Genomic DNA, 67,181 nt, shown 5'->3' with positions numbered 1-67,181 from the left:
GTTCTGTCTCTCTCTCGCCCTCTCGGTTCCCGTGCTCCCTCTGTGCGCTTTCCCGCGTCTCGACTCTCTGGGCAAGCAGGCCGGCCCCCTTTTCGGCTCCCGTGCGTTTTCCCTCCAAAAAACTTAGGTTTTTCAGCCTTTTCCCAGGGAGGCAGGCGTGGCTTGCTTGCTTGCTTGCTTGCTTGCTTGCTTGCTTGCGTGCGTGTCCGTCCCCGTCCCTGCAGGCGGGCCCCTTTCGACAGCTGGGCGTTTTCCCTCCAAAAAACTTAGTATATCCACCTTTTCTTTCTTTTTTTTCGGCAGGCAGGCAGGCAGGCGTGTGTGCGCGCGCGTCCCCGTCCCTCCCTCCCTCCCGAGAGAGAGCTGCCCCTTGCCTCTGCCCGCAGGTGCTGGCGCTCGGCTTTGGCTTGCAGCCGGTTGGGCGCAGCTGCTGCCGGTGGGAGGGGCCTAAGCTAAGGAGGCCGGGCGGCTGGCGCCCCCTGCGGCTGCGGTCGTTGTCGGGCCGTTGACAGAAGATCAAAGAGCAGGGCCCCCGCCCGGGACTGGCAGGAAGGCAGGCGGGCAGGCAAGAGAGAGGGGGAGCAGAGTCCCGCGGCAGGCCTCTGGCTGCAGGGAGGCCGGCAGCTGCGCGGGTCCCGGGCTCCAGAGGAGTCGGCCTGCGCCACTGTGCGCCAGCGGAACGCCCGCGCGTCGGTCCGCGCCTTTGTGGGCATCGCTTCTCGGCCTTTTGGCCAAGATCTAAAGATACGTGGCATGACCGCGGTCTGAGGACTTGACAAAAGGCGAAGACAACGAAGGCGAAGAGGAGAAGGAGAAGACAGCGGACAACGGAACCAGACCAGACGGGCGGAACCTTACCATCAGAAGACCGAAGCAGAAGTCCACCAAGGTCACCACGGGTAGTCGCCCTGGGTTGAGCCCAGGGGGCGAAGTGGGGCCTCCAAGATGACAGCGGTCGAAGGTGGTGAGTGGGCCCGCGGTTCGGCGGCTGTGCACCCTCTGTCCCGTGAGGGGCAGATGCGGTGCACAGTGCGTTTTGTTGTGAAGGAGGCAGAGAAGAAGAAGGAATGGATGAACCGTGAGCGGTTTGAAAGAGTAGTCCTGATGAAGGCTCTAGGGATTAAATTGAAGGACATTGATTGTCTACAAGATTTCCCAGTCAGAGGGATATACGACCTGTCGCTTGCATCGGATGAACTTTGTGAGAAAGCCTGGGAAAAGGTGTGTGAAGGAAGAGATGTGGAACCGCTTAATGATTTCTTGATAGAGCCTTTGTTTGCCAGGGAGCTCAGGACTCTGACAATTCACCTATTTAATCATCGGGTCCCAGAAAGAGACGTAATCACCTTTTTATCCAGATTTGTGGACGTGCAGGGAGAAGGTCAAAAAGATTTAGATGTCCTCAGAGTGTGGACCGGTAAAAGAAGATACACGGTGCGGCTAAAACCTAAGCCATCTGAGGGTGAGGGAGTGGTACATCCCCCGGCTTATTTCACGATTGGGCCTAATAGAGGCTACCTCTTCTATCCAGGCCAACCGGTGACGTGCAAGAAGTGTTTCCAGAGGGGTCATGTAGCGGCGAACTGTCCTGGCGGTGTGTGTAGAAAGTGTAAGGCCACAACTCACGAAACTAAGGACTGTACTAAGGTCTTAACGTGCGACCTGTGTGGGGCAGAAGGCCATGTGTACAGGGTTTGTCCGATGAAGAGTCGAAGTTTTGCAGATGTGGTGCGGACTTCGGCAGAGGGCCCGAGGAGAGAGGAGAGCAGACCACAGCAGAAGACCGCGACCACCCAGAGGACACAAGCAGACGCAAGAGAAGAAAGAGACGACAGACCAGAGGAGATGCCAAAGGCGACCAAGGTACCTGAAGAGGCGCGTCCGGGGACCTCGTCGTGGGCGGAAGTGATGGACAGGGCAGAGTCGGAGTCGCCGGAGTGGGTTACCCAGCCTAGCAGGGCTGCAAAGAGGAAGTCGGCGGCAGAGAAGAGAAGAATGAGGTCCGACGAGTGCGTGTTCGAGACTGTGGCTAATCGTTTTCAGGTCCTAGCTGTTGAGGAGGACTCGGGGAACAGTGACGTCGAGGCAGAGAAGGGAGAAGACGGAGAGAGAGGACAGAGAATGCCGAGACGGAAAAAGGCGATTGCTGTAAAGAGGGCGAGGGGGGAGTGTAAGAAAGGGGGTAGGAAGGAGGTAGGGGTGGAGGGGGGTGTAGAGGGAGAGGGAGAGGGAGGTAGGGAGGGGGGGAGTAGGGAGGAAGGGGAACAGAGGGAGAGGGGTGGAGAGCAGGGTGAGGAGGCTGACCCCTTGGAGGCCTCTGCTGAGGTCAGTACCCTCGACGACCCCATACCCCCGGGCCAGGGCGATATAGTGGTGGAACAGGAGGATTTCGTTTCAGAGACCTCAGAACAGTCGGGGAAAGACGGCGGTATCCACCTCCTGACCTCCGATGATCCTGGGGTAAGTCCATCATCCCTGGGGGAGGGGTCCCCGCAGGTTATGAGTGTGGGTGGGAATCTCCTCAGTCCTCTTGGAATAGAGAGTGCTTTTAGTTTGGGAGACGGGTTGCAGCTGCAGACTCCCTTTGACCCAACATGAGTCGTACCGTATGTACTATTAACGCCAGAGGGCTTAAAAATCATAGTAAGCGGATTGGCGTCTTCAAATGGTTAGAAGCGCGCCATTTCGGCTTTTGTTTCTTGCAGGAAGTACACTTAGGCACAAAAGGTGATATTGTCACCTTTAAGAGAGACTGGGTAAAAGGGGAGTCCTGGTGGAGTGTAGGGGGAGTGCACTCATCCGGAATCGGGATCCTATGTGGAACCCCGAATTTCTCTGTAAGCGAAGTTAACTGCATAGTCCCAGGAAGGCTAATGATTGTAGATGGGGCATGGGAAAGATTGCAGGTACGTTTAATAGCTGTCTACGGGCCTGCCGAAAGGCGGCTCCAGGGGGCGTTTTTGAAGGACCTTGAGCCACATCTGTACACCAATAGAGTGGTGGTGATGGGAGGGGATTTTAATATTGATGTATGTGATGCGAGTGGTGTGAGTGTGAGTGATCTTAAAGAATTAATATCACGGTTTCACCTAAAAGATGGTCACAAGGACTATAGTCAGGGACAGAGAATGCACACATGGAGTAATGGAAGGGGTGTCTTCAGAAGACTTGATTATATCTTCACCACCCTACGTGGGTTGACACAGGCGGCAACGGTTACTCCGGTATGGTTTTCAGATCATCTGTTGCTGTCGGTTGATTTGATACCAGATGGTATGGACCCTAAATCAAACTACTGGAAACTGAACACGAAAGTGTTATTGGAAGCCGATTATCAGAGTTTGATAGTTGCGCTTTTGGATCGGTTCCAGTTACAGAGGGGGCGGTACCAGACAGCGGTGCTGTGGTGGGAAGCCTGTAAAAGGGCGATCTCCAAGGCTTCTATCTCATACTGTAGCCAAAAGAAGGTAGCAGAGAGAGGAGAGCTTGTGAGATTGCAGCAGGAACTAGAAGAGCAGTATGTGGTTTCCAACCAGGGTGGTGCTTTCGACATGACAAAAGTTTCTGAGCTTAAACTCAGACTGAAAGAACTTTGGGTAGAGAGAGCTAAGGATTTTTTGTTTAGGTTGAAGGGTAACCTGATTGAGGGGGAGGAGAGGTGCTCAGCCCAGTTTTTTGGCTCGGTCAGAGCCAGACAGAAGAGGACTCTCTTCGAGGGTCTGAGGAGAGAAGATGGGTCCAGGGTCAGAGACATAGAAGGCATGGTGAGGTGTGCAACTAATTTTTACAAGGTTTTATTTTCAGAGAAACCAGTGGATGAGAGTTTGTGGGATGAGTGGTTGATTGGGTTTGACAGGAAGATTGATGGTATGGAAGGTGTGGGTGAGGCCCTAACAATGACTGAGATTGGAGAAGCCATTGGTGGCCTGCGTAGAGGTACCACCCCGGGGATGGACGGACTCCCGACGGAATTTTATGTAACCTTCCGAGAAAGGTTACTACCGGTGTTGTTGGAGGTTTATAACGAAGTCCTGAGGGAGGGTGAACTCGGCAGAACGATGAGGACAGGTATTATGTCTCTGGTGTTTAAGAAAGGAGACAAGGAAGATCTGGAGAACTGGAGGCCGATCCAATTACTCTGTTCCGATTATAAGATCTTGGCCAGAGTATTGGGGAGACGGCTGAGGAAGGTGATGCCGGACCTGATAAGTAAAGACCAAACCTGCAGTGTGGAGGGTAGAAACGTAAAGTGGAACCTGCAGTTGATCAGGGACGTCATTGAATGGGTGGAGGACAGGAACCTTGAGATGATGCTTGTGAGCCTAGACCAAAATAAGGCCTTTGACCGGGTGCATCACTCATTCCTTTGGGAGGTGATGAGAAGAGTGGGGCTGGATGAGGGCCTCATCAGATGGATCAAGGTTTTGTATAATAATGTCATCTCAAGGGTATGCATCAACGGTATGCTTGGCATGGGCATTCCGGTCAGGTGTGGGGTGAGACAGGGATGCCCTCTGTCCCCCTTATTATATGTGCTGTACATAGAACCCTTTCTGCATCGGATTCGTGGGGATCCTCGAGTGGAAGGGGTGGTGGTTCCTGGGAGTGGAGGAGAACAGGCGAAAATAGCAGCCTATGCAGACGATATTTCTCTGTTTCTTAGCACTGACAGAAGTCTTCACCAAGTACTACAGATAGCAGATAGTATGACCAAAGGGACAGGTGCTTTTTTGAACAAAGCAAAGTGTACGGTTAAATACTTCGGTAGATGGAAGGAAAGACAAGATGTGACGGGCGGTCTTACCTTGGTGACGGGACCGGTTAAAATTCTGGGAGTTCTTTTTCATACGCAGGACTCCGCCAGGATCAACTGGGACCTGAGGCTGGGGAAGGTAAATCAAAAGATCGGTATGTGGTTGAATAGGTCGCTGACGTACACAGGGAAAGTACTAGTCCTAAAGGTAGACATACTGCCATTGCTGCTTCATTTGGCTTGTGTGTTCCCTCTGCCTGCTCGGCTGCGTCGAAACCTGGTGAGGGCGGTCTTCCACTTCGTTTGGAGTGGGGGGCATGAGTACATCAAGAGAGCGGATATGTGCAGGCCAGTGGAGGAGGGTGGTAGGTCGGTTCCAGACTTCCCGTTGAAACTAGACACAATATTTGTCGCAAATTTGTGTAAAACACTATACGAAGATCCGGATCACCTTTGTGTATGTTTTATCCGTTTGTGGTTTGCGAATACGATGAAGCACCTGGTAGTCTGGACGAATACAACGCCGAAGGCGCAAAAATTGCCCTGGCATTATAGACATGCGGTGGTGTGGTTACAGAAGCACCCAGGGTTCAGAAAGGGCTTGGGGGCTACGGACCACAAACAGATGTATAGGACTATCATGGAGAAGGGGGAACCTGCAGTGGTGGGGGTGTCGGAGGAGGAGTGGCGGCAGATCCAGCCGGTGGGTCTAGAAAACAGACTCAAGGACCTAAACTGGCGGGCTCTCTGGAACAGGTTGCCGGTGAGGGACACGCTCTACAGGCATGGGTTGTCCAGACAGGATAAGTGCCCGCAGCCTGGCTGTTCTGAGGTCGAAACCCTGCTTCACGTTTTCTGGGGCTGTGTTTTCGCCCAAAGGGTGTGGGGTCACAGTGCTGAATTATTACAGAAAGCCGCTGTTGATTTTGTTTTAAGCAGTCGGGTGGTGTTTCGGGGAGTAAAGGGGGTGAGAAAATGGAATAATGAATTTGTGTTATGGTATATAATTAGTTTGGTTAAATTTTATATATGGGTAGCGAGGAGGGAGGTGGTGGAGCATGGCAGTTGTGTTTCAGCCTTATCTGTATTTAGCAAAGGCAAAAATGAAGTTACTAGACGTGTTCGGTGGGACATCTTACGGTGGGGTTTTGCTGCGGCCAAAGAAAGATGGAAGGGATTAATTTCTTTGGGGTGTTAAATTGATTTCTGTATATGGGTTTGTTTTATAATAATATAAGGAATGTTGGGGATGGAGGAGGGATCTTTTTTGCATACAGGGCGGGATTATGGTAATGTAACGGTTTTGTGTTTATGGTTCTGATGTCTGTTTCTTTTGTGATTCTATTTTCGAAATGAACCAATATGAATACTGTTGTACTAACATTTTCATGACCGTTTGATTTGTGTTTCGGATTGTTGAGTGTAATAGTATAAGGGTTGTTGTTAGTGTTACAGAGGGAGGCTGGTTTAGGGTATGTTTGAATGTTGGGGAAGGGTGTGGTTGTCTTACTGTGCTGTGTTGAAGTTTGTTATGTTTGTAATAAAAAACATAAAAAAAAATCTGTTCTTATCAGTTTAATATCTGATACGTCCCCCATCGGGGGACCACATATTAAACGGATTTTTGGAACAGGGAGCTGGATCAGGAGCTTGCTCCGTCCTCTCCACGCATCGGCCCGGTATTGCAGCGCCTCCGGGAGCGGTGCACCACCTTCTCTCAGCGGTGAAAAGACAGACGTAGGTAGCTAGGTAGCTAGCTAGCTAGCGAGCGAGCGAGCAAGCAAGCGAAGTGGACTGGAGCTCCTTCTTCTCGGGTCTCGTCCCTCGTCCCCCATCTGTGTGTCTCTGTGTTCTGTCTCTCTCTCGCCCTCTCGGTTCCCGTGCTCCCTCTGTGCGCTTTCCCGCGTCTCGACTCTCTGGGCAAGCAGGCCGGCCCCCTTTTCGGCTCCCGTGCGTTTTCCCTCCAAAAAACTTAGGTTTTTCAGCCTTTTCCCAGGGAGGCAGGCGTGGCTTGCTTGCTTGCTTGCTTGCTTGCTTGCTTGCTTGCGTGCGTGTCCGTCCCCGTCCCTGCAGGCGGGCCCCTTTCGACAGCTGGGCGTTTTCCCTCCAAAAAACTTAGTATATCCACCTTTTCTTTCTTTTTTTTCGGCAGGCAGGCAGGCAGGCGTGTGTGCGCGCGCGTCCCCGTCCCTCCCTCCCTCCCGAGAGAGAGCTGCCCCTTGCCTCTGCCCGCAGGTGCTGGCGCTCGGCTTTGGCTTGCAGCCGGTTGGGCGCAGCTGCTGCCGGTGGGAGGGGCCTAAGCTAAGGAGGCCGGGCGGCTGGCGCCCCCTGCGGCTGCGGTCGTTGTCGGGCCGTTGACAGAAGATCAAAGAGCAGGGCCCCCGCCCGGGACTGGCAGGAAGGCAGGCGGGCAGGCAAGAGAGAGGGGGAGCAGAGTCCCGCGGCAGGCCTCTGGCTGCAGGGAGGCCGGCAGCTGCGCGGGTCCCGGGCTCCAGAGGAGTCGGCCTGCGCCACTGTGCGCCAGCGGAACGCCCGCGCGTCGGTCCGCGCCTTTGTGGGCATCGCTTCTCGGCCTTTTGGCCAAGATCTAAAGATACGTGGCATGACCGCGGTCTGAGGACTTGACAAAAGGCGAAGACAACGAAGGCGAAGAGGAGAAGGAGAAGACAGCGGACAACGGAACCAGACCAGACGGGCGGAACCTTACCATCAGAAGACCGAAGCAGAAGTCCACCAAGGTCACCACGGGTAGTCGCCCTGGGTTGAGCCCAGGGGGCGAAGTGGGGCCTCCAAGATGACAGCGGTCGAAGGTGGTGAGTGGGCCCGCGGTTCGGCGGCTGTGCACCCTCTGTCCCGTGAGGGGCAGATGCGGTGCACAGTGCGTTTTGTTGTGAAGGAGGCAGAGAAGAAGAAGGAATGGATGAACCGTGAGCGGTTTGAAAGAGTAGTCCTGATGAAGGCTCTAGGGATTAAATTGAAGGACATTGATTGTCTACAAGATTTCCCAGTCAGAGGGATATACGACCTGTCGCTTGCATCGGATGAACTTTGTGAGAAAGCCTGGGAAAAGGTGTGTGAAGGAAGAGATGTGGAACCGCTTAATGATTTCTTGATAGAGCCTTTGTTTGCCAGGGAGCTCAGGACTCTGACAATTCACCTATTTAATCATCGGGTCCCAGAAAGAGACGTAATCACCTTTTTATCCAGATTTGTGGACGTGCAGGGAGAAGGTCAAAAAGATTTAGATGTCCTCAGAGTGTGGACCGGTAAAAGAAGATACACGGTGCGGCTAAAACCTAAGCCATCTGAGGGTGAGGGAGTGGTACATCCCCCGGCTTATTTCACGATTGGGCCTAATAGAGGCTACCTCTTCTATCCAGGCCAACCGGTGACGTGCAAGAAGTGTTTCCAGAGGGGTCATGTAGCGGCGAACTGTCCTGGCGGTGTGTGTAGAAAGTGTAAGGCCACAACTCACGAAACTAAGGACTGTACTAAGGTCTTAACGTGCGACCTGTGTGGGGCAGAAGGCCATGTGTACAGGGTTTGTCCGATGAAGAGTCGAAGTTTTGCAGATGTGGTGCGGACTTCGGCAGAGGGCCCGAGGAGAGAGGAGAGCAGACCACAGCAGAAGACCGCGACCACCCAGAGGACACAAGCAGACGCAAGAGAAGAAAGAGACGACAGACCAGAGGAGATGCCAAAGGCGACCAAGGTACCTGAAGAGGCGCGTCCGGGGACCTCGTCGTGGGCGGAAGTGATGGACAGGGCAGAGTCGGAGTCGCCGGAGTGGGTTACCCAGCCTAGCAGGGCTGCAAAGAGGAAGTCGGCGGCAGAGAAGAGAAGAATGAGGTCCGACGAGTGCGTGTTCGAGACTGTGGCTAATCGTTTTCAGGTCCTAGCTGTTGAGGAGGACTCGGGGAACAGTGACGTCGAGGCAGAGAAGGGAGAAGACGGAGAGAGAGGACAGAGAATGCCGAGACGGAAAAAGGCGATTGCTGTAAAGAGGGCGAGGGGGGAGTGTAAGAAAGGGGGTAGGAAGGAGGTAGGGGTGGAGGGGGGTGTAGAGGGAGAGGGAGAGGGAGGTAGGGAGGGGGGGAGTAGGGAGGAAGGGGAACAGAGGGAGAGGGGTGGAGAGCAGGGTGAGGAGGCTGACCCCTTGGAGGCCTCTGCTGAGGTCAGTACCCTCGACGACCCCATACCCCCGGGCCAGGGCGATATAGTGGTGGAACAGGAGGATTTCGTTTCAGAGACCTCAGAACAGTCGGGGAAAGACGGCGGTATCCACCTCCTGACCTCCGATGATCCTGGGGTAAGTCCATCATCCCTGGGGGAGGGGTCCCCGCAGGTTATGAGTGTGGGTGGGAATCTCCTCAGTCCTCTTGGAATAGAGAGTGCTTTTAGTTTGGGAGACGGGTTGCAGCTGCAGACTCCCTTTGACCCAACATGAGTCGTACCGTATGTACTATTAACGCCAGAGGGCTTAAAAATCATAGTAAGCGGATTGGCGTCTTCAAATGGTTAGAAGCGCGCCATTTCGGCTTTTGTTTCTTGCAGGAAGTACACTTAGGCACAAAAGGTGATATTGTCACCTTTAAGAGAGACTGGGTAAAAGGGGAGTCCTGGTGGAGTGTAGGGGGAGTGCACTCATCCGGAATCGGGATCCTATGTGGAACCCCGAATTTCTCTGTAAGCGAAGTTAACTGCATAGTCCCAGGAAGGCTAATGATTGTAGATGGGGCATGGGAAAGATTGCAGGTACGTTTAATAGCTGTCTACGGGCCTGCCGAAAGGCGGCTCCAGGGGGCGTTTTTGAAGGACCTTGAGCCACATCTGTACACCAATAGAGTGGTGGTGATGGGAGGGGATTTTAATATTGATGTATGTGATGCGAGTGGTGTGAGTGTGAGTGATCTTAAAGAATTAATATCACGGTTTCACCTAAAAGATGGTCACAAGGACTATAGTCAGGGACAGAGAATGCACACATGGAGTAATGGAAGGGGTGTCTTCAGAAGACTTGATTATATCTTCACCACCCTACGTGGGTTGACACAGGCGGCAACGGTTACTCCGGTATGGTTTTCAGATCATCTGTTGCTGTCGGTTGATTTGATACCAGATGGTATGGACCCTAAATCAAACTACTGGAAACTGAACACGAAAGTGTTATTGGAAGCCGATTATCAGAGTTTGATAGTTGCGCTTTTGGATCGGTTCCAGTTACAGAGGGGGCGGTACCAGACAGCGGTGCTGTGGTGGGAAGCCTGTAAAAGGGCGATCTCCAAGGCTTCTATCTCATACTGTAGCCAAAAGAAGGTAGCAGAGAGAGGAGAGCTTGTGAGATTGCAGCAGGAACTAGAAGAGCAGTATGTGGTTTCCAACCAGGGTGGTGCTTTCGACATGACAAAAGTTTCTGAGCTTAAACTCAGACTGAAAGAACTTTGGGTAGAGAGAGCTAAGGATTTTTTGTTTAGGTTGAAGGGTAACCTGATTGAGGGGGAGGAGAGGTGCTCAGCCCAGTTTTTTGGCTCGGTCAGAGCCAGACAGAAGAGGACTCTCTTCGAGGGTCTGAGGAGAGAAGATGGGTCCAGGGTCAGAGACATAGAAGGCATGGTGAGGTGTGCAACTAATTTTTACAAGGTTTTATTTTCAGAGAAACCAGTGGATGAGAGTTTGTGGGATGAGTGGTTGATTGGGTTTGACAGGAAGATTGATGGTATGGAAGGTGTGGGTGAGGCCCTAACAATGACTGAGATTGGAGAAGCCATTGGTGGCCTGCGTAGAGGTACCACCCCGGGGATGGACGGACTCCCGACGGAATTTTATGTAACCTTCCGAGAAAGGTTACTACCGGTGTTGTTGGAGGTTTATAACGAAGTCCTGAGGGAGGGTGAACTCGGCAGAACGATGAGGACAGGTATTATGTCTCTGGTGTTTAAGAAAGGAGACAAGGAAGATCTGGAGAACTGGAGGCCGATCCAATTACTCTGTTCCGATTATAAGATCTTGGCCAGAGTATTGGGGAGACGGCTGAGGAAGGTGATGCCGGACCTGATAAGTAAAGACCAAACCTGCAGTGTGGAGGGTAGAAACGTAAAGTGGAACCTGCAGTTGATCAGGGACGTCATTGAATGGGTGGAGGACAGGAACCTTGAGATGATGCTTGTGAGCCTAGACCAAAATAAGGCCTTTGACCGGGTGCATCACTCATTCCTTTGGGAGGTGATGAGAAGAGTGGGGCTGGATGAGGGCCTCATCAGATGGATCAAGGTTTTGTATAATAATGTCATCTCAAGGGTATGCATCAACGGTATGCTTGGCATGGGCATTCCGGTCAGGTGTGGGGTGAGACAGGGATGCCCTCTGTCCCCCTTATTATATGTGCTGTACATAGAACCCTTTCTGCATCGGATTCGTGGGGATCCTCGAGTGGAAGGGGTGGTGGTTCCTGGGAGTGGAGGAGAACAGGCGAAAATAGCAGCCTATGCAGACGATATTTCTCTGTTTCTTAGCACTGACAGAAGTCTTCACCAAGTACTACAGATAGCAGATAGTATGACCAAAGGGACAGGTGCTTTTTTGAACAAAGCAAAGTGTACGGTTAAATACTTCGGTAGATGGAAGGAAAGACAAGATGTGACGGGCGGTCTTACCTTGGTGACGGGACCGGTTAAAATTCTGGGAGTTCTTTTTCATACGCAGGACTCCGCCAGGATCAACTGGGACCTGAGGCTGGGGAAGGTAAATCAAAAGATCGGTATGTGGTTGAATAGGTCGCTGACGTACACAGGGAAAGTACTAGTCCTAAAGGTAGACATACTGCCATTGCTGCTTCATTTGGCTTGTGTGTTCCCTCTGCCTGCTCGGCTGCGTCGAAACCTGGTGAGGGCGGTCTTCCACTTCGTTTGGAGTGGGGGGCATGAGTACATCAAGAGAGCGGATATGTGCAGGCCAGTGGAGGAGGGTGGTAGGTCGGTTCCAGACTTCCCGTTGAAACTAGACACAATATTTGTCGCAAATTTGTGTAAAACACTATACGAAGATCCGGATCACCTTTGTGTATGTTTTATCCGTTTGTGGTTTGCGAATACGATGAAGCACCTGGTAGTCTGGACGAATACAACGCCGAAGGCGCAAAAATTGCCCTGGCATTATAGACATGCGGTGGTGTGGTTACAGAAGCACCCAGGGTTCAGAAAGGGCTTGGGGGCTACGGACCACAAACAGATGTATAGGACTATCATGGAGAAGGGGGAACCTGCAGTGGTGGGGGTGTCGGAGGAGGAGTGGCGGCAGATCCAGCCGGTGGGTCTAGAAAACAGACTCAAGGACCTAAACTGGCGGGCTCTCTGGAACAGGTTGCCGGTGAGGGACACGCTCTACAGGCATGGGTTGTCCAGACAGGATAAGTGCCCGCAGCCTGGCTGTTCTGAGGTCGAAACCCTGCTTCACGTTTTCTGGGGCTGTGTTTTCGCCCAAAGGGTGTGGGGTCACAGTGCTGAATTATTACAGAAAGCCGCTGTTGATTTTGTTTTAAGCAGTCGGGTGGTGTTTCGGGGAGTAAAGGGGGTGAGAAAATGGAATAATGAATTTGTGTTATGGTATATAATTAGTTTGGTTAAATTTTATATATGGGTAGCGAGGAGGGAGGTGGTGGAGCATGGCAGTTGTGTTTCAGCCTTATCTGTATTTAGCAAAGGCAAAAATGAAGTTACTAGACGTGTTCGGTGGGACATCTTACGGTGGGGTTTTGCTGCGGCCAAAGAAAGATGGAAGGGATTAATTTCTTTGGGGTGTTAAATTGATTTCTGTATATGGGTTTGTTTTATAATAATATAAGGAATGTTGGGGATGGAGGAGGGATCTTTTTTGCATACAGGGCGGGATTATGGTAATGTAACGGTTTTGTGTTTATGGTTCTGATGTCTGTTTCTTTTGTGATTCTATTTTCGAAATGAACCAATATGAATACTGTTGTACTAACATTTTCATGACCGTTTGATTTGTGTTTCGGATTGTTGAGTGTAATAGTATAAGGGTTGTTGTTAGTGTTACAGAGGGAGGCTGGTTTAGGGTATGTTTGAATGTTGGGGAAGGGTGTGGTTGTCTTACTGTGCTGTGTTGAAGTTTGTTATGTTTGTAATAAAAAACATAAAAAAAAAAAAAATCTGTTCTTATCAGTTTAATATCTGATACGTCCCCCATCGGGGGACCACATATTAAACGGATTTTTGGAACAGGGAGCTGGATCAGGAGCTTGCTCCGTCCTCTCCACGCATCGGCCCGGTATTGCAGCGCCTCCGGGAGCGGTGCACCACCTTCTCTCAGCGGTGAAAAGACAGACGTAGGTAGCTAGGTAGCTAGCTAGCTAGCGAGCGAGCGAGCAAGCAAGCGAAGTGGACTGGAGCTCCTTCTTCTCGGGTCTCGTCCCTCGTCCCCCATCTGTGTGTCTCTGTGTTCTGTCTCTCTCTCGCCCTCTCGGTTCCCGTGCTCCCTCTGTGCGCTTTCCCGCGTCTCGACTCTCTGGGCAAGCAGGCCGGCCCCCTTTTCGGCTCCCGTGCGTTTTCCCTCCAAAAAACTTAGGTTTTTCAGCCTTTTCCCAGGGAGGCAGGCGTGGCTTGCTTGCTTGCTTGCTTGCTTGCTTGCTTGCTTGCGTGCGTGTCCGTCCCCGTCCCTGCAGGCGGGCCCCTTTCGACAGCTGGGCGTTTTCCCTCCAAAAAACTTAGTATATCCACCTTTTCTTTCTTTTTTTTCGGCAGGCAGGCAGGCAGGCGTGTGTGCGCGCGCGTCCCCGTCCCTCCCTCCCTCCCGAGAGAGAGCTGCCCCTTGCCTCTGCCCGCAGGTGCTGGCGCTCGGCTTTGGCTTGCAGCCGGTTGGGCGCAGCTGCTGCCGGTGGGAGGGGCCTAAGCTAAGGAGGCCGGGCGGCTGGCGCCCCCTGCGGCTGCGGTCGTTGTCGGGCCGTTGACAGAAGATCAAAGAGCAGGGCCCCCGCCCGGGACTGGCAGGAAGGCAGGCGGGCAGGCAAGAGAGAGGGGGAGCAGAGTCCCGCGGCAGGCCTCTGGCTGCAGGGAGGCCGGCAGCTGCGCGGGTCCCGGGCTCCAGAGGAGTCGGCCTGCGCCACTGTGCGCCAGCGGAACGCCCGCGCGTCGGTCCGCGCCTTTGTGGGCATCGCTTCTCGGCCTTTTGGCTAAGATCAAGTGTAGTATCTGTTCTTATCAGTTTAATATCTGATACGTCCCCCATCGGGGGACCACATATTAAACGGATTTTTGGAACAGGGAGCTGGATCAGGAGCTTGCTCCGTCCTCTCCACGCATCGGCCCGGTATTGCAGCGCCTCCGGGAGCGGTGCACCACCTTCTCTCAGCGGTGAAAAGACAGACGTAGGTAGCTAGGTAGCTAGCTAGCTAGCGAGCGAGCGAGCAAGCAAGCGAAGTGGACTGGAGCTCCTTCTTCTCGGGTCTCGTCCCTCGTCCCCCATCTGTGTGTCTCTGTGTTCTGTCTCTCTCTCGCCCTCTCGGTTCCCGTGCTCCCTCTGTGCGCTTTCCCGCGTCTCGACTCTCTGGGCAAGCAGGCCGGCCCCCTTTTCGGCTCCCGTGCGTTTTCCCTCCAAAAAACTTAGGTTTTTCAGCCTTTTCCCAGGGAGGCAGGCGTGGCTTGCTTGCTTGCTTGCTTGCTTGCTTGCTTGCTTGCGTGCGTGTCCGTCCCCGTCCCTGCAGGCGGGCCCCTTTCGACAGCTGGGCGTTTTCCCTCCAAAAAACTTAGTATATCCACCTTTTCTTTCTTTTTTTTCGGCAGGCAGGCAGGCAGGCGTGTGTGCGCGCGCGTCCCCGTCCCTCCCTCCCTCCCGAGAGAGAGCTGCCCCTTGCCTCTGCCCGCAGGTGCTGGCGCTCGGCTTTGGCTTGCAGCCGGTTGGGCGCAGCTGCTGCCGGTGGGAGGGGCCTAAGCTAAGGAGGCCGGGCGGCTGGCGCCCCCTGCGGCTGCGGTCGTTGTCGGGCCGTTGACAGAAGATCAAAGAGCAGGGCCCCCGCCCGGGACTGGCAGGAAGGCAGGCGGGCAGGCAAGAGAGAGGGGGAGCAGAGTCCCGCGGCAGGCCTCTGGCTGCAGGGAGGCCGGCAGCTGCGCGGGTCCCGGGCTCCAGAGGAGTCGGCCTGCGCCACTGTGCGCCAGCGGAACGCCCGCGCGTCGGTCCGCGCCTTTGTGGGCATCGCTTCTCGGCCTTTTGGCTAAGATCAAGTGTAGTATCTGTTCTTATCAGTTTAATATCTGATACGTCCCCCATCGGGGGACCACATATTAAACGGATTTTTGGAACAGGGAGCTGGATCAGGAGCTTGCTCCGTCCTCTCCACGCATCGGCCCGGTATTGCAGCGCCTCCGGGAGCGGTGCACCACCTTCTCTCAGCGGTGAAAAGACAGACGTAGGTAGCTAGGTAGCTAGCTAGCTAGCGAGCGAGCGAGCAAGCAAGCGAAGTGGACTGGAGCTCCTTCTTCTCGGGTCTCGTCCCTCGTCCCCCATCTGTGTGTCTCTGTGTTCTGTCTCTCTCTCGCCCTCTCGGTTCCCGTGCTCCCTCTGTGCGCTTTCCCGCGTCTCGACTCTCTGGGCAAGCAGGCCGGCCCCCTTTTCGGCTCCCGTGCGTTTTCCCTCCAAAAAACTTAGGTTTTTCAGCCTTTTCCCAGGGAGGCAGGCGTGGCTTGCTTGCTTGCTTGCTTGCTTGCTTGCTTGCTTGCGTGCGTGTCCGTCCCCGTCCCTGCAGGCGGGCCCCTTTCGACAGCTGGGCGTTTTCCCTCCAAAAAACTTAGTATATCCACCTTTTCTTTCTTTTTTTTCGGCAGGCAGGCAGGCAGGCGTGTGTGCGCGCGCGTCCCCGTCCCTCCCTCCCTCCCGAGAGAGAGCTGCCCCTTGCCTCTGCCCGCAGGTGCTGGCGCTCGGCTTTGGCTTGCAGCCGGTTGGGCGCAGCTGCTGCCGGTGGGAGGGGCCTAAGCTAAGGAGGCCGGGCGGCTGGCGCCCCCTGCGGCTGCGGTCGTTGTCGGGCCGTTGACAGAAGATCAAAGAGCAGGGCCCCCGCCCGGGACTGGCAGGAAGGCAGGCGGGCAGGCAAGAGAGAGGGGGAGCAGAGTCCCGCGGCAGGCCTCTGGCTGCAGGGAGGCCGGCAGCTGCGCGGGTCCCGGGCTCCAGAGGAGTCGGCCTGCGCCACTGTGCGCCAGCGGAACGCCCGCGCGTCGGTCCGCGCCTTTGTGGGCATCGCTTCTCGGCCTTTTGGCCAAGATCAGGGGAGAGATTGGTGGATTGCTATCCGGGCCTGCAGACGTTTGGATCGAAGGAGAAGGTTCGTTTTGCTGTTTCCTGTTTTTTGTTGGATGTGTTTTTTTTTGTAAGAAGGCTACGTTGAAGACCGGTGAGAAGAGCGTCGGAAGGTCGTTTTTTCCGCAATGGCCGAGGGCCAGGCCCACCCTGAGTGGGCCAACCAGGCTCCTCGGCTGAAATGGACTTTACGCTTTAAATGGGTGAGAGAGAAAGAAATGATGGGCAGATATGAGTTTGAGTGTAAGATTTTATTTGGAATTTTGAATGCGATACCGGCTGAAGTGAAATGCCTACAAGGAAACAGGCCTTTTTGTTTTTTTGATGCTACGTTTAATAATGACCAGATTTATAAGAGAGTCTCTGGGAGATGTGAGGAGATGAAGAACAATGAATTGCTACAGGACTTTGCGATCTTGGGTCTGGCTCAGGACGATGTGAGATTTCTAATAGTGAACATGCATGACCCTTTCATTGGGGATGACATCATTACTGCTTACCTGTGGAGACACGTGGATGTCCTGGCAGGTCCCCAAATAATTGGTGATAGATTTCGGGTCTGGAATGGGAGACGCAGATATCAGGTGCGACTCAGGCGGAATGCTAGTAACCCGGATGGGTTTTCGCACCCCCCGTCGGCCTTTTCTATGGGTCAAAGCAAGGGTTATATATATTATCAGAATCAGCCTTCTTACTGTAGGAAATGTTGTTCCTTTGGACATATGGATAAGGACTGTACTGCCACCTCTTGTTCGAGGTGTGGAGCACGGGACCACACTAAGGGGAGATGTTATCAGAAAACTTGCTCTCTGTGTGGGAATGCAAATCATTTATATAGAGACTGTGTATGGAGAGACCCGGAGATGGCCAGGGAGCAAGAGAGAGGCTTCCCAGATGCCGTTGAGGAGGCAACCGACTCGGAACAAGAAGGAGAGGAGGAAGAAGTAGGAGGAAAGGAAGGTAAACAAAATGAGAAGACAGAGGGAAACAAGAACGAAACGGTCGGGATAGGTGGAGGCAAAGAGATCGAGAGTGAGGGGATAGCAGAGGTGGATGTGAGTGAAGCATCAGATAATGGTTTGGACAGTAGCGGTAGCTTACCTGCTGGTCAGGTGGCTAGAGCCCTGGACTTGTTTGAGCCCCTGCCGCAAGAAGGCCTGGCGATGGATTTGGGTGATTTCGACATGGAAGGGAATGTGGCAGTCCAGAAAAGGCCAAGGGAGGATTCCGAAGAAGAGTCACCTGCGGGGGAGGAGAAGAAGGCCAAGGAGGATGCTCCTACAGAGGAGGATGTAGAAGAAGGCATGGTGATGGAATCCCCCCCAGAGCGGGAGGAAGCCGCACCCTCGGTTTGGGGTCAGAAGGGGCTCCTGCCAAAAGGAAGGTTAAAGGAGTCGACTTACCTGCGCTGCGTTTCGGTGGATCCGAACGTGGTGCAGTCCCAGTCAGAGGAGGAAAGTTCAACACCTTATAGGACGACTGATACAAGTTCCTCGGAGACAGACAGCTCTGCAGAACCGGATGTAGATCCTGGAGGGAGAGATGGAGGGAGGTCAACATGACCTTCAAAATTTTAACTGTAAATGTTAGAGGACTGAAAAACAGGTCTAAAAGAATTGCTGTGTATAAAGTTTTGCGTGAATATAAGTTTGATATTTGTTTTTTACAGGAAGTGCACTTGGGTGGAAATACAGATGTGAAGCGGTTTTCTAAAGACTGGGATTTGGGGAAGTCCTTTTGGTGTGTGGGGGGAGTACACTCTTCTGGGGTGGGTATATTATTTGGGAATAATCATATTGACATTACAGAAACTTATATGGTGCGGCCAGGGAGAATCCTTGTGGTGGATGGGGTATTTTCAAATATAAAAATGAGATTTATAGTCGTCTATGCACCGGCGGATAGGACGTCAAGGGGGAGTTTTTTTTCCGAGCTAGTCCCCTGGTGTGTGACTAATAGAAAATTAGTGATTGCTGGCGACTTCAACGAAGATTTAAATAAAAGAACAGCAGGATCCTTAGAAATTAATAAACTGCTGAGGGATTTTGATTTATTTGATAGTTTCTGTCTTAAAGGGCCAGCAACAGGTGGGTTGGTTCCCCCAGTTACTTGGAGGAATGCAGCAGGGGCCGCCAAAAGACTGGATTATGTATTTCTGTCTCGAGGTTTGGTTATTGTTAAAGCCTTGGTCGTACCCTTTTATTTTTCCGATCATGAACTGTTGGTGGTTGAGGTGGAAGGGGTGGGGGTTAAGTTTGGTCCAGGTTACTGGAAATTAAATACAGCTGTACTGAATGAGGATGGCTACAAAGAGTTAATTAGGGATAAATGGTTTTTTTGGTTAGGACAGAAACAAGAGTGGCCATCGTTAATTGAATGGTGGGAGTATGTCAAGTGGCAGGTTAAGGAAATTTCAATTCGGTACTGTAAGTGTCGAAATCAAAGAAGGAATTTTGAAGTGAGGAGGCTTCAAAAAGTGTTGGAAAATATGTATGAGGAGACAAATAAAGGTGCAGATTTTAATTTCTCGAAAGCCCAGGAGCTGAAGGCGCGATTGAGAGAACTTTATCTTAGACAGTCCAGAGAGTTTTTAACCAGAGCTGGTATCGGCTTCCTGGATGGACAAGAAGAGGTCTCAGGCCTGCTTTTTAAATCGGTTAAAGCCAAGCGGGTTAAAAGAGCATTCGGGAGCTTGTTTACAGCAGAAGGGGACGTGGTAAGTACTCCGCATGAAATGTTGGAGGAAGCCGTAAAGTATTTTACTACGTACTTCAATAAGAGGGAAGGGGAGTCAGTAAAGGGGGTCGGTGGTTTGGAGTATATTGAGAAGAAGGTTAGTGCTGAGGAAAATAGGGCTTTAGTGATGCGCATGGATCTAGCCGAAGTTGAGGGGGCTACTCGGAGAATGAAGACAGGGAAAGTTCCGGGGGTTGATGGTATCCCGGTAGAATTTTATCTCACTTTCTGGGACTTGATAGGTCCATCGATGCTCGAAGTCTTTCAAGCAATTCTAGATGGGGGAACTTTGGGAGATACAATGGCACAGGGAGTTTTGTCTCTGTTATTTAAGAAAGGTGATCCTAAGAGGCTAGAAAATTGGAGGCCTATTCAATTGTTGTGTGTTGAATATAAAATCCTGGCAAAAATATTATGTGACAGGATAAGGAAAGTATTGCCATCAGTAATACAGCCGGATCAGACCTGTGGCGTGGCGGGTAGGTCCCTACACTGGAACCTCGGCCTGCTTAGAGATACCATTGCTTGGGCAGAAGACAGACATCAGTGTCTGATGATAGCTAGTCTAGATCAGGAGAAAGCATTTGATAGGGTGGATCATCAATGCTTATGGGATGTGTTGGATCGTTATGGGGTCAGCAGTTGCTTTATCTCTTGGCTGAAAGCCCTGTATGGAGGAGCTTCCACCAGAGTCAACATAAATGGTTTTATGAGTGAACCCGTCGACGTAAGAAAGGGTGTTAGACAAGGATGTCCGTTGTCTCCAATTCTATATGTAATCTATATAGAGCCACTATTAGAGTTGATAAGACGAGATAGAAAGGTTGAGGGTATAGTGATCCCGGGAAGCGGAGGCCTCCAAACCAAAGTGTTGGCCTACGCGGATGATATTGTTCTAACTTTGAGCTCTGACAGAAGCCTGTTAGTCGCCTTGGAGCTGATAGAAGTCTTCAACCAATGCACAGGTGCAAGACTAAATAGAAATAAGAGTAGTGTGCAGTATTTTGGTCCATGGAGTAACAGGGATGAGGTGGTAGGAGGTCTGTCTCTGGAAATGAATTCCTTGAAAATATTAGGAGTGCAGTTTGATAGGGAAGGGACTGGAAGAAGGAATTGGGAGACTCGATTATCCCAGGTGAATAGTAAACTTGGTCTATGGAAGAAAAGATCATTGTCCTATTCAGGGAAGGTTTTGGTACTTAAAGGTGACATTCTACCAAGTCTTGTGCACATTGCAAAGGTTTTTCCTATGCCAGTTTGTTTTAGACGCTCTTTAACGAAGATGGTTTTTGACTTTGTATGGGGGGGTGGTTATGAATATGTGAAACGTCTAGATATGTACAGGAACATCAGTGAGGGGGGTAGAGAAGTTCCAGATCTGCCAATCAAACTAGACGCCATTTTTGTGGCTGACCTGTGTAAAGCAGTAGATGACAAGATCTTATACAAACATCAGTTTTTTGTGCGGTTGTGGTTCGCTTGGGTCGTCAGGCCCTCAGAAGTGTGGAGGAACGACGTTCCCAAGGCTGAAGTTTTACCGTGGTTCTATGAGCATGCGGCCGCATGGTTAAGGAAGTATGTAAAAGATGTAGACAGGTCAGTGATTGTCTCCCACAGGCTCTTATACAAGACGGCTAAGAGCAGTGAAAAAGGAACCAATGTTGTGGTTCCGACTGACGTGTGGAAAAGGGTGCAACCTAAGAGCCTGGATAACAGGCTCAAAGATTTAAACTGGATGTGTGTTTGGGGACGTCTGCCAGTGAGAGAGGTAATGCACAGACACAAGCTGGCTCGCTCAGCGATTTGCCCAAGACCTCTATGTGCAGAGGTAGAGTCCATTAGTCATGTGTTCTGGGGTTGCAGGATTGCGAAAGCAGTGTGGGGGCAGATGTCGGATCTATTTAACAAACTGGAACCGGGTTTTGTTCTATCTGGAGACAAAGTTCTTAGACGGTGGAGTAGGTCTTCGAGATCTGTGAGATGTGATCTTGTAATCTGGTTTGTAATCAGCATGGTTAAATTTGTGTTATGGGGATCGAGAAACAATTTGGTTAAACATGGTCATGTGGAAGGGGCTGGGGCAATATGTGCGAGGGTTCGTTTTGAGCTGCATAAGATGATGACAGCAGAGGTGCGTAGGTGGGGTTTTCATGCAGCCAAAGAGAAATGGAAACCATTGCTGGATTAAGGGGATGAGTTTGCCGATCGTGGATTGTGATGAATGATTTGTGATGTGGTTTTGTATTGTATTGTATTGTTATAATAAATGTAAAAAAAAAAAAAAAAATCTGTTCTTATCAGTTTAATATCTGATACGTCCCCCATCGGGGGACCACATATTAAACGGATTTTTGGAACAGGGAGCTGGATCAGGAGCTTGCTCCGTCCTCTCCACGCATCGGCCCGGTATTGCAGCGCCTCCGGGAGCGGTGCACCACCTTCTCTCAGCGGTGAAAAGACAGACGTAGGTAGCTAGGTAGCTAGCTAGCTAGCGAGCGAGCGAGCAAGCAAGCGAAGTGGACTGGAGCTCCTTCTTCTCGGGTCTCGTCCCTCGTCCCCCATCTGTGTGTCTCTGTGTTCTGTCTCTCTCTCGCCCTCTCGGTTCCCGTGCTCCCTCTGTGCGCTTTCCCGCGTCTCGACTCTCTGGGCAAGCAGGCCGGCCCCCTTTTCGGCTCCCGTGCGTTTTCCCTCCAAAAAACTTAGGTTTTTCAGCCTTTTCCCAGGGAGGCAGGCGTGGCTTGCTTGCTTGCTTGCTTGCTTGCTTGCTTGCTTGCGTGCGTGTCCGTCCCCGTCCCTGCAGGCGGGCCCCTTTCGACAGCTGGGCGTTTTCCCTCCAAAAAACTTAGTATATCCACCTTTTCTTTCTTTTTTTTCGGCAGGCAGGCAGGCAGGCGTGTGTGCGCGCGCGTCCCCGTCCCTCCCTCCCTCCCGAGAGAGAGCTGCCCCTTGCCTCTGCCCGCAGGTGCTGGCGCTCGGCTTTGGCTTGCAGCCGGTTGGGCGCAGCTGCTGCCGGTGGGAGGGGCCTAAGCTAAGGAGGCCGGGCGGCTGGCGCCCCCTGCGGCTGCGGTCGTTGTCGGGCCGTTGACAGAAGATCAAAGAGCAGGGCCCCCGCCCGGGACTGGCAGGAAGGCAGGCGGGCAGGCAAGAGAGAGGGGGAGCAGAGTCCCGCGGCAGGCCTCTGGCTGCAGGGAGGCCGGCAGCTGCGCGGGTCCCGGGCTCCAGAGGAGTCGGCCTGCGCCACTGTGCGCCAGCGGAACGCCCGCGCGTCGGTCCGCGCCTTTGTGGGCATCGCTTCTCGGCCTTTTGGCCAAGATCTAAAGATACGTGGCATGACCGCGGTCTGAGGACTTGACAAAAGGCGAAGACAACGAAGGCGAAGAGGAGAAGGAGAAGACAGCGGACAACGGAACCAGACCAGACGGGCGGAACCTTACCATCAGAAGACCGAAGCAGAAGTCCACCAAGGTCACCACGGGTAGTCGCCCTGGGTTGAGCCCAGGGGGCGAAGTGGGGCCTCCAAGATGACAGCGGTCGAAGGTGGTGAGTGGGCCCGCGGTTCGGCGGCTGTGCACCCTCTGTCCCGTGAGGGGCAGATGCGGTGCACAGTGCGTTTTGTTGTGAAGGAGGCAGAGAAGAAGAAGGAATGGATGAACCGTGAGCGGTTTGAAAGAGTAGTCCTGATGAAGGCTCTAGGGATTAAATTGAAGGACATTGATTGTCTACAAGATTTCCCAGTCAGAGGGATATACGACCTGTCGCTTGCATCGGATGAACTTTGTGAGAAAGCCTGGGAAAAGGTGTGTGAAGGAAGAGATGTGGAACCGCTTAATGATTTCTTGATAGAGCCTTTGTTTGCCAGGGAGCTCAGGACTCTGACAATTCACCTATTTAATCATCGGGTCCCAGAAAGAGACGTAATCACCTTTTTATCCAGATTTGTGGACGTGCAGGGAGAAGGTCAAAAAGATTTAGATGTCCTCAGAGTGTGGACCGGTAAAAGAAGATACACGGTGCGGCTAAAACCTAAGCCATCTGAGGGTGAGGGAGTGGTACATCCCCCGGCTTATTTCACGATTGGGCCTAATAGAGGCTACCTCTTCTATCCAGGCCAACCGGTGACGTGCAAGAAGTGTTTCCAGAGGGGTCATGTAGCGGCGAACTGTCCTGGCGGTGTGTGTAGAAAGTGTAAGGCCACAACTCACGAAACTAAGGACTGTACTAAGGTCTTAACGTGCGACCTGTGTGGGGCAGAAGGCCATGTGTACAGGGTTTGTCCGATGAAGAGTCGAAGTTTTGCAGATGTGGTGCGGACTTCGGCAGAGGGCCCGAGGAGAGAGGAGAGCAGACCACAGCAGAAGACCGCGACCACCCAGAGGACACAAGCAGACGCAAGAGAAGAAAGAGACGACAGACCAGAGGAGATGCCAAAGGCGACCAAGGTACCTGAAGAGGCGCGTCCGGGGACCTCGTCGTGGGCGGAAGTGATGGACAGGGCAGAGTCGGAGTCGCCGGAGTGGGTTACCCAGCCTAGCAGGGCTGCAAAGAGGAAGTCGGCGGCAGAGAAGAGAAGAATGAGGTCCGACGAGTGCGTGTTCGAGACTGTGGCTAATCGTTTTCAGGTCCTAGCTGTTGAGGAGGACTCGGGGAACAGTGACGTCGAGGCAGAGAAGGGAGAAGACGGAGAGAGAGGACAGAGAATGCCGAGACGGAAAAAGGCGATTGCTGTAAAGAGGGCGAGGGGGGAGTGTAAGAAAGGGGGTAGGAAGGAGGTAGGGGTGGAGGGGGGTGTAGAGGGAGAGGGAGAGGGAGGTAGGGAGGGGGGGAGTAGGGAGGAAGGGGAACAGAGGGAGAGGGGTGGAGAGCAGGGTGAGGAGGCTGACCCCTTGGAGGCCTCTGCTGAGGTCAGTACCCTCGACGACCCCATACCCCCGGGCCAGGGCGATATAGTGGTGGAACAGGAGGATTTCGTTTCAGAGACCTCAGAACAGTCGGGGAAAGACGGCGGTATCCACCTCCTGACCTCCGATGATCCTGGGGTAAGTCCATCATCCCTGGGGGAGGGGTCCCCGCAGGTTATGAGTGTGGGTGGGAATCTCCTCAGTCCTCTTGGAATAGAGAGTGCTTTTAGTTTGGGAGACGGGTTGCAGCTGCAGACTCCCTTTGACCCAACATGAGTCGTACCGTATGTACTATTAACGCCAGAGGGCTTAAAAATCATAGTAAGCGGATTGGCGTCTTCAAATGGTTAGAAGCGCGCCATTTCGGCTTTTGTTTCTTGCAGGAAGTACACTTAGGCACAAAAGGTGATATTGTCACCTTTAAGAGAGACTGGGTAAAAGGGGAGTCCTGGTGGAGTGTAGGGGGAGTGCACTCATCCGGAATCGGGATCCTATGTGGAACCCCGAATTTCTCTGTAAGCGAAGTTAACTGCATAGTCCCAGGAAGGCTAATGATTGTAGATGGGGCATGGGAAAGATTGCAGGTACGTTTAATAGCTGTCTACGGGCCTGCCGAAAGGCGGCTCCAGGGGGCGTTTTTGAAGGACCTTGAGCCACATCTGTACACCAATAGAGTGGTGGTGATGGGAGGGGATTTTAATATTGATGTATGTGATGCGAGTGGTGTGAGTGTGAGTGATCTTAAAGAATTAATATCACGGTTTCACCTAAAAGATGGTCACAAGGACTATAGTCAGGGACAGAGAATGCACACATGGAGTAATGGAAGGGGTGTCTTCAGAAGACTTGATTATATCTTCACCACCCTACGTGGGTTGACACAGGCGGCAACGGTTACTCCGGTATGGTTTTCAGATCATCTGTTGCTGTCGGTTGATTTGATACCAGATGGTATGGACCCTAAATCAAACTACTGGAAACTGAACACGAAAGTGTTATTGGAAGCCGATTATCAGAGTTTGATAGTTGCGCTTTTGGATCGGTTCCAGTTACAGAGGGGGCGGTACCAGACAGCGGTGCTGTGGTGGGAAGCCTGTAAAAGGGCGATCTCCAAGGCTTCTATCTCATACTGTAGCCAAAAGAAGGTAGCAGAGAGAGGAGAGCTTGTGAGATTGCAGCAGGAACTAGAAGAGCAGTATGTGGTTTCCAACCAGGGTGGTGCTTTCGACATGACAAAAGTTTCTGAGCTTAAACTCAGACTGAAAGAACTTTGGGTAGAGAGAGCTAAGGATTTTTTGTTTAGGTTGAAGGGTAACCTGATTGAGGGGGAGGAGAGGTGCTCAGCCCAGTTTTTTGGCTCGGTCAGAGCCAGACAGAAGAGGACTCTCTTCGAGGGTCTGAGGAGAGAAGATGGGTCCAGGGTCAGAGACATAGAAGGCATGGTGAGGTGTGCAACTAATTTTTACAAGGTTTTATTTTCAGAGAAACCAGTGGATGAGAGTTTGTGGGATGAGTGGTTGATTGGGTTTGACAGGAAGATTGATGGTATGGAAGGTGTGGGTGAGGCCCTAACAATGACTGAGATTGGAGAAGCCATTGGTGGCCTGCGTAGAGGTACCACCCCGGGGATGGACGGACTCCCGACGGAATTTTATGTAACCTTCCGAGAAAGGTTACTACCGGTGTTGTTGGAGGTTTATAACGAAGTCCTGAGGGAGGGTGAACTCGGCAGAACGATGAGGACAGGTATTATGTCTCTGGTGTTTAAGAAAGGAGACAAGGAAGATCTGGAGAACTGGAGGCCGATCCAATTACTCTGTTCCGATTATAAGATCTTGGCCAGAGTATTGGGGAGACGGCTGAGGAAGGTGATGCCGGACCTGATAAGTAAAGACCAAACCTGCAGTGTGGAGGGTAGAAACGTAAAGTGGAACCTGCAGTTGATCAGGGACGTCATTGAATGGGTGGAGGACAGGAACCTTGAGATGATGCTTGTGAGCCTAGACCAAAATAAGGCCTTTGACCGGGTGCATCACTCATTCCTTTGGGAGGTGATGAGAAGAGTGGGGCTGGATGAGGGCCTCATCAGATGGATCAAGGTTTTGTATAATAATGTCATCTCAAGGGTATGCATCAACGGTATGCTTGGCATGGGCATTCCGGTCAGGTGTGGGGTGAGACAGGGATGCCCTCTGTCCCCCTTATTATATGTGCTGTACATAGAACCCTTTCTGCATCGGATTCGTGGGGATCCTCGAGTGGAAGGGGTGGTGGTTCCTGGGAGTGGAGGAGAACAGGCGAAAATAGCAGCCTATGCAGACGATATTTCTCTGTTTCTTAGCACTGACAGAAGTCTTCACCAAGTACTACAGATAGCAGATAGTATGACCAAAGGGACAGGTGCTTTTTTGAACAAAGCAAAGTGTACGGTTAAATACTTCGGTAGATGGAAGGAAAGACAAGATGTGACGGGCGGTCTTACCTTGGTGACGGGACCGGTTAAAATTCTGGGAGTTCTTTTTCATACGCAGGACTCCGCCAGGATCAACTGGGACCTGAGGCTGGGGAAGGTAAATCAAAAGATCGGTATGTGGTTGAATAGGTCGCTGACGTACACAGGGAAAGTACTAGTCCTAAAGGTAGACATACTGCCATTGCTGCTTCATTTGGCTTGTGTGTTCCCTCTGCCTGCTCGGCTGCGTCGAAACCTGGTGAGGGCGGTCTTCCACTTCGTTTGGAGTGGGGGGCATGAGTACATCAAGAGAGCGGATATGTGCAGGCCAGTGGAGGAGGGTGGTAGGTCGGTTCCAGACTTCCCGTTGAAACTAGACACAATATTTGTCGCAAATTTGTGTAAAACACTATACGAAGATCCGGATCACCTTTGTGTATGTTTTATCCGTTTGTGGTTTGCGAATACGATGAAGCACCTGGTAGTCTGGACGAATACAACGCCGAAGGCGCAAAAATTGCCCTGGCATTATAGACATGCGGTGGTGTGGTTACAGAAGCACCCAGGGTTCAGAAAGGGCTTGGGGGCTACGGACCACAAACAGATGTATAGGACTATCATGGAGAAGGGGGAACCTGCAGTGGTGGGGGTGTCGGAGGAGGAGTGGCGGCAGATCCAGCCGGTGGGTCTAGAAAACAGACTCAAGGACCTAAACTGGCGGGCTCTCTGGAACAGGTTGCCGGTGAGGGACACGCTCTACAGGCATGGGTTGTCCAGACAGGATAAGTGCCCGCAGCCTGGCTGTTCTGAGGTCGAAACCCTGCTTCACGTTTTCTGGGGCTGTGTTTTCGCCCAAAGGGTGTGGGGTCACAGTGCTGAATTATTACAGAAAGCCGCTGTTGATTTTGTTTTAAGCAGTCGGGTGGTGTTTCGGGGAGTAAAGGGGGTGAGAAAATGGAATAATGAATTTGTGTTATGGTATATAATTAGTTTGGTTAAATTTTATATATGGGTAGCGAGGAGGGAGGTGGTGGAGCATGGCAGTTGTGTTTCAGCCTTATCTGTATTTAGCAAAGGCAAAAATGAAGTTACTAGACGTGTTCGGTGGGACATCTTACGGTGGGGTTTTGCTGCGGCCAAAGAAAGATGGAAGGGATTAATTTCTTTGGGGTGTTAAATTGATTTCTGTATATGGGTTTGTTTTATAATAATATAAGGAATGTTGGGGATGGAGGAGGGATCTTTTTTGCATACAGGGCGGGATTATGGTAATGTAACGGTTTTGTGTTTATGGTTCTGATGTCTGTTTCTTTTGTGATTCTATTTTCGAAATGAACCAATATGAATACTGTTGTACTAACATTTTCATGACCGTTTGATTTGTGTTTCGGATTGTTGAGTGTAATAGTATAAGGGTTGTTGTTAGTGTTACAGAGGGAGGCTGGTTTAGGGTATGTTTGAATGTTGGGGAAGGGTGTGGTTGTCTTACTGTGCTGTGTTGAAGTTTGTTATGTTTGTAATAAAAAACATAAAAAAAAAAAAAAATCTGTTCTTATCAGTTTAATATCTGATACGTCCCCCATCGGGGGACCACATATTAAACGGATTTTTGGAACAGGGAGCTGGATCAGGAGCTTGCTCCGTCCTCTCCACGCATCGGCCCGGTATTGCAGCGCCTCCGGGAGCGGTGCACCACCTTCTCTCAGCGGTGAAAAGACAGACGTAGGTAGCTAGGTAGCTAGCTAGCTAGCGAGCGAGCGAGCAAGCAAGCGAAGTGGACTGGAGCTCCTTCTTCTCGGGTCTCGTCCCTCGTCCCCCATCTGTGTGTCTCTGTGTTCTGTCTCTCTCTCGCCCTCTCGGTTCCCGTGCTCCCTCTGTGCGCTTTCCCGCGTCTCGACTCTCTGGGCAAGCAGGCCGGCCCCCTTTTCGGCTCCCGTGCGTTTTCCCTCCAAAAAACTTAGGTTTTTCAGCCTTTTCCCAGGGAGGCAGGCGTGGCTTGCTTGCTTGCTTGCTTGCTTGCTTGCTTGCTTGCGTGCGTGTCCGTCCCCGTCCCTGCAGGCGGGCCCCTTTCGACAGCTGGGCGTTTTCCCTCCAAAAAACTTAGTATATCCACCTTTTCTTTCTTTTTTTTCGGCAGGCAGGCAGGCAGGCGTGTGTGCGCGCGCGTCCCCGTCCCTCCCTCCCTCCCGAGAGAGAGCTGCCCCTTGCCTCTGCCCGCAGGTGCTGGCGCTCGGCTTTGGCTTGCAGCCGGTTGGGCGCAGCTGCTGCCGGTGGGAGGGGCCTAAGCTAAGGAGGCCGGGCGGCTGGCGCCCCCTGCGGCTGCGGTCGTTGTCGGGCCGTTGACAGAAGATCAAAGAGCAGGGCCCCCGCCCGGGACTGGCAGGAAGGCAGGCGGGCAGGCAAGAGAGAGGGGGAGCAGAGTCCCGCGGCAGGCCTCTGGCTGCAGGGAGGCCGGCAGCTGCGCGGGTCCCGGGCTCCAGAGGAGTCGGCCTGCGCCACTGTGCGCCAGCGGAACGCCCGCGCGTCGGTCCGCGCCTTTGTGGGCATCGCTTCTCGGCCTTTTGGCTAAGATCAAGTGTAGTATCTGTTCTTATCAGTTTAATATCTGATACGTCCCCCATCGGGGGACCACATATTAAACGGATTTTTGGAACAGGGAGCTGGATCAGGAGCTTGCTCCGTCCTCTCCACGCATCGGCCCGGTATTGCAGCGCCTCCGGGAGCGGTGCACCACCTTCTCTCAGCGGTGAAAAGACAGACGTAGGTAGCTAGGTAGCTAGCTAGCTAGCGAGCGAGCGAGCAAGCAAGCGAAGTGGACTGGAGCTCCTTCTTCTCGGGTCTCGTCCCTCGTCCCCCATCTGTGTGTCTCTGTGTTCTGTCTCTCTCTCGCCCTCTCGGTTCCCGTGCTCCCTCTGTGCGCTTTCCCGCGTCTCGACTCTCTGGGCAAGCAGGCCGGCCCCCTTTTCGGCTCCCGTGCGTTTTCCCTCCAAAAAACTTAGGTTTTTCAGCCTTTTCCCAGGGAGGCAGGCGTGGCTTGCTTGCTTGCTTGCTTGCTTGCTTGCTTGCTTGCGTGCGTGTCCGTCCCCGTCCCTGCAGGCGGGCCCCTTTCGACAGCTGGGCGTTTTCCCTCCAAAAAACTTAGTATATCCACCTTTTCTTTCTTTTTTTTCGGCAGGCAGGCAGGCAGGCGTGTGTGCGCGCGCGTCCCCGTCCCTCCCTCCCTCCCGAGAGAGAGCTGCCCCTTGCCTCTGCCCGCAGGTGCTGGCGCTCGGCTTTGGCTTGCAGCCGGTTGGGCGCAGCTGCTGCCGGTGGGAGGGGCCTAAGCTAAGGAGGCCGGGCGGCTGGCGCCCCCTGCGGCTGCGGTCGTTGTCGGGCCGTTGACAGAAGATCAAAGAGCAGGGCCCCCGCCCGGGACTGGCAGGAAGGCAGGCGGGCAGGCAAGAGAGAGGGGGAGCAGAGTCCCGCGGCAGGCCTCTGGCTGCAGGGAGGCCGGCAGCTGCGCGGGTCCCGGGCTCCAGAGGAGTCGGCCTGCGCCACTGTGCGCCAGCGGAACGCCCGCGCGTCGGTCCGCGCCTTTGTGGGCATCGCTTCTCGGCCTTTTGGCTAAGATCAAGTGTGTGGCCTGACCGCAGCTTGCATCTTAGCCAGGAGAAAGGGAGAGACGGATCGCTTGTTTCGGGGAGACTCGAAGCCTTTTTTTGCGTGGCGGTTTTTTTCCGGCCATTTTTGACGATGGAGGGAGGAGCCTTTTCAAGGGAAGGAAGAGTGCGACATGCTGTGCGTTTTGTGTTACGAGACAACGGGGAGAAGACGGAGTTCACTTCAAGGGACAGTTTCGAGGACGAGGTGATGAGAGATGCCCTGCACCTGGAGCCTGAGGACGTGTTCTGCCTACAAGACTTCCCGGGTAAGAGGTGTTTTGACCTTTCGCTCAACTCAGAGAATATTGTCAGGGGCGTTTGGGCAGAGGTGAACAGAAGGAAAGAGGAAAAACCTTTCGTGGACTACTATGTGGAGCCCTTGTTTGCCAGGGAGTTAAGAACCTTGACAGTGGCAATGTTTAACCCCTATATGCCTGAAGAAAACATAGTCTGTTTTTTGAAGCGCTTCGTGGATATTCAGGGCATAGGGGTGAAGATAATAGACAGGAAAAACTATTGGACAGGGAAGTGGCGTTACAGGGTGCGTTTCAGAGCGAATGGGTCAGCACCGGACGGTCTTTTGCACCCGCCTGCATCATTTGAGATAGGCTCCAACAGGGGGTACTTGTTCTATTACGGACAGCCCTCGGTTTGCAGGAGATGTAGGAAGGAGGGACATCATGTGGTGGATTGCAGGGAGCGAATCTGCAGAAGATGTGAGGGGGTTGGTCACCTATCTTCAGAATGCAAGGAAGAGAGGAGGTGTAATCTGTGCGGAGGTGCAGGGCATATATTTAAAGACTGTGCTTTACGGAAAAGGACTTTTTCAGAAGTCGTGAGTGGAGTTGCAGGTGAAAGACCAGGTGCTGCAAATGAAGAGGAGAGGCGAAGAGAGGTGGATGAAGGTGGGGAGGCTGACAATAGGGAACCTGGAAAAAAGGGAAACCGAAGGTTTTCAAAAGATGGAAGCTTCTTAACGGTAGAAGAAGAGGAAACCGGAGAAGTGGTGAGAGGGGCAGAAGAAGGGGCGGAGCTCAATTTGCATATGCAAAGTGAGCCCACAGATGGAAGTTTTTCTGATAAGGACAGCTTTTCAGAGGTTTCAGAGACGCCAGGACTAGACTTTTTGAAAGCAGCTGCGATGGAAGTGGGGCAGGAGGTGCAAAGTGTCCAGGAAGGGAGTTGGGGAGAGAGGATGGAGGAAGAGGAGGGAGAAGGGCCGTCGGTGTCAAAAAGATCCATAAAGAGGAAGGCACAAGGCTCAGATGCTCTAGTGGCCAAAAAGGCAGATAGAGGTACTGAGGATTTGTCACTGAGTGATACACCTGTCTCAGAGGTCCTGGTGGCAGTTTACACACCTGGAGAGGGTGAAGTCCATGATGAGGGACTTGTTCTGTCCCAGTCCAGAGATTGCTCAGTATTATCAGGAGCTTCTTGCATACCTGAAACGGATGAGGGCAACCAGGTACTTACCGGAGGTGGGGGTGTCCAGGCTGAGCAGAAGCTGAGGAGTGAGGAGGGCCTTTGGCTCGATTCGGACCTCCCCAGAGATTTCATCGACCTGTGCAAATGGAACGAAAAGAATAGAGATGTTCATTGGCCAGCCGGGTTTGAAGAACAGGATCTGCAGAAGAAAGGGATTAAGTACAAGTGTGAGTACCTTGGTAAAGAAGTGAGACGCATTCAAATATATGGAAGAACCCACTCAGAGATAGGTTCAAAAAAGTGCCTTTTCTCGGATTTAGTAAAGCAGTGGAGGAACAGTGCTGGGAAGGCAAAGGAAGCCTTTGCTTCAGGGGTGTACAGAAAGGAAGGAAGGTATGTGAAAAAGTTGGATGCCTCATCAGGTTTTTTAAAGAAGTGTGAATGGCAGAACGGAAATGTGAGGTTCCCGAACAAGGCGGGTGGAATCAAAAACGTACTCAGAAGATTTCCGGGAGTGAAACTCGAGAACGAAGGAGCGGCTAGGAGAATCACAAGATTGACTGTGAGTGGTCATCAAGAATCGGAAGTGCGGGACGCTTACATAGCGGTGATGGCCATTATAGATAAATGGGAAGAGAAAATGTAAAATAATTATTCATGACTATAAAAGTCCTCACGTTAAACACCAGGGGGCTGAGGGATAAAGTGAAAAGGACAGCAGTCTTTCAGTCTTTGAGGATTTTTAATTTCGATGTCTGTCTTTTGCAGGAGGTTCATTTGAAAAATGATAATGATGTGGTCGGTTTTGCGCGTGAGTGGGATAGAGGTGATTCTAGGTGGAGTGTGGGTGGGGTTCACTCATCGGGTGTGGGTGTGTTGATTGGAAATCGGGATGTTTTAGTCGAAGGGAGTGTTGCAGTGGTACCGGGAAGAGTCTTAAGTGTTGATTTGTGCATTGGTGAGTGTAACTTTAGAATAGTGTGTGTCTATGCTCCTGCTGTAGGGTCAATGAGGGCAGATTTTTTTAAAGAACTGTTCCCTTTGTGTGCCACGAATAGGTTCCTGGTTATTGGTGGAGATTTTAATGTTGACCTCTTTAATAAGGAAGAGGCAGGGGCAAAGCAGCTGCGCACACTATTGACGCGCTTTAATTTAGTTGATAGTGCAGTGCGTTTCCGAGCAAAAGGGGTGGTACCTACCTGGAGAAACACAGCGGGTGTAGCGAAGCGCCTTGATTATGTTTTTGTATCCAGGGAGGTGGCAGTTGGTGGAGTAAACACTCATCCGGCCTGGCTTTCAGATCACGATATTGTAGAAGTGGATTTGAGCCTGGCAAGAGGAATGTATGGGAAGGGTGTATGGAGAATGAATGTTGAGGTGTTGGAGGAGAGAGAGTATGTAGATTGTATGAGTTTGTATTTGAACAGGTGGCGGGAAGAAAGGCGACAGCATGTTCCCACGTTGGAATGGTGGGAGCAGATCAAAAAGAAAATCAAAAAAGAAACGAGGTCATATTGTCGTGAGCGTCAGAAAAAGGTGAGGAGAGAGGGGAGACTGCTCCAGGAAGAGCTGAATAAGCTCTACGCTCTCCTTAACGAAGGAGTGCAAGTGGACATGGCTGAGGTGGCAGCCTCAAAAAGGAAATTAAGGGCATATCACGAGGAGAGGGCAAAGAATTTTATTTTTAAGGCCCGAGTTGACTCATCCCTGCAGCAAGGGACCTGTGTTTCTTATCTTTTTAGACAGGTGAGAAAGCAACAGGTTAAAAGAAGGCTGGACGGGATACAAGTGGATGAGAGCACAGTAGTAGCAGATAAAGAAGGCATGTTGGAGGCAGTGTTTGGTTATTATCAGAATCTCTTTTCTGAAAAGGAGATGGGAAGGGAGACAGATTTTGCCTCCCTGGATTGTATTGTCTCAAAGCTGCCAGAGGAGAGTAGGGCCCTCTTAGAAAGGCCGTTTACATTAGAAGAGCTCAGGGTGGCCTTAGCTGGCTCAAAAAATGGAAAGGTGCCTGGAATTGATGGTTTGCCATCAGAATTCTACAGGACCTTCTGGGGTATATTGGGGCCGATCTTGCTGGAGGTAATGAAGGAGGTTTTTTGCAAGGACGTTTTGGGAAGATCGATGCGTGAGGGGGTTTTGACTCTGCTGTATAAAAAAGGCCAACCGACAGAGTTAGCGAATTGGAGGCCTTTAACTATGCTTTGCTCAGATTATAAACTGTTCGCAAAGGTGTTAGTTAATAGGATGAAAGGGGTGTTGGACAAAGTGATTGGGAAAGATCAGACGTGTGGGGTCCAGGGAAGGAAAATTACCTGGTCATTGCAGTTGGTTAGGGACATAATAGCGTGGTCCGAGCAGAGGAAAATCCCCCTTGCACTGGTGAGCCTTGATTTGGAGAAGGCTTTTGATAGAGTGTCACATAAGTTTTTGTGGGCCGTGATGGAGAGGATGGGTTTTGGCACACTTTTTATTAGGTGGCTAAAGACTCTGTATAAGCACGTAGGGAGTAGAGTGGTGGTGAATGGGTATCTTGGGAAATTGGTAGAACAGAAGGTGGGCGTGAGACAAGGTTGTCCTTTATCGCCTCTATTGTTTGTAATCTATTTGGAGCCTTTTGTTAGGATGGTTAACGCGAGCCCACGTGTAGAAGGAATAATGCTGCCTGGGAGTGGTGGGGGGAGGGTGAAGATGACTTTGTATGCTGACGATATCACTTTGATGGTAGGGTCGAAGGAAAGTCTGCAGGAGGCTCTGGGGATTTTCGATAGCTTCGCCCGGATATCTGGGGCAAAGTTAAATAGACAAAAAAGCAAAGTTAAATATTTTGGGTGTTGGAGGGACGAAAAGGGAAGTCTCTGCGACCTGAATTACTGCAGGGGTCCTTTGAAAGTTTTGGGGGTTTCTTTTAATGACCTGAGTACGATTCATAACAGCTGGCAAGAGGCATTGGAGGTGGTCAGGAAAAGGCTACTCCGATGGGGCGACAGAAGGTTTTCTTTCATCGAAAAGGTAATCATATTAAAAACAGACGTGTTACCCGCCCTCACGTTTTTAGCAAATGTGTATCCTATGCCGGCTAGGTATAACAGGTATCTGGTCAGAGAAGTTTTTAGTTTTTTGTGGAATAAAAAATATGAATATGTAAAACGTGTAGATATGTATAGATCCATAGAAAAGGGGGGTAGGTCAGTACCGAACATGCCGATCAAGTTAAATTGTTTATTTGTGTCTGGTTTGTGTAAAGCTTTGAAACAGCCTGTGTCTCATGATCATCAGTACTTTGTAAGATTTTGGTTATCAAACAGCATGCGCAGACTCACCAACTGGAAGAACGACGTCCCTCACGGTGAAGATCTGCCCTGGCATTACAGGCATGCAGTGTCCTGGACAAGGAAACATCTGGAGTCGGTGGACGAGTTGGAGATGCTGGATCACAGGGCACTGTATTGCGCTATAACAGAAAGAGAAGAAGCCAGGGTTGTGGGGGGCGTTGCAAATGAGATCTGGGGAAGAGTGCAGCCCAAGGGTTTGCGTTTGGACTGTCTAGACCTCAATTGGTTAACGGTATGGAAGAGACTTCCAGTAAGATCCGTATTATATAAACATAAGTTGACTAAACAAGTCGGGTGCCCTCGAACGGGATGTTGTGGCGAGGAAAGCATCGAACATGTATTTTGGTTCTGTAATTTTGCGCAAAAAGTGTGGGAAAAGAGTAAAATTGTTTTGGAAGCTATAGATAGCACCTTTACGATAAACCTTGCAACAATAATGTTTGGTATAAGGAGGGGGGGGAGAACGAAAGAAATGTGTTTTTTGTTATGGTTTTTAATTAGCTTTGTGAAAATAGAACTGTGGGCTGCAAGAAATTTGTTGGTGAAGAAGGGAGTGACATGTGATGTGGGAGGGGTGTGGAAAAAGGTATTGTGGGATGTCAGATGTATGGTGGCCAATGATAAAAGGAAGTTGAGTTTTCACGCTGTTAAAGAAAAGTGGAAAGTATTGGCCAATGTCTAACTATTGATGGTCTTGTTTATTGTAATCCCATGTTTTGATTGGTTTATGCAGTGTTTTGTTTGAGTTATTTGTGTGTCTATATGTTTGATTTTGGTGATTGATGAGGTTTCTGTGAACTTGTTTGTTGTTACTTTTTGATAATAAAAAAAAAAAAAAAAAAAAAAATCTGTTCTTATCAGTTTAATATCTGATACGTCCCCCATCGGGGGACCACATATTAAACGGATTTTTGGAACAGGGAGCTGGATCAGGAGCTTGCTCCGTCCTCTCCACGCATCGGCCCGGTATTGCAGCGCCTCCGGGAGCGGTGCACCACCTTCTCTCAGCGGTGAAAAGACAGACGTAGGTAGCTAGGTAGCTAGCTAGCGAGCGAGCGAGCAAGCAAGCGAAGTGGACTGGAGCTCCTTCTTCTCGGGTCTCGTCCCTCGTCCCCCATCTGTGTGTCTCTGTGTTCTGTCTCTCTCTCGCCCTCTCGGTTCCCGTGCTCCCTCTGTGCGCTTTCCCGCGTCTCGACTCTCTGGGCAAGCAGGCCGGCCCCCTTTTCGGCTCCCGTGCGTTTTCCCTCCAAAAAACTTAGGTTTTTCAGCCTTTTCCCAGGGAGGCAGGCGTGGCTTGCTTGCTTGCTTGCTTGCTTGCTTGCTTGCTTGCGTGCGTGTCCGTCCCCGTCCCTGCAGGCGGGCCCCTTTCGACAGCTGGGCGTTTTCCCTCCAAAAAACTTAGTATATCCACCTTTTCTTTCTTTTTTTTCGGCAGGCAGGCAGGCAGGCGTGTGTGCGCGCGCGTCCCCGTCCCTCCCTCCCTCCCGAGAGAGAGCTGCCCCTTGCCTCTGCCCGCAGGTGCTGGCGCTCGGCTTTGGCTTGCAGCCGGTTGGGCGCAGCTGCTGCCGGTGGGAGGGGCCTAAGCTAAGGAGGCCGGGCGGCTGGCGCCCCCTGCGGCTGCGGTCGTTGTCGGGCCGTTGACAGAAGATCAAAGAGCAGGGCCCCCGCCCGGGACTGGCAGGAAGGCAGGCGGGCAGGCAAGAGAGAGGGGGAGCAGAGTCCCGCGGCAGGCCTCTGGCTGCAGGGAGGCCGGCAGCTGCGCGGGTCCCGGGCTCCAGAGGAGTCGGCCTGCGCCACTGTGCGCCAGCGGAACGCCCGCGCGTCGGTCCGCGCCTTTGTGGGCATCGCTTCTCGGCCTTTTGGCTAAGATCAAGTGTAGTATCTGTTCTTATCAGTTTAATATCTGATACGTCCCCCATCGGGGGACCACATATTAAACGGATTTTTGGAACAGGGAGCTGGATCAGGAGCTTGCTCCGTCCTCTCCACGCATCGGCCCGGTATTGCAGCGCCTCCGGGAGCGGTGCACCACCTTCTCTCAGCGGTGAAAAGACAGACGTAGGTAGCTAGGTAGCTAGCTAGCTAGCGAGCGAGCGAGCAAGCAAGCGAAGTGGACTGGAGCTCCTTCTTCTCGGGTCTCGTCCCTCGTCCCCCATCTGTGTGTCTCTGTGTTCTGTCTCTCTCTCGCCCTCTCGGTTCCCGTGCTCCCTCTGTGCGCTTTCCCGCGTCTCGACTCTCTGGGCAAGCAGGCCGGCCCCCTTTTCGGCTCCCGTGCGTTTTCCCTCCAAAAAACTTAGGTTTTTCAGCCTTTTCCCAGGGAGGCAGGCGTGGCTTGCTTGCTTGCTTGCTTGCTTGCTTGCTTGCTTGCGTGCGTGTCCGTCCCCGTCCCTGCAGGCGGGCCCCTTTCGACAGCTGGGCGTTTTCCCTCCAAAAAACTTAGTATATCCACCTTTTCTTTCTTTTTTTTCGGCAGGCAGGCAGGCAGGCGTGTGTGCGCGCGCGTCCCCGTCCCTCCCTCCCTCCCGAGAGAGAGCTGCCCCTTGCCTCTGCCCGCAGGTGCTGGCGCTCGGCTTTGGCTTGCAGCCGGTTGGGCGCAGCTGCTGCCGGTGGGAGGGGCCTAAGCTAAGGAGGCCGGGCGGCTGGCGCCCCCTGCGGCTGCGGTCGTTGTCGGGCCGTTGACAGAAGATCAAAGAGCAGGGCCCCCGCCCGGGACTGGCAGGAAGGCAGGCGGGCAGGCAAGAGAGAGGGGGAGCAGAGTCCCGCGGCAGGCCTCTGGCTGCAGGGAGGCCGGCAGCTGCGCGGGTCCCGGGCTCCAGAGGAGTCGGCCTGCGCCACTGTGCGCCAGCGGAACGCCCGCGCGTCGGTCCGCGCCTTTGTGGGCATCGCTTCTCGGCCTTTTGGCTAAGATCAAGTGTAGTATCTGTTCTTATCAGTTTAATATCTGATACGTCCCCCATCGGGGGACCACATATTAAACGGATTTTTGGAACAGGGAGCTGGATCAGGAGCTTGCTCCGTCCTCTCCACGCATCGGCCCGGTATTGCAGCGCCTCCGGGAGCGGTGCACCACCTTCTCTCAGCGGTGAAAAGACAGACGTAGGTAGCTAGGTAGCTAGCTAGCTAGCGAGCGAGCGAGCAAGCAAGCGAAGTGGACTGGAGCTCCTTCTTCTCGGGTCTCGTCCCTCGTCCCCCATCTGTGTGTCTCTGTGTTCTGTCTCTCTCTCGCCCTCTCGGTTCCCGTGCTCCCTCTGTGCGCTTTCCCGCGTCTCGACTCTCTGGGCAAGCAGGCCGGCCCCCTTTTCGGCTCCCGTGCGTTTTCCCTCCAAAAAACTTAGGTTTTTCAGCCTTTTCCCAGGGAGGCAGGCGTGGCTTGCTTGCTTGCTTGCTTGCTTGCTTGCTTGCTTGCGTGCGTGTCCGTCCCCGTCCCTGCAGGCGGGCCCCTTTCGACAGCTGGGCGTTTTCCCTCCAAAAAACTTAGTATATCCACCTTTTCTTTCTTTTTTTTCGGCAGGCAGGCAGGCAGGCGTGTGTGCGCGCGCGTCCCCGTCCCTCCCTCCCTCCCGAGAGAGAGCTGCCCCTTGCCTCTGCCCGCAGGTGCTGGCGCTCGGCTTTGGCTTGCAGCCGGTTGGGCGCAGCTGCTGCCGGTGGGAGGGGCCTAAGCTAAGGAGGCCGGGCGGCTGGCGCCCCCTGCGGCTGCGGTCGTTGTCGGGCCGTTGACAGAAGATCAAAGAGCAGGGCCCCCGCCCGGGACTGGCAGGAAGGCAGGCGGGCAGGCAAGAGAGAGGGGGAGCAGAGTCCCGCGGCAGGCCTCTGGCTGCAGGGAGGCCGGCAGCTGCGCGGGTCCCGGGCTCCAGAGGAGTCGGCCTGCGCCACTGTGCGCCAGCGGAACGCCCGCGCGTCGGTCCGCGCCTTTGTGGGCATCGCTTCTCGGCCTTTTGGCTAAGATCAAGTGTGTGGCCTGACCGCAGCTTGCATCTTAGCCAGGAGAAAGGGAGAGACGGATCGCTTGTTTCGGGGAGACTCGAAGCCTTTTTTTGCGTGGCGGTTTTTTTCCGGCCATTTTTGACGATGGAGGGAGGAGCCTTTTCAAGGGAAGGAAGAGTGCGACATGCTGTGCGTTTTGTGTTACGAGACAACGGGGAGAAGACGGAGTTCACTTCAAGGGACAGTTTCGAGGACGAGGTGATGAGAGATGCCCTGTACCTGGAGCCTGAGGACGTGTTCTGCCTACAAGACTTCCCGGGTAAGAGGTGTTTTGACCTTTCGCTCAACTCAGAGAATATTGTCAGGGGCGTTTGGGCAGAGGTGAACAGAAGGAAAGAGGAAAAACCTTTCGTGGACTACTATGTGGAGCCCTTGTTTGCCAGGGAGTTAAGAACCTTGACAGTGGCAATGTTTAACCCCTATATGCCTGAAGAAAACATAGTCTGTTTTTTGAAGCGCTTCGTGGATATTCAGGGCATAGGGGTGAAGATAATAGACAGGAAAAACTATTGGACAGGGAAGTGGCGTTACAGGGTGCGTTTCAGAGCGAATGGGTCAGCACCGGACGGTCTTTTGCACCCGCCTGCATCATTTGAGATAGGCTCCAACAGGGGGTACTTGTTCTATTACGGACAGCCCTCGGTTTGCAGGAGATGTAGGAAGGAGGGACATCATGTGGTGGATTGCAGGGAGCGAATCTGCAGAAGATGTGAGGGGGTTGGTCACCTATCTTCAGAATGCAAGGAAGAGAGGAGGTGTAATCTGTGCGGAGGTGCAGGGCATATATTTAAAGACTGTGCTTTACGGAAAAGGACTTTTTCAGAAGTCGTGAGTGGAGTTGCAGGTGAAAGACCAGGTGCTGCAAATGAAGAGGAGAGGCGAAGAGAGGTGGATGAAGGTGGGGAGGCTGACAATAGGGAACCTGGAAAAAAGGGAAACCGAAGGTTTTCAAAAGATGGAAGCTTCTTAACGGTAGAAGAAGAGGAAACCGGAGAAGTGGTGAGAGGGGCAGAAGAAGGGGCGGAGCTCAATTTGCATATGCAAAGTGAGCCCACAGATGGAAGTTTTTCTGATAAGGACAGCTTTTCAGAGGTTTCAGAGACGCCAGGACTAGACTTTTTGAAAGCAGCTGCGATGGAAGTGGGGCAGGAGGTGCAAAGTGTCCAGGAAGGGAGTTGGGGAGAGAGGATGGAGGAAGAGGAGGGAGAAGGGCCGTCGGTGTCAAAAAGATCCATAAAGAGGAAGGCACAAGGCTCAGATGCTCTAGTGGCCAAAAAGGCAGATAGAGGTACTGAGGATTTGTCACTGAGTGATACACCTGTCTCAGAGGTCCTGGTGGCAGTTTACACACCTGGAGAGGGTGAAGTCCATGATGAGGGACTTGTTCTGTCCCAGTCCAGAGATTGCTCAGTATTATCAGGAGCTTCTTGCATACCTGAAACGGATGAGGGCAACCAGGTACTTACCGGAGGTGGGGGTGTCCAGGCTGAGCAGAAGCTGAGGAGTGAGGAGGGCCTTTGGCTCGATTCGGACCTCCCCAGAGATTTCATCGACCTGTGCAAATGGAACGAAAAGAATAGAGATGTTCATTGGCCAGCCGGGTTTGAAGAACAGGATCTGCAGAAGAAAGGGATTAAGTACAAGTGTGAGTACCTTGGTAAAGAAGTGAGACGCATTCAAATATATGGAAGAACCCACTCAGAGATAGGTTCAAAAAAGTGCCTTTTCTCGGATTTAGTAAAGCAGTGGAGGAACAGTGCTGGGAAGGCAAAGGAAGCCTTTGCTTCAGGGGTGTACAGAAAGGAAGGAAGGTATGTGAAAAAGTTGGATGCCTCATCAGGTTTTTTAAAGAAGTGTGAATGGCAGAACGGAAATGTGAGGTTCCCGAACAAGGCGGGTGGAATCAAAAACGTACTCAGAAGATTTCCGGGAGTGAAACTCGAGAACGAAGGAGCGGCTAGGAGAATCACAAGATTGACTGTGAGTGGTCATCAAGAATCGGAAGTGCGGGACGCTTACATAGCGGTGATGGCCATTATAGATAAATGGGAAGAGAAAATGTAAAATAATTATTCATGACTATAAAAGTCCTCACGTTAAACACCAGGGGGCTGAGGGATAAAGTGAAAAGGACAGCAGTCTTTCAGTCTTTGAGGATTTTTAATTTCGATGTCTGTCTTTTGCAGGAGGTTCATTTGAAAAATGATAATGATGTGGTCGGTTTTGCGCGTGAGTGGGATAGAGGTGATTCTAGGTGGAGTGTGGGTGGGGTTCACTCATCGGGTGTGGGTGTGTTGATTGGAAATCGGGATGTTTTAGTCGAAGGGAGTGTTGCAGTGGTACCGGGAAGAGTCTTAAGTGTTGATTTGTGCATTGGTGAGTGTAACTTTAGAATAGTGTGTGTCTATGCTCCTGCTGTAGGGTCAATGAGGGCAGATTTTTTTAAAGAACTGTTCCCTTTGTGTGCCACGAATAGGTTCCTGGTTATTGGTGGAGATTTTAATGTTGACCTCTTTAATAAGGAAGAGGCAGGGGCAAAGCAGCTGCGCACACTATTGACGCGCTTTAATTTAGTTGATAGTGCAGTGCGTTTCCGAGCAAAAGGGGTGGTACCTACCTGGAGAAACACAGCGGGTGTAGCGAAGCGCCTTGATTATGTTTTTGTATCCAGGGAGGTGGCAGTTGGTGGAGTAAACACTCATCCGGCCTGGCTTTCAGATCACGATATTGTAGAAGTGGATTTGAGCCTGGCAAGAGGAATGTATGGGAAGGGTGTATGGAGAATGAATGTTGAGGTGTTGGAGGAGAGAGAGTATGTAGATTGTATGAGTTTGTATTTGAACAGGTGGCGGGAAGAAAGGCGACAGCATGTTCCCACGTTGGAATGGTGGGAGCAGATCAAAAAGAAAATCAAAAAAGAAACGAGGTCATATTGTCGTGAGCGTCAGAAAAAGGTGAGGAGAGAGGGGAGACTGCTCCAGGAAGAGCTGAATAAGCTCTACGCTCTCCTTAACGAAGGAGTGCAAGTGGACATGGCTGAGGTGGCAGCCTCAAAAAGGAAATTAAGGGCATATCACGAGGAGAGGGCAAAGAATTTTATTTTTAAGGCCCGAGTTGACTCATCCCTGCAGCAAGGGACCTGTGTTTCTTATCTTTTTAGACAGGTGAGAAAGCAACAGGTTAAAAGAAGGCTGGACGGGATACAAGTGGATGAGAGCACAGTAGTAGCAGATAAAGAAGGCATGTTGGAGGCAGTGTTTGGTTATTATCAGAATCTCTTTTCTGAAAAGGAGATGGGAAGGGAGACAGATTTTGCCTCCCTGGATTGTATTGTCTCAAAGCTGCCAGAGGAGAGTAGGGCCCTCTTAGAAAGGCCGTTTACATTAGAAGAGCTCAGGGTGGCCTTAGCTGGCTCAAAAAATGGAAAGGTGCCTGGAATTGATGGTTTGCCATCAGAATTCTACAGGACCTTCTGGGGTATATTGGGGCCGATCTTGCTGGAGGTAATGAAGGAGGTTTTTTGCAAGGACGTTTTGGGAAGATCGATGCGTGAGGGGGTTTTGACTCTGCTGTATAAAAAAGGCCAACCGACAGAGTTAGCGAATTGGAGGCCTTTAACTATGCTTTGCTCAGATTATAAACTGTTCGCAAAGGTGTTAGTTAATAGGATGAAAGGGGTGTTGGACAAAGTGATTGGGAAAGATCAGACGTGTGGGGTCCAGGGAAGGAAAATTACCTGGTCATTGCAGTTGGTTAGGGACATAATAGCGTGGTCCGAGCAGAGGAAAATCCCCCTTGCACTGGTGAGCCTTGATTTGGAGAAGGCTTTTGATAGAGTGTCACATAAGTTTTTGTGGGCCGTGATGGAGAGGATGGGTTTTGGCACACTTTTTATTAGGTGGCTAAAGACTCTGTATAAGCACGTAGGGAGTAGAGTGGTGGTGAATGGGTATCTTGGGAAATTGGTAGAACAGAAGGTGGGCGTGAGACAAGGTTGTCCTTTATCGCCTCTATTGTTTGTAATCTATTTGGAGCCTTTTGTTAGGATGGTTAACGCGAGCCCACGTGTAGAAGGAATAATGCTGCCTGGGAGTGGTGGGGGGAGGGTGAAGATGACTTTGTATGCTGACGATATCACTTTGATGGTAGGGTCGAAGGAAAGTCTGCAGGAGGCTCTGGGGATTTTCGATAGCTTCGCCCGGATATCTGGGGCAAAGTTAAATAGACAAAAAAGCAAAGTTAAATATTTTGGGTGTTGGAGGGACGAAAAGGGAAGTCTCTGCGACCTGAATTACTGCAGGGGTCCTTTGAAAGTTTTGGGGGTTTCTTTTAATGACCTGAGTACGATTCATAACAGCTGGCAAGAGGCATTGGAGGTGGTCAGGAAAAGGCTACTCCGATGGGGCGACAGAAGGTTTTCTTTCATCGAAAAGGTAATCATATTAAAAACAGACGTGTTACCCGCCCTCACGTTTTTAGCAAATGTGTATCCTATGCCGGCTAGGTATAACAGGTATCTGGTCAGAGAAGTTTTTAGTTTTTTGTGGAATAAAAAATATGAATATGTAAAACGTGTAGATATGTATAGATCCATAGAAAAGGGGGGTAGGTCAGTACCGAACATGCCGATCAAGTTAAATTGTTTATTTGTGTCTGGTTTGTGTAAAGCTTTGAAACAGCCTGTGTCTCATGATCATCAGTACTTTGTAAGATTTTGGTTATCAAACAGCATGCGCAGACTCACCAACTGGAAGAACGACGTCCCTCACGGTGAAGATCTGCCCTGGCATTACAGGCATGCAGTGTCCTGGACAAGGAAACATCTGGAGTCGGTGGACGAGTTGGAGATGCTGGATCACAGGGCACTGTATTGCGCTATAACAGAAAGAGAAGAAGCCAGGGTTGTGGGGGGCGTTGCAAATGAGATCTGGGGAAGAGTGCAGCCCAAGGGTTTGCGTTTGGACTGTCTAGACCTCAATTGGTTAACGGTATGGAAGAGACTTCCAGTAAGATCCGTATTATATAAACATAAGTTGACTAAACAAGTCGGGTGCCCTCGAACGGGATGTTGTGGCGAGGAAAGCATCGAACATGTATTTTGGTTCTGTAATTTTGCGCAAAAAGTGTGGGAAAAGAGTAAAATTGTTTTGGAAGCTATAGATAGCACCTTTACGATAAACCTTGCAACAATAATGTTTGGTATAAGGAGGGGGGGGAGAACGAAAGAAATGTGTTTTTTGTTATGGTTTTTAATTAGCTTTGTGAAAATAGAACTGTGGGCTGCAAGAAATTTGTTGGTGAAGAAGGGAGTGACATGTGATGTGGGAGGGGTGTGGAAAAAGGTATTGTGGGATGTCAGATGTATGGTGGCCAATGATAAAAGGAAGTTGAGTTTTCACGCTGTTAAAGAAAAGTGGAAAGTATTGGCCAATGTCTAACTATTGATGGTCTTGTTTATTGTAATCCCATGTTTTGATTGGTTTATGCAGTGTTTTGTTTGAGTTATTTGTGTGTCTATATGTTTGATTTTGGTGATTGATGAGGTTTCTGTGAACTTGTTTGTTGTTACTTTTTGATAATAAAAAAAAAAAAAAAAAAAATCTGTTCTTATCAGTTTAATATCTGATACGTCCCCCATCGGGGGACCACATATTAAACGGATTTTTGGAACAGGGAGCTGGATCAGGAGCTTGCTCCGTCCTCTCCACGCATCGGCCCGGTATTGCAGCGCCTCCGGGAGCGGTGCACCACCTTCTCTCAGCGGTGAAAAGACAGACGTAGGTAGCTAGGTAGCTAGCTAGCTAGCGAGCGAGCGAGCAAGCAAGCGAAGTGGACTGGAGCTCCTTCTTCTCGGGTCTCGTCCCTCGTCCCCCATCTGTGTGTCTCTGTGTTCTGTCTCTCTCTCGCCCTCTCGGTTCCCGTGCTCCCTCTGTGCGCTTTCCCGCGTCTCGACTCTCTGGGCAAGCAGGCCGGCCCCCTTTTCGGCTCCCGTGCGTTTTCCCTCCAAAAAACTTAGGTTTTTCAGCCTTTTCCCAGGGAGGCAGGCGTGGCTTGCTTGCTTGCTTGCTTGCTTGCTTGCTTGCTTGCGTGCGTGTCCGTCCCCGTCCCTGCAGGCGGGCCCCTTTCGACAGCTGGGCGTTTTCCCTCCAAAAAACTTAGTATATCCACCTTTTCTTTCTTTTTTTTCGGCAGGCAGGCAGGCAGGCGTGTGTGCGCGCGCGTCCCCGTCCCTCCCTCCCTCCCGAGAGAGAGCTGCCCCTTGCCTCTGCCCGCAGGTGCTGGCGCTCGGCTTTGGCTTGCAGCCGGTTGGGCGCAGCTGCTGCCGGTGGGAGGGGCCTAAGCTAAGGAGGCCGGGCGGCTGGCGCCCCCTGCGGCTGCGGTCGTTGTCGGGCCGTTGACAGAAGATCAAAGAGCAGGGCCCCCGCCCGGGACTGGCAGGAAGGCAGGCGGGCAGGCAAGAGAGAGGGGGAGCAGAGTCCCGCGGCAGGCCTCTGGCTGCAGGGAGGCCGGCAGCTGCGCGGGTCCCGGGCTCCAGAGGAGTCGGCCTGCGCCACTGTGCGCCAGCGGAACGCCCGCGCGTCGGTCCGCGCCTTTGTGGGCATCGCTTCTCGGCCTTTTGGCTAAGATCAAGTGTAGTATCTGTTCTTATCAGTTTAATATCTGATACGTCCCCCATCGGGGGACCACATATTAAACGGATTTTTGGAACAGGGAGCTGGATCAGGAGCTTGCTCCGTCCTCTCCACGCATCGGCCCGGTATTGCAGCGCCTCCGGGAGCGGTGCACCACCTTCTCTCAGCGGTGAAAAGACAGACGTAGGTAGCTAGGTAGCTAGCTAGCTAGCGAGCGAGCGAGCAAGCAAGCGAAGTGGACTGGAGCTCCTTCTTCTCGGGTCTCGTCCCTCGTCCCCCATCTGTGTGTCTCTGTGTTCTGTCTCTCTCTCGCCCTCTCGGTTCCCGTGCTCCCTCTGTGCGCTTTCCCGCGTCTCGACTCTCTGGGCAAGCAGGCCGGCCCCCTTTTCGGCTCCCGTGCGTTTTCCCTCCAAAAAACTTAGGTTTTTCAGCCTTTTCCCAGGGAGGCAGGCGTGGCTTGCTTGCTTGCTTGCTTGCTTGCTTGCTTGCTTGCGTGCGTGTCCGTCCCCGTCCCTGCAGGCGGGCCCCTTTCGACAGCTGGGCGTTTTCCCTCCAAAAAACTTAGTATATCCACCTTTTCTTTCTTTTTTTTCGGCAGGCAGGCAGGCAGGCGTGTGTGCGCGCGCGTCCCCGTCCCTCCCTCCCTCCCGAGAGAGAGCTGCCCCTTGCCTCTGCCCGCAGGTGCTGGCGCTCGGCTTTGGCTTGCAGCCGGTTGGGCGCAGCTGCTGCCGGTGGGAGGGGCCTAAGCTAAGGAGGCCGGGCGGCTGGCGCCCCCTGCGGCTGCGGTCGTTGTCGGGCCGTTGACAGAAGATCAAAGAGCAGGGCCCCCGCCCGGGACTGGCAGGAAGGCAGGCGGGCAGGCAAGAGAGAGGGGGAGCAGAGTCCCGCGGCAGGCCTCTGGCTGCAGGGAGGCCGGCAGCTGCGCGGGTCCCGGGCTCCAGAGGAGTCGGCCTGCGCCACTGTGCGCCAGCGGAACGCCCGCGCGTCGGTCCGCGCCTTTGTGGGCATCGCTTCTCGGCCTTTTGGCCAAGATCTAAAGATACGTGGCATGACCGCGGTCTGAGGACTTGACAAAAGGCGAAGACAACGAAGGCGAAGAGGAGAAGGAGAAGACAGCGGACAACGGAACCAGACCAGACGGGCGGAACCTTACCATCAGAAGACCGAAGCAGAAGTCCACCAAGGTCACCACGGGTAGTCGCCCTGGGTTGAGCCCAGGGGGCGAAGTGGGGCCTCCAAGATGACAGCGGTCGAAGGTGGTGAGTGGGCCCGCGGTTCGGCGGCTGTGCACCCTCTGTCCCGTGAGGGGCAGATGCGGTGCACAGTGCGTTTTGTTGTGAAGGAGGCAGAGAAGAAGAAGGAATGGATGAACCGTGAGCGGTTTGAAAGAGTAGTCCTGATGAAGGCTCTAGGGATTAAATTGAAGGACATTGATTGTCTACAAGATTTCCCAGTCAGAGGGATATACGACCTGTCGCTTGCATCGGATGAACTTTGTGAGAAAGCCTGGGAAAAGGTGTGTGAAGGAAGAGATGTGGAACCGCTTAATGATTTCTTGATAGAGCCTTAGTTTGCCAGGGAGCTCAGGACTCTGACAATTCACCTATTTAATCATCGGGTCCCAGAAAGAGACGTAATCACCTTTTTATCCAGATTTGTGGACGTGCAGGGAGAAGGTCAAAAAGATTTAGATGTCCTCAGAGTGTGGACCGGTAAAAGAAGATACACGGTGCGGCTAAAACCTAAGCCATCTGAGGGTGAGGGAGTGGTACATCCCCCGGCTTATTTCACGATTGGGCCTAATAGAGGCTACCTCTTCTATCCAGGCCAACCGGTGACGTGCAAGAAGTGTTTCCAGAGGGGTCATGTAGCGGCGAACTGTCCTGGCGGTGTGTGTAGAAAGTGTAAGGCCACAACTCACGAAACTAAGGACTGTACTAAGGTCTTAACGTGCGACCTGTGTGGGGCAGAAGGCCATGTGTACAGGGTTTGTCCGATGAAGAGTCGAAGTTTTGCAGATGTGGTGCGGACTTCGGCAGAGGGCCCGAGGAGAGAGGAGAGCAGACCACAGCAGAAGACCGCGACCACCCAGAGGACACAAGCAGACGCAAGAGAAGAAAGAGACGACAGACCAGAGGAGATGCCAAAGGCGACCAAGGTACCTGAAGAGGCGCGTCCGGGGACCTCGTCGTGGGCGGAAGTGATGGACAGGGCAGAGTCGGAGTCGCCGGAGTGGGTTACCCAGCCTAGCAGGGCTGCAAAGAGGAAGTCGGCGGCAGAGAAGAGAAGAATGAGGTCCGACGAGTGCGTGTTCGAGACTGTGGCTAATCGTTTTCAGGTCCTAGCTGTTGAGGAGGACTCGGGGAACAGTGACGTCGAGGCAGAGAAGGGAGAAGACGGAGAGAGAGGACAGAGAATGCCGAGACGGAAAAAGGCGATTGCTGTAAAGAGGGCGAGGGGGGAGTGTAAGAAAGGGGGTAGGAAGGAGGTAGGGGTGGAGGGGGGTGTAGAGGGAGAGGGAGAGGGAGGTAGGGAGGGGGGGAGTAGGGAGGAAGGGGAACAGAGGGAGAGGGGTGGAGAGCAGGGTGAGGAGGCTGACCCCTTGGAGGCCTCTGCTGAGGTCAGTACCCTCGACGACCCCATACCCCCGGGCCAGGGCGATATAGTGGTGGAACAGGAGGATTTCGTTTCAGAGACCTCAGAACAGTCGGGGAAAGACGGCGGTATCCACCTCCTGACCTCCGATGATCCTGGGGTAAGTCCATCATCCCTGGGGGAGGGGTCCCCGCAGGTTATGAGTGTGGGTGGGAATCTCCTCAGTCCTCTTGGAATAGAGAGTGCTTTTAGTTTGGGAGACGGGTTGCAGCTGCAGACTCCCTTTGACCCAACATGAGTCGTACCGTATGTACTATTAACGCCAGAGGGCTTAAAAATCATAGTAAGCGGATTGGCGTCTTCAAATGGTTAGAAGCGCGCCATTTCGGCTTTTGTTTCTTGCAGGAAGTACACTTAGGCACAAAAGGTGATATTGTCACCTTTAAGAGAGACTGGGTAAAAGGGGAGTCCTGGTGGAGTGTAGGGGGAGTGCACTCATCCGGAATCGGGATCCTATGTGGAACCCCGAATTTCTCTGTAAGCGAAGTTAACTGCATAGTCCCAGGAAGGCTAATGATTGTAGATGGGGCATGGGAAAGATTGCAGGTACGTTTAATAGCTGTCTACGGGCCTGCCGAAAGGCGGCTCCAGGGGGCGTTTTTGAAGGACCTTGAGCCACATCTGTACACCAATAGAGTGGTGGTGATGGGAGGGGATTTTAATATTGATGTATGTGATGCGAGTGGTGTGAGTGTGAGTGATCTTAAAGAATTAATATCACGGTTTCACCTAAAAGATGGTCACAAGGACTATAGTCAGGGACAGAGAATGCACACATGGAGTAATGGAAGGGGTGTCTTCAGAAGACTTGATTATATCTTCACCACCCTACGTGGGTTGACACAGGCGGCAACGGTTACTCCGGTATGGTTTTCAGATCATCTGTTGCTGTCGGTTGATTTGATACCAGATGGTATGGACCCTAAATCAAACTACTGGAAACTGAACACGAAAGTGTTATTGGAAGCCGATTATCAGAGTTTGATAGTTGCGCTTTTGGATCGGTTCCAGTTACAGAGGGGGCGGTACCAGACAGCGGTGCTGTGGTGGGAAGCCTGTAAAAGGGCGATCTCCAAGGCTTCTATCTCATACTGTAGCCAAAAGAAGGTAGCAGAGAGAGGAGAGCTTGTGAGATTGCAGCAGGAACTAGAAGAGCAGTATGTGGTTTCCAACCAGGGTGGTGCTTTCGACATGACAAAAGTTTCTGAGCTTAAACTCAGACTGAAAGAACTTTGGGTAGAGAGAGCTAAGGATTTTTTGTTTAGGTTGAAGGGTAACCTGATTGAGGGGGAGGAGAGGTGCTCAGCCCAGTTTTTTGGCTCGGTCAGAGCCAGACAGAAGAGGACTCTCTTCGAGGGTCTGAGGAGAGAAGATGGGTCCAGGGTCAGAGACATAGAAGGCATGGTGAGGTGTGCAACTAATTTTTACAAGGTTTTATTTTCAGAGAAACCAGTGGATGAGAGTTTGTGGGATGAGTGGTTGATTGGGTTTGACAGGAAGATTGATGGTATGGAAGGTGTGGGTGAGGCCCTAACAATGACTGAGATTGGAGAAGCCATTGGTGGCCTGCGTAGAGGTACCACCCCGGGGATGGACGGACTCCCGACGGAATTTTATGTAACCTTCCGAGAAAGGTTACTACCGGTGTTGTTGGAGGTTTATAACGAAGTCCTGAGGGAGGGTGAACTCGGCAGAACGATGAGGACAGGTATTATGTCTCTGGTGTTTAAGAAAGGAGACAAGGAAGATCTGGAGAACTGGAGGCCGATCCAATTACTCTGTTCCGATTATAAGATCTTGGCCAGAGTATTGGGGAGACGGCTGAGGAAGGTGATGCCGGACCTGATAAGTAAAGACCAAACCTGCAGTGTGGAGGGTAGAAACGTAAAGTGGAACCTGCAGTTGATCAGGGACGTCATTGAATGGGTGGAGGACAGGAACCTTGAGATGATGCTTGTGAGCCTAGACCAAAATAAGGCCTTTGACCGGGTGCATCACTCATTCCTTTGGGAGGTGATGAGAAGAGTGGGGCTGGATGAGGGCCTCATCAGATGGATCAAGGTTTTGTATAATAATGTCATCTCAAGGGTATGCATCAACGGTATGCTTGGCATGGGCATTCCGGTCAGGTGTGGGGTGAGACAGGGATGCCCTCTGTCCCCCTTATTATATGTGCTGTACATAGAACCCTTTCTGCATCGGATTCGTGGGGATCCTCGAGTGGAAGGGGTGGTGGTTCCTGGGAGTGGAGGAGAACAGGCGAAAATAGCAGCCTATGCAGACGATATTTCTCTGTTTCTTAGCACTGACAGAAGTCTTCACCAAGTACTACAGATAGCAGATAGTATGACCAAAGGGACAGGTGCTTTTTTGAACAAAGCAAAGTGTACGGTTAAATACTTCGGTAGATGGAAGGAAAGACAAGATGTGACGGGCGGTCTTACCTTGGTGACGGGACCGGTTAAAATTCTGGGAGTTCTTTTTCATACGCAGGACTCCGCCAGGATCAACTGGGACCTGAGGCTGGGGAAGGTAAATCAAAAGATCGGTATGTGGTTGAATAGGTCGCTGACGTACACAGGGAAAGTACTAGTCCTAAAGGTAGACATACTGCCATTGCTGCTTCATTTGGCTTGTGTGTTCCCTCTGCCTGCTCGGCTGCGTCGAAACCTGGTGAGGGCGGTCTTCCACTTCGTTTGGAGTGGGGGGCATGAGTACATCAAGAGAGCGGATATGTGCAGGCCAGTGGAGGAGGGTGGTAGGTCGGTTCCAGACTTCCCGTTGAAACTAGACACAATATTTGTCGCAAATTTGTGTAAAACACTATACGAAGATCCGGATCACCTTTGTGTATGTTTTATCCGTTTGTGGTTTGCGAATACGATGAAGCACCTGGTAGTCTGGACGAATACAACGCCGAAGGCGCAAAAATTGCCCTGGCATTATAGACATGCGGTGGTGTGGTTACAGAAGCACCCAGGGTTCAGAAAGGGCTTGGGGGCTACGGACCACAAACAGATGTATAGGACTATCATGGAGAAGGGGGAACCTGCAGTGGTGGGGGTGTCGGAGGAGGAGTGGCGGCAGATCCAGCCGGTGGGTCTAGAAAACAGACTCAAGGACCTAAACTGGCGGGCTCTCTGGAACAGGTTGCCGGTGAGGGACACGCTCTACAGGCATGGGTTGTCCAGACAGGATAAGTGCCCGCAGCCTGGCTGTTCTGAGGTCGAAACCCTGCTTCACGTTTTCTGGGGCTGTGTTTTCGCCCAAAGGGTGTGGGGTCACAGTGCTGAATTATTACAGAAAGTCGCTGTTGATTTTGTTTTAAGCAGTCGGGTGGTGTTTCGGGGAGTAAAGGGGGTGAGAAAATGGAATAATGAATTTGTGTTATGGTATATAATTAGTTTGGTTAAATTTTATATATGGGTAGCGAGGAGGGAGGTGGTGGAGCATGGCAGTTGTGTTTCAGCCTTATCTGTATTTAGCAAAGGCAAAAATGAAGTTACTAGACGTGTTCGGTGGGACATCTTACGGTGGGGTTTTGCTGCGGCCAAAGAAAGATGGAAGGGATTAATTTCTTTGGGGTGTTAAATTGATTTCTGTATATGGGTTTGTTTTATAATAATATAAGGAATGTTGGGGATGGAGGAGGGATCTTTTTTGCATACAGGGCGGGATTATGGTAATGTAACGGTTTTGTGTTTATGGTTCTGATGTCTGTTTCTTTTGTGATTCTATTTTCGAAATGAACCAATATGAATACTGTTGTACTAACATTTTCATGACCGTTTGATTTGTGTTTCGGATTGTTGAGTGTAATAGTATAAGGGTTGTTGTTAGTGTTACAGAGGGAGGCTGGTTTAGGGTATGTTTGAATGTTGGGGAAGGGTGTGGTTGTCTTACTGTGCTGTGTTGAAGTTTGTTATGTTTGTAATAAAAAACATAAAAAAAAAAAAAAAATCTGTTCTTATCAGTTTAATATCTGATACGTCCCCCATCGGGGGACCACATATTAAACGGATTTTTGGAACAGGGAGCTGGATCAGGAGCTTGCTCCGTCCTCTCCACGCATCGGCCCGGTATTGCAGCGCCTCCGGGAGCGGTGCACCACCTTCTCTCAGCGGTGAAAAGACAGACGTAGGTAGCTAGGTAGCTAGCTAGCTAGCGAGCGAGCGAGCAAGCAAGCGAAGTGGACTGGAGCTCCTTCTTCTCGGGTCTCGTCCCTCGTCCCCCATCTGTGTGTCTCTGTGTTCTGTCTCTCTCTCGCCCTCTCGGTTCCCGTGCTCCCTCTGTGCGCTTTCCCGCGTCTCGACTCTCTGGGCAAGCAGGCCGGCCCCCTTTTCGGCTCCCGTGCGTTTTCCCTCCAAAAAACTTAGGTTTTTCAGCCTTTTCCCAGGGAGGCAGGCGTGGCTTGCTTGCTTGCTTGCTTGCTTGCTTGCTTGCTTGCGTGCGTGTCCGTCCCCGTCCCTGCAGGCGGGCCCCTTTCGACAGCTGGGCGTTTTCCCTCCAAAAAACTTAGTATATCCACCTTTTCTTTCTTTTTTTTCGGCAGGCAGGCAGGCAGGCGTGTGTGCGCGCGCGTCCCCGTCCCTCCCTCCCTCCCGAGAGAGAGCTGCCCCTTGCCTCTGCCCGCAGGTGCTGGCGCTCGGCTTTGGCTTGCAGCCGGTTGGGCGCAGCTGCTGCCGGTGGGAGGGGCCTAAGCTAAGGAGGCCGGGCGGCTGGCGCCCCCTGCGGCTGCGGTCGTTGTCGGGCCGTTGACAGAAGATCAAAGAGCAGGGCCCCCGCCCGGGACTGGCAGGAAGGCAGGCGGGCAGGCAAGAGAGAGGGGGAGCAGAGTCCCGCGGCAGGCCTCTGGCTGCAGGGAGGCCGGCAGCTGCGCGGGTCCCGGGCTCCAGAGGAGTCGGCCTGCGCCACTGTGCGCCAGCGGAACGCCCGCGCGTCGGTCCGCGCCTTTGTGGGCATCGCTTCTCGGCCTTTTGGCTTAGATCTGATAGCACGTGGCATGCCCGCGGCTAGAGGACTAAGTCAGGGGAAGAGAAGACGACGGCGGGGAAGAAGACGACGGCGGTGACGGCGGTGACGGCGAGGAAGGAGAAGGAGAGCCAGCCGGGAGACGGAGGAGAACCTTACCGGAGGAGGAAGGAGGCCGAGGGTCCACAAGCTACCACGGGTAGTCGCTCTGGGTTGAGCCCAGAGGGCGAAGTGGGGCTTCCGGATGGCGGCGGCAGCAGAGACGGCGGCGGCGGGTGAGTGGACCCGCGACTCGGCGGTTGGGCACCCTCTGTCCCGAGAGGGGCAGATGCGGCGCACAGTGCGCTTCGTGGTGAAGACCAAGGAAGAAAAGGAGAATTGGAAGAACAGGGACAAGTTCGAACAGGATGTATTGTTTCGCGCTCTGGGAGTTCAGGTGAAGGACATTACCAGTTTGCAGGACTTTGTGAACAAGGGAATATTTGATTTAACCATGGAGTCGGATAAACTGTGTGAGGCCGTGTGGCGTAAGGCCCAATTTGGCAAAGACTATGTTCCACTGAAGAATTTTCTGATAGAACCGCTCTTTGCAAGGGAACTGCGGACTCTCACCGTACATGTGTTTAATACACTGCTACCAGAGAGAGACGTTGCGATGTTTCTATCAAGATTTGTAGACATTCAGGGGGCAGGAGTTAAAGTGATAGATCGGGTGGGAGTCTGGACCGGGAAGAGGAGGTATATGGTCAGGCTCAGACCGAAGCCATCGGGGGACGAGGGAGTCTTACACCCTCCTGCCTTCTTTAGAATTGGTTCAAACAGGGGTTACCTATTCTACCCTGGCCAGCCACTGACCTGTAAAAAGTGTTTGCAGTTGGGACATATTGCAGCGAACTGTCCGGGGGGACTCTGCAGGAGGTGTGGTATGGCAGGTCACGAGGCTAAAAACTGTGAACAAGTCATGACCTGCGATTTGTGTGGGTCTGCTGGACATATGTATCGTTCATGTCCCAGGAAACGAAAAAGTTTTGCGGACATTGTGAAGGTTCCCGTTGAGGACCCGAGGCTGGACTTACCGGGCCCATCGGGCGGACCAGTAATCTTCCGGGGGTCTCAGGGGAAACCTGAGGAGGGAGGCAAGGGAGGTCGGGGGCAAAATGTTGAGAAGGCGGGTGGAGAGGTTTCGGAGCCTGTAAAATCCAGATCTTGGGCAGATATGGTCCCTGAGGAGAGGCCAGAGTCTCCTAGCTGGTCTCCAGTCTTGAGCAGGTCTGCTAAAAGGAAGGGAGAGAGAAGGTCAAAGGGTCCTGATTTGCGCCGGGCCCGAATTAGCACTCAAAATCGGTTTCAGGCACTGCCTATAGAGACTCCAGGCAGTGACTCTGATGGAGTAGAGGAGAAGGGTAGTGAGGAGATGGTTTTAAGATCAGACAAAACCCCGGTATTAGCAGTAGAAAGAGAGGGTGGTGAGGGGGGGGTGGTTAGGAGACCATGTAAGAAGGCCTCAGGAAGAGTTAGAGTGCAAAAGAAGGGCCCAGAGGAAAGCCTAGAGGCGGAAAGTGGTGATCCTATTGCTGCTATGGCCACCCCTGCAGAAATGGAGGAGGTGGTGGTCAGCGAAGAACCCATCCCGCCTGGGCAAGGTGACCCAAACGTAAGTAGTGAGGGGAGCGAAGCTGAACCAGGAGGCAAGGCGGAGACGGAGAAATCCGGTCACTCACAGGAATCCGAGGATCCAGAGTGTGAGATGTCTTCCTCGGGAGAGGAGAGCTCGCAGCACTCCGGGGAGGAGGAGAGTGATCCGGCATCTGGGGAATCAGGGTATCCAGTGGTTAGCCGGGCAGGTGAGGTGGAAGTACAAGCTCTCCACGACCCGCCATGAATTGTTTAATTTGTACGGTTAATGTCAGGGGATTGAGGAGCCCTGTGAAGCGGGCGGGCGTCTTCGATGATCTCGGAAGGCGCCGGTTCGGCTTTTGTTTTCTCCAGGAGGTCCATTTAGGATCGCAGGGGGACATTAGAGCTTTTAAGAAAGAGTGGCAAATAGGACAGTCTTGGTGGAGTATTGGGGGCGTGCACTCTTCAGGGGTGGGGATTTTGTGTGGTTTGTCGAATTTTGTGTGTAATGATGTCCTTTCGGTTGTTCCGGGGCGGTTATTGGTTGTTGATGGGGTGTGGGATGGCTTAAAGGTACGCCTGATTGCGGTATATGGGCCGGCGGAAAGACGCCTACAGGCGGATTTTGTTAAGTCAATCGAGCCACTCCTTTACACAAATAGAACGGTGATTATGGGCGGAGATTTTAATATAGATATCGGCGACACAAATAGGGCAGGGGCACGTGTCTTGAGGGAGCTGGTAGCAAACTTTAAGTTGCAGGATGGCTTTGGCATTCCTGGCCCGACCTCTAAAAACTACACCTGGAGCAACGGCAGGGACAGTTTTAGAAGACTGGATTATATCTTCACCACCATGCGAGGGTCATCACGGGCTGGACAGGTAACTCCAGTGTGGTTTTCTGATCACATGCTGCTGTCTGTCTATATGACCTCTGACAACTCCGGGCCTAGATCAGGCTTCTGGAGATTAAACATCAAGGTATTGTCAGAGGTCGAGTATCGAAGTCAGATAACGACGGTATTGGAGACTTTCGATAACAGTAGATGGAAATTTACATCTGCAGTAAACTGGTGGGAGGCGTGTAAGAGGGCAGTGCGTAGGGCATCTATTAGATTTTGCCGTGTCAGGAAAAAGCAGGAAAAGGAAGAAATAGACCAGCTGCAATGTGAACTGCAGAATCTGTATGAAGCATTTAATCAAGGTAAGGCATTTGATGCACAGAAGGCTGCAGAGCTTAGACATAAAATGAAAGAATGGTGGACAACAAGAGCTAGGGATTTTCTTTTTAGGATTAAAGGTCACCTAATAGAAAATAACGAGAAGTGCTCGGCTCTTTTCTTTAGTTCGGTGCGAGCTAGGCAAGCACGGACATTGATCGAAGGTTTAAAACAGAAAGATGGGACTGTTACTTTTGACCCATTGGGTATGGTGAGTTGTGCGTCGAATTTTTATCAAGAGCTGTTTGTGGAAAAATCGGTGAACACTGGCGTGTGGGAAGAACTACTGTCAGGGATAGGTAAGAAGATCGTGAGCGCCGATGATTTAGATGGCGACGTGTCAGGTGAGGAGCTAAAGGAAGCAATGTCGGGGTTGCGGAAGGGCACAGCTCCGGGTATAGATGGTCTGCCTATTGATTTTTATTCAGTGTTTTGGGCTACCTTGCAGCCTATGCTTCTGGAGGTTTTTAAGGAGATCCTGATGTCAGGAGAACTTGCAGGGACTATGAAAAAGGGAATCTTAACTCTGGTTTACAAAAAAGGCCCTAAGGAAGATTTGGAAAACTGGAGGCCGATCCAACTGCTCTGCACCGATTATAAGATCTTGGCTAGGGTGCTAAGCAGGCGGCTGAGGAAGGTGATGCCCAATTTAGTCTGTAGAGAACAGACGTGTAGCGTCGAAGGTAGGAAGCTGTTTTGGAATCTTCAGCTTGTACGAGATGCCATCGAATGGGTAGAGGAGAGGGGCCTCGAGCTTATGCTAGTTAATTTGGACCAAAGTAAAGCTTTCGACAGGGTCCATCACCCCTTCCTGTGGGAGGTTCTTAAAAGATTAGGAATCAGCGAGAGTTTTATTCGATGGGTTAAGATACTATACAACAAGGTTGTCAGCAAGGTCAGTGTTAATGGAAGGTTGGGGACAGGGTTTGTGGTGAGTTGTGGTGTGAGGCAGGGGTGCCCCCTGTCCCCTTTACTTTATGTATTATACTTGGAGCCCTTCCTGCAACAGATCCGAAGCGACCCCTGGGTGGAAGGTGTGGTAGTTCCCGGTAGTGGTGGGCTACAGGCAAAAATTGCGGCCTATGCAGATGACGTAACGCTGCTTCTTACCTCAGACAGGAGTCTTCTCCAAGTTCTGCAGATTGTGGATAAGATGACGGCAGCCACAGGAGCACTGCTCAATAAAAGTAAGTGCGCGGTTAAATATTTTGGTAAATGGAAAGACAGACAAGATGTGGTCGGAGGCCTCACGCTGGAATCAGGTCCCATTAAGATCTTGGGCATCAGTTTCCTGTCCAGTGGCTCTGCCATAGCTAACTGGGAAAACAAGCTTTCTAAAGTAAAGCAAAAACTGGGGTTGTGGCAGAGCAGACCCTTGACGTACGTAGGGAAAGTGCTGGTGGTGAAAGTGGATGTCCTGCCGTTGCTCCTTCACCTGGCCTGGGTGTTCCCGCTGCCTCCCAGGTTTCGTAAAGACCTGGTGAGGGCTATCTTCCGTTTCATCTGGGGCGGAGGGTACGAATACATCAAGCGGGTGGACATGTGCAGGCCGGTGGAAGAGGGAGGCAGAGCGGTGCCTGACTTGCCGGTAAAATTGGACGCCTTGTTTGTCGCCGGTTTGTGCAAGATTTTACATGAAAGTCCGGACCACCTGTGTGTTTATTTCACTCGTTTGTGGTTTTCGTCTGCTGTGAAGCACTTGGTGGTCTGGACTAACACGACACCGAAAGCTGAGAAATTACCATGGCACTACAAACATGCAGTGCAGTGGTTGAAGAAGTACCCAGGTGCTAAAGAAGGGGTTGTGTCTGTAAATCACAAAGCACTGTACCAACTCGCAACAACTAGAGAGGATTCAGCAGTGGTGGGTATTACAGAGGAAGTGTGGAGGCAGAACCAGCCAGTAGGATTAGAAAATAAACTGAAAGATCTGAATTGGTTCATCCTGTGGAAGAGGCTCCCGGTCAGGGAGACGCTACACCGCCACAGCCTCTCTAGACAGGACAAATGTCCACGTTCTGATTGTAGTGAGACAGAAACAATTCAACATGTGTTGTGGGATTGTGATTTTGCACGACGGGTCTGGGATCTGTGTGGGGGGGTTCTGAGAAAGGTTAAACCGGATTTTAATGTAACAAGTCATGTGATACTGCGGGGGATTTCGAAACCGCGCCGATGGGGACAAAGTTTTTTGTTATGTCTGTTAATCAGTCTGGTCAAATATCATCTTTGGGCTTCACGCAAGGACCTTACAGAGCACGGAGTGAGTGGAGCGCCATCTGCTGTGGTATACAAAGCAAAGCACGATATAATCTGTCGGGTGAAATGGGATATTTTGCGGTGGGGATTCGCTGCGGCGAAAGAGAGGTGGAAGGGGTTATTTTCATTAGTATGACATGGTTTCGGGGTTGTTGCTGATTGTTGTTTGTGGTTTTGTATCTTTATAATAAAAAAAAAAAAAAAAAAAAAAAAATCTGTTCTTATCAGTTTAATATCTGATACGTCCCCCATCGGGGGACCACATATTAAACGGATTTTTGGAACAGGGAGCTGGATCAGGAGCTTGCTCCGTCCTCTCCACGCATCGGCCCGGTATTGCAGCGCCTCCGGGAGCGGTGCACCACCTTCTCTCAGCGGTGAAAAGACAGACGTAGGTAGCTAGGTAGCTAGCTAGCTAGCGAGCGAGCGAGCAAGCAAGCGAAGTGGACTGGAGCTCCTTCTTCTCGGGTCTCGTCCCTCGTCCCCCATCTGTGTGTCTCTGTGTTCTGTCTCTCTCTCGCCCTCTCGGTTCCCGTGCTCCCTCTGTGCGCTTTCCCGCGTCTCGACTCTCTGGGCAAGCAGGCCGGCCCCCTTTTCGGCTCCCGTGCGTTTTCCCTCCAAAAAACTTAGGTTTTTCAGCCTTTTCCCAGGGAGGCAGGCGTGGCTTGCTTGCTTGCTTGCTTGCTTGCTTGCTTGCTTGCGTGCGTGTCCGTCCCCGTCCCTGCAGGCGGGCCCCTTTCGACAGCTGGGCGTTTTCCCTCCAAAAAACTTAGTATATCCACCTTTTCTTTCTTTTTTTTCGGCAGGCAGGCAGGCAGGCGTGTGTGCGCGCGCGTCCCCGTCCCTCCCTCCCTCCCGAGAGAGAGCTGCCCCTTGCCTCTGCCCGCAGGTGCTGGCGCTCGGCTTTGGCTTGCAGCCGGTTGGGCGCAGCTGCTGCCGGTGGGAGGGGCCTAAGCTAAGGAGGCCGGGCGGCTGGCGCCCCCTGCGGCTGCGGTCGTTGTCGGGCCGTTGACAGAAGATCAAAGAGCAGGGCCCCCGCCCGGGACTGGCAGGAAGGCAGGCGGGCAGGCAAGAGAGAGGGGGAGCAGAGTCCCGCGGCAGGCCTCTGGCTGCAGGGAGGCCGGCAGCTGCGCGGGTCCCGGGCTCCAGAGGAGTCGGCCTGCGCCACTGTGCGCCAGCGGAACGCCCGCGCGTCGGTCCGCGCCTTTGTGGGCATCGCTTCTCGGCCTTTTGGCTAAGATCAAGTGTAGTATCTGTTCTTATCAGTTTAATATCTGATACGTCCCCCATCGGGGGACCACATATTAAACGGATTTTTGGAACAGGGAGCTGGATCAGGAGCTTGCTCCGTCCTCTCCACGCATCGGCCCGGTATTGCAGCGCCTCCGGGAGCGGTGCACCACCTTCTCTCAGCGGTGAAAAGACAGACGTAGGTAGCTAGGTAGCTAGCTAGCTAGCGAGCGAGCGAGCAAGCAAGCGAAGTGGACTGGAGCTCCTTCTTCTCGGGTCTCGTCCCTCGTCCCCCATCTGTGTGTCTCTGTGTTCTGTCTCTCTCTCGCCCTCTCGGTTCCCGTGCTCCCTCTGTGCGCTTTCCCGCGTCTCGACTCTCTGGGCAAGCAGGCCGGCCCCCTTTTCGGCTCCCGTGCGTTTTCCCTCCAAAAAACTTAGGTTTTTCAGCCTTTTCCCAGGGAGGCAGGCGTGGCTTGCTTGCTTGCTTGCTTGCTTGCTTGCTTGCTTGCGTGCGTGTCCGTCCCCGTCCCTGCAGGCGGGCCCCTTTCGACAGCTGGGCGTTTTCCCTCCAAAAAACTTAGTATATCCACCTTTTCTTTCTTTTTTTTCGGCAGGCAGGCAGGCAGGCGTGTGTGCGCGCGCGTCCCCGTCCCTCCCTCCCTCCCGAGAGAGAGCTGCCCCTTGCCTCTGCCCGCAGGTGCTGGCGCTCGGCTTTGGCTTGCAGCCGGTTGGGCGCAGCTGCTGCCGGTGGGAGGGGCCTAAGCTAAGGAGGCCGGGCGGCTGGCGCCCCCTGCGGCTGCGGTCGTTGTCGGGCCGTTGACAGAAGATCAAAGAGCAGGGCCCCCGCCCGGGACTGGCAGGAAGGCAGGCGGGCAGGCAAGAGAGAGGGGGAGCAGAGTCCCGCGGCAGGCCTCTGGCTGCAGGGAGGCCGGCAGCTGCGCGGGTCCCGGGCTCCAGAGGAGTCGGCCTGCGCCACTGTGCGCCAGCGGAACGCCCGCGCGTCGGTCCGCGCCTTTGTGGGCATCGCTTCTCGGCCTTTTGGCCAAGATCTAAAGATACGTGGCATGACCGCGGTCTGAGGACTTGACAAAAGGCGAAGACAACGAAGGCGAAGAGGAGAAGGAGAAGACAGCGGACAACGGAACCAGACCAGACGGGCGGAACCTTACCATCAGAAGACCGAAGCAGAAGTCCACCAAGGTCACCACGGGTAGTCGCCCTGGGTTGAGCCCAGGGGGCGAAGTGGGGCCTCCAAGATGACAGCGGTCGAAGGTGGTGAGTGGGCCCGCGGTTCGGCGGCTGTGCACCCTCTGTCCCGTGAGGGGCAGATGCGGTGCACAGTGCGTTTTGTTGTGAAGGAGGCAGAGAAGAAGAAGGAATGGATGAACCGTGAGCGGTTTGAAAGAGTAGTCCTGATGAAGGCTCTAGGGATTAAATTGAAGGACATTGATTGTCTACAAGATTTCCCAGTCAGAGGGATATACGACCTGTCGCTTGCATCGGATGAACTTTGTGAGAAAGCCTGGGAAAAGGTGTGTGAAGGAAGAGATGTGGAACCGCTTAATGATTTCTTGATAGAGCCTTTGTTTGCCAGGGAGCTCAGGACTCTGACAATTCACCTATTTAATCATCGGGTCCCAGAAAGAGACGTAATCACCTTTTTATCCAGATTTGTGGACGTGCAGGGAGAAGGTCAAAAAGATTTAGATGTCCTCAGAGTGTGGACCGGTAAAAGAAGATACACGGTGCGGCTAAAACCTAAGCCATCTGAGGGTGAGGGAGTGGTACATCCCCCGGCTTATTTCACGATTGGGCCTAATAGAGGCTACCTCTTCTATCCAGGCCAACCGGTGACGTGCAAGAAGTGTTTCCAGAGGGGTCATGTAGCGGCGAACTGTCCTGGCGGTGTGTGTAGAAAGTGTAAGGCCACAACTCACGAAACTAAGGACTGTACTAAGGTCTTAACGTGCGACCTGTGTGGGGCAGAAGGCCATGTGTACAGGGTTTGTCCGATGAAGAGTCGAAGTTTTGCAGATGTGGTGCGGACTTCGGCAGAGGGCCCGAGGAGAGAGGAGAGCAGACCACAGCAGAAGACCGCGACCACCCAGAGGACACAAGCAGACGCAAGAGAAGAAAGAGACGACAGACCAGAGGAGATGCCAAAGGCGACCAAGGTACCTGAAGAGGCGCGTCCGGGGACCTCGTCGTGGGCGGAAGTGATGGACAGGGCAGAGTCGGAGTCGCCGGAGTGGGTTACCCAGCCTAGCAGGGCTGCAAAGAGGAAGTCGGCGGCAGAGAAGAGAAGAATGAGGTCCGACGAGTGCGTGTTCGAGACTGTGGCTAATCGTTTTCAGGTCCTAGCTGTTGAGGAGGACTCGGGGAACAGTGACGTCGAGGCAGAGAAGGGAGAAGACGGAGAGAGAGGACAGAGAATGCCGAGACGGAAAAAGGCGATTGCTGTAAAGAGGGCGAGGGGGGAGTGTAAGAAAGGGGGTAGGAAGGAGGTAGGGGTGGAGGGGGGTGTAGAGGGAGAGGGAGAGGGAGGTAGGGAGGGGGGGAGTAGGGAGGAAGGGGAACAGAGGGAGAGGGGTGGAGAGCAGGGTGAGGAGGCTGACCCCTTGGAGGCCTCTGCTGAGGTCAGTACCCTCGACGACCCCATACCCCCGGGCCAGGGCGATATAGTGGTGGAACAGGAGGATTTCGTTTCAGAGACCTCAGAACAGTCGGGGAAAGACGGCGGTATCCACCTCCTGACCTCCGATGATCCTGGGGTAAGTCCATCATCCCTGGGGGAGGGGTCCCCGCAGGTTATGAGTGTGGGTGGGAATCTCCTCAGTCCTCTTGGAATAGAGAGTGCTTTTAGTTTGGGAGACGGGTTGCAGCTGCAGACTCCCTTTGACCCAACATGAGTCGTACCGTATGTACTATTAACGCCAGAGGGCTTAAAAATCATAGTAAGCGGATTGGCGTCTTCAAATGGTTAGAAGCGCGCCATTTCGGCTTTTGTTTCTTGCAGGAAGTACACTTAGGCACAAAAGGTGATATTGTCACCTTTAAGAGAGACTGGGTAAAAGGGGAGTCCTGGTGGAGTGTAGGGGGAGTGCACTCATCCGGAATCGGGATCCTATGTGGAACCCCGAATTTCTCTGTAAGCGAAGTTAACTGCATAGTCCCAGGAAGGCTAATGATTGTAGATGGGGCATGGGAAAGATTGCAGGTACGTTTAATAGCTGTCTACGGGCCTGCCGAAAGGCGGCTCCAGGGGGCGTTTTTGAAGGACCTTGAGCCACATCTGTACACCAATAGAGTGGTGGTGATGGGAGGGGATTTTAATATTGATGTATGTGATGCGAGTGGTGTGAGTGTGAGTGATCTTAAAGAATTAATATCACGGTTTCACCTAAAAGATGGTCACAAGGACTATAGTCAGGGACAGAGAATGCACACATGGAGTAATGGAAGGGGTGTCTTCAGAAGACTTGATTATATCTTCACCACCCTACGTGGGTTGACACAGGCGGCAACGGTTACTCCGGTATGGTTTTCAGATCATCTGTTGCTGTCGGTTGATTTGATACCAGATGGTATGGACCCTAAATCAAACTACTGGAAACTGAACACGAAAGTGTTATTGGAAGCCGATTATCAGAGTTTGATAGTTGCGCTTTTGGATCGGTTCCAGTTACAGAGGGGGCGGTACCAGACAGCGGTGCTGTGGTGGGAAGCCTGTAAAAGGGCGATCTCCAAGGCTTCTATCTCATACTGTAGCCAAAAGAAGGTAGCAGAGAGAGGAGAGCTTGTGAGATTGCAGCAGGAACTAGAAGAGCAGTATGTGGTTTCCAACCAGGGTGGTGCTTTCGACATGACAAAAGTTTCTGAGCTTAAACTCAGACTGAAAGAACTTTGGGTAGAGAGAGCTAAGGATTTTTTGTTTAGGTTGAAGGGTAACCTGATTGAGGGGGAGGAGAGGTGCTCAGCCCAGTTTTTTGGCTCGGTCAGAGCCAGACAGAAGAGGACTCTCTTCGAGGGTCTGAGGAGAGAAGATGGGTCCAGGGTCAGAGACATAGAAGGCATGGTGAGGTGTGCAACTAATTTTTACAAGGTTTTATTTTCAGAGAAACCAGTGGATGAGAGTTTGTGGGATGAGTGGTTGATTGGGTTTGACAGGAAGATTGATGGTATGGAAGGTGTGGGTGAGGCCCTAACAATGACTGAGATTGGAGAAGCCATTGGTGGCCTGCGTAGAGGTACCACCCCGGGGATGGACGGACTCCCGACGGAATTTTATGTAACCTTCCGAGAAAGGTTACTACCGGTGTTGTTGGAGGTTTATAACGAAGTCCTGAGGGAGGGTGAACTCGGCAGAACGATGAGGACAGGTATTATGTCTCTGGTGTTTAAGAAAGGAGACAAGGAAGATCTGGAGAACTGGAGGCCGATCCAATTACTCTGTTCCGATTATAAGATCTTGGCCAGAGTATTGGGGAGACGGCTGAGGAAGGTGATGCCGGACCTGATAAGTAAAGACCAAACCTGCAGTGTGGAGGGTAGAAACGTAAAGTGGAACCTGCAGTTGATCAGGGACGTCATTGAATGGGTGGAGGACAGGAACCTTGAGATGATGCTTGTGAGCCTAGACCAAAATAAGGCCTTTGACCGGGTGCATCACTCATTCCTTTGGGAGGTGATGAGAAGAGTGGGGCTGGATGAGGGCCTCATCAGATGGATCAAGGTTTTGTATAATAATGTCATCTCAAGGGTATGCATCAACGGTATGCTTGGCATGGGCATTCCGGTCAGGTGTGGGGTGAGACAGGGATGCCCTCTGTCCCCCTTATTATATGTGCTGTACATAGAACCCTTTCTGCATCGGATTCGTGGGGATCCTCGAGTGGAAGGGGTGGTGGTTCCTGGGAGTGGAGGAGAACAGGCGAAAATAGCAGCCTATGCAGACGATATTTCTCTGTTTCTTAGCACTGACAGAAGTCTTCACCAAGTACTACAGATAGCAGATAGTATGACCAAAGGGACAGGTGCTTTTTTGAACAAAGCAAAGTGTACGGTTAAATACTTCGGTAGATGGAAGGAAAGACAAGATGTGACGGGCGGTCTTACCTTGGTGACGGGACCGGTTAAAATTCTGGGAGTTCTTTTTCATACGCAGGACTCCGCCAGGATCAACTGGGACCTGAGGCTGGGGAAGGTAAATCAAAAGATCGGTATGTGGTTGAATAGGTCGCTGACGTACACAGGGAAAGTACTAGTCCTAAAGGTAGACATACTGCCATTGCTGCTTCATTTGGCTTGTGTGTTCCCTCTGCCTGCTCGGCTGCGTCGAAACCTGGTGAGGGCGGTCTTCCACTTCGTTTGGAGTGGGGGGCATGAGTACATCAAGAGAGCGGATATGTGCAGGCCAGTGGAGGAGGGTGGTAGGTCGGTTCCAGACTTCCCGTTGAAACTAGACACAATATTTGTCGCAAATTTGTGTAAAACACTATACGAAGATCCGGATCACCTTTGTGTATGTTTTATCCGTTTGTGGTTTGCGAATACGATGAAGCACCTGGTAGTCTGGACGAATACAACGCCGAAGGCGCAAAAATTGCCCTGGCATTATAGACATGCGGTGGTGTGGTTACAGAAGCACCCAGGGTTCAGAAAGGGCTTGGGGGCTACGGACCACAAACAGATGTATAGGACTATCATGGAGAAGGGGGAACCTGCAGTGGTGGGGGTGTCGGAGGAGGAGTGGCGGCAGATCCAGCCGGTGGGTCTAGAAAACAGACTCAAGGACCTAAACTGGCGGGCTCTCTGGAACAGGTTGCCGGTGAGGGACACGCTCTACAGGCATGGGTTGTCCAGACAGGATAAGTGCCCGCAGCCTGGCTGTTCTGAGGTCGAAACCCTGCTTCACGTTTTCTGGGGCTGTGTTTTCGCCCAAAGGGTGTGGGGTCACAGTGCTGAATTATTACAGAAAGCCGCTGTTGATTTTGTTTTAAGCAGTCGGGTGGTGTTTCGGGGAGTAAAGGGGGTGAGAAAATGGAATAATGAATTTGTGTTATGGTATATAATTAGTTTGGTTAAATTTTATATATGGGTAGCGAGGAGGGAGGTGGTGGAGCATGGCAGTTGTGTTTCAGCCTTATCTGTATTTAGCAAAGGCAAAAATGAAGTTACTAGACGTGTTCGGTGGGACATCTTACGGTGGGGTTTTGCTGCGGCCAAAGAAAGATGGAAGGGATTAATTTCTTTGGGGTGTTAAATTGATTTCTGTATATGGGTTTGTTTTATAATAATATAAGGAATGTTGGGGATGGAGGAGGGATCTTTTTTGCATACAGGGCGGGATTATGGTAATGTAACGGTTTTGTGTTTATGGTTCTGATGTCTGTTTCTTTTGTGATTCTATTTTCGAAATGAACCAATATGAATACTGTTGTACTAACATTTTCATGACCGTTTGATTTGTGTTTCGGATTGTTGAGTGTAATAGAATAAGGGTTGTTGTTAGTGTTACAGAGGGAGGCTGGTTTAGGGTATGTTTGAATGTTGGGGAAGGGTGTGGTTGTCTTACTGTGCTGTGTTGAAGTTTGTTATGTTTGTAAAAAAAAACATAAAAAAAAAAAATCTGTTCTTATCAGTTTAATATCTGATACGTCCCCCATCGGGGGACCACATATTAAACGGATTTTTGGAACAGGGAGCTGGATCAGGAGCTTGCTCCGTCCTCTCCACGCATCGGCCCGGTATTGCAGCGCCTCCGGGAGCGGTGCACCACCTTCTCTCAGCGGTGAAAAGACAGACGTAGGTAGCTAGGTAGCTAGCTAGCTAGCGAGCGAGCGAGCAAGCAAGCGAAGTGGACTGGAGCTCCTTCTTCTCGGGTCTCGTCCCTCGTCCCCCATCTGTGTGTCTCTGTGTTCTGTCTCTCTCTCGCCCTCTCGGTTCCCGTGCTCCCTCTGTGCGCTTTCCCGCGTCTCGACTCTCTGGGCAAGCAGGCCGGCCCCCTTTTCGGCTCCCGTGCGTTTTCCCTCCAAAAAACTTAGGTTTTTCAGCCTTTTCCCAGGGAGGCAGGCGTGGCTTGCTTGCTTGCTTGCTTGCTTGCTTGCTTGCTTGCGTGCGTGTCCGTCCCCGTCCCTGCAGGCGGGCCCCTTTCGACAGCTGGGCGTTTTCCCTCCAAAAAACTTAGTATATCCACCTTTTCTTTCTTTTTTTTCGGCAGGCAGGCAGGCAGGCGTGTGTGCGCGCGCGTCCCCGTCCCTCCCTCCCTCCCGAGAGAGAGCTGCCCCTTGCCTCTGCCCGCAGGTGCTGGCGCTCGGCTTTGGCTTGCAGCCGGTTGGGCGCAGCTGCTGCCGGTGGGAGGGGCCTAAGCTAAGGAGGCCGGGCGGCTGGCGCCCCCTGCGGCTGCGGTCGTTGTCGGGCCGTTGACAGAAGATCAAAGAGCAGGGCCCCCGCCCGGGACTGGCAGGAAGGCAGGCGGGCAGGCAAGAGAGAGGGGGAGCAGAGTCCCGCGGCAGGCCTCTGGCTGCAGGGAGGCCGGCAGCTGCGCGGGTCCCGGGCTCCAGAGGAGTCGGCCTGCGCCACTGTGCGCCAGCGGAACGCCCGCGCGTCGGTCCGCGCCTTTGTGGGCATCGCTTCTCGGCCTTTTGGCCAAGATAACTAGTACGTGGCTTGTCCGCGGCTGGAAGTCTGTGTCAGAAGGTCGGGATTGGCGGCGGAGGAGAGAAGACGAGTGGCGAGAGAGCGGAGCAAGCAGCGGCGAAGGAGGAACCACTGGGAGAGGAGGAGACCAGTCGACTGGGAAGCGGCGGGAGTACAGCTAAGAGCCACCACTGGAATCGCTCTGGGTGAAGCCCAGGGGGTGAAGGTGGGGCTCCCAGATGACGTCTTTTGGTGGTGAGTGGCCTTCGGCGGCGGCGGCTGGGCGCCCTCTGTCCCATGAAGGGATAATGAGGGGCACGGTGCGCTTTGTATTGAAGAATGTGGAAGAGCGAGCGGAGTGGATGGTAAGAGGCAGATTCGAGAGGGAGGTGTTATTTAAGGCGCTTGAGATCGAGAGATGGGATATT

At 52.3% G+C, this 67,181-nt stretch overlaps 16 non-coding genes across 16 annotated transcripts; all 16 read left to right on the top strand.

Annotated features, from left to right (window-relative positions):
• Nucleotides 1-6,278: 6,278 nt before the first annotated feature.
• On the top strand, nucleotides 6,279-6,466 carry LOC148647886 (U2 spliceosomal RNA). The gene has a single exon (XR_015926976.1). It is a non-coding gene; the product is annotated as a U2 spliceosomal RNA (small nuclear RNA).
• Nucleotides 6,467-12,880: 6,414 nt separating this feature from the next.
• On the top strand, nucleotides 12,881-13,073 carry LOC148647885 (U2 spliceosomal RNA). The gene has a single exon (XR_015927118.1). It is a non-coding gene; the product is annotated as a U2 spliceosomal RNA (small nuclear RNA).
• Nucleotides 13,074-13,920: 847 nt separating this feature from the next.
• On the top strand, nucleotides 13,921-14,111 carry LOC148647884 (U2 spliceosomal RNA). The gene has a single exon (XR_015927439.1). It is a non-coding gene; the product is annotated as a U2 spliceosomal RNA (small nuclear RNA).
• Nucleotides 14,112-14,958: 847 nt separating this feature from the next.
• Nucleotides 14,959-15,149, top strand: LOC148647883 (U2 spliceosomal RNA). The gene has a single exon (XR_015927438.1). It is a non-coding gene; the product is annotated as a U2 spliceosomal RNA (small nuclear RNA).
• Nucleotides 15,150-21,041: 5,892 nt separating this feature from the next.
• On the top strand, nucleotides 21,042-21,233 carry LOC148647882 (U2 spliceosomal RNA). The gene has a single exon (XR_015927116.1). It is a non-coding gene; the product is annotated as a U2 spliceosomal RNA (small nuclear RNA).
• A 6,414-nt stretch (nucleotides 21,234-27,647) lies between these two features.
• LOC148647881 (U2 spliceosomal RNA) lies at nucleotides 27,648-27,841 on the top strand. The gene has a single exon (XR_015927121.1). It is a non-coding gene; the product is annotated as a U2 spliceosomal RNA (small nuclear RNA).
• Nucleotides 27,842-28,688: 847 nt separating this feature from the next.
• LOC148647880 (U2 spliceosomal RNA) lies at nucleotides 28,689-28,879 on the top strand. Its single transcript, XR_015927437.1, has one exon. It is a non-coding gene; the product is annotated as a U2 spliceosomal RNA (small nuclear RNA).
• Nucleotides 28,880-35,355: 6,476 nt separating this feature from the next.
• LOC148647879 (U2 spliceosomal RNA) lies at nucleotides 35,356-35,547 on the top strand. Its single transcript, XR_015927000.1, has one exon. It is a non-coding gene; the product is annotated as a U2 spliceosomal RNA (small nuclear RNA).
• An 843-nt stretch (nucleotides 35,548-36,390) lies between these two features.
• On the top strand, nucleotides 36,391-36,581 carry LOC148647878 (U2 spliceosomal RNA). Its single transcript, XR_015927436.1, has one exon. It is a non-coding gene; the product is annotated as a U2 spliceosomal RNA (small nuclear RNA).
• An 847-nt stretch (nucleotides 36,582-37,428) lies between these two features.
• LOC148647877 (U2 spliceosomal RNA) lies at nucleotides 37,429-37,619 on the top strand. The gene has a single exon (XR_015927435.1). It is a non-coding gene; the product is annotated as a U2 spliceosomal RNA (small nuclear RNA).
• A 6,476-nt stretch (nucleotides 37,620-44,095) lies between these two features.
• Nucleotides 44,096-44,284, top strand: LOC148647876 (U2 spliceosomal RNA). The gene has a single exon (XR_015926963.1). It is a non-coding gene; the product is annotated as a U2 spliceosomal RNA (small nuclear RNA).
• Nucleotides 44,285-45,131: 847 nt separating this feature from the next.
• LOC148647875 (U2 spliceosomal RNA) lies at nucleotides 45,132-45,322 on the top strand. Its single transcript, XR_015927434.1, has one exon. It is a non-coding gene; the product is annotated as a U2 spliceosomal RNA (small nuclear RNA).
• A 6,420-nt stretch (nucleotides 45,323-51,742) lies between these two features.
• Nucleotides 51,743-51,931, top strand: LOC148647874 (U2 spliceosomal RNA). The gene has a single exon (XR_015927128.1). It is a non-coding gene; the product is annotated as a U2 spliceosomal RNA (small nuclear RNA).
• Nucleotides 51,932-58,061: 6,130 nt separating this feature from the next.
• LOC148647873 (U2 spliceosomal RNA) lies at nucleotides 58,062-58,252 on the top strand. Its single transcript, XR_015927082.1, has one exon. It is a non-coding gene; the product is annotated as a U2 spliceosomal RNA (small nuclear RNA).
• Nucleotides 58,253-59,099: 847 nt separating this feature from the next.
• On the top strand, nucleotides 59,100-59,290 carry LOC148647872 (U2 spliceosomal RNA). Its single transcript, XR_015927433.1, has one exon. It is a non-coding gene; the product is annotated as a U2 spliceosomal RNA (small nuclear RNA).
• Nucleotides 59,291-65,704: 6,414 nt separating this feature from the next.
• Nucleotides 65,705-65,895, top strand: LOC148647871 (U2 spliceosomal RNA). The gene has a single exon (XR_015927075.1). It is a non-coding gene; the product is annotated as a U2 spliceosomal RNA (small nuclear RNA).
• The last annotated feature ends 1,286 nt before the right edge of the window (nucleotides 65,896-67,181 follow it).

This window comes from Lepisosteus platostomus, chromosome 15, assembly GCF_059453375.1.
Source record: "Lepisosteus platostomus isolate fLepPlt1 chromosome 15, fLepPlt1.hap1, whole genome shotgun sequence".
NCBI lineage: Eukaryota > Metazoa > Chordata > Actinopteri > Semionotiformes > Lepisosteidae > Lepisosteus > Lepisosteus platostomus.
Note: the sequence above shows the minus strand (reverse complement) of the source record. Positions and strands in the feature narration are given on the sequence as shown.